Source organism: Rhineura floridana, chromosome 20, assembly GCF_030035675.1.
Source record: "Rhineura floridana isolate rRhiFlo1 chromosome 20, rRhiFlo1.hap2, whole genome shotgun sequence".
Classification (NCBI taxonomy): domain Eukaryota; kingdom Metazoa; phylum Chordata; class Lepidosauria; order Squamata; family Rhineuridae; genus Rhineura; species Rhineura floridana.
In genome coordinates, this window is record NC_084499.1 from 468061 (window position 1) to 539316 (window position 71256).

The following is a 71256-nucleotide window of genomic DNA, read 5'->3' on the forward strand; positions in this document are numbered from 1 at the left end:
AGGATTTGTTGGTTTTTTGCCCCCCTCCCCTAACCCTTGAATATAGTGTCCACAAATGAAAGCAGATGAAAAATTACTGTTGGCAGATTCAAACACCAGTTGGAATTGACTGCCGGAAACGTGGTGGTGATGGTCCCCAGTTTAGATGCCTTTCAGATGGGATTGGGCAAATTCATGGAGGAGGTGAGTTTTGTCAGGTGCCAGCTGTCAAGCTGGAACTTTCAGGGTTAGAGGCAGACAAAGAGCCAAAGAACACTGAGACAAACCAAGGGCGAGGCACTCCCTTCAAGCCCTGCGTGTGAGCTTCCTGGAGGCATCTGTTTGGCTCCAGCTGGAAGAAGATGCCTGGCCGAGTGGTGCGCCCCCTTTGGTTTGATCTGGCTGGACTGCTCTCGCATGCAGCCTTAATTCCTTTCTTCCCCCAAAAGAACAGCGCTTTGGTCACTGTTGGCCAGAACAGAAGGCAGCAGCAAGCTGAGGTCTTAGGGCCCAGCGGGCTAGAAAGCAGGTGCATAGTGGTCCTTTGTAAGTAAAAGGATGACTGACTGAGTGAGTGGAGAAAGAGCTTGGAATAATTTAAGGCTGGCCAGCAGACATACAGCATGTGAGCACATCCAGATACACGCATGCACATACCCACCCTTTGGAGGGGTCTCTGCAGTTTGATGCTGTTTCTCATTTAAACTGGAGCCAACCTAAAAGCCACCAGAAGGAAGGCTGGGGGCGGGGAGGGGACCACTTCTCAGTGCTTTTTTCCAGCCACTTAAGGCACCCGGCAGGCCACTTTTATGCCTTCCTCCTGGCTCTGGTGGCCCTCTGCCAAGACTTCATTGCTTCATTGCAATTCTTAGCAAGTCAAGGTTGTTTTCACATGGTGAAAAACAGCTTGTGCCGCAAAGGCTTTTTCAAGCAGGTTATAAGTAAATAATTATACAGCCACAAGAGCTGAACTGAAAATACCCCCATGCCATTCTGCTGCTTCCCATAAGCTCATTTCAAAACAAAATCTTCCAAAATGTCTAGTCCTGAACCCAGAAACAGTTCAAAAGATGCTTGCTTAACAACCCTCTAGGTTTTCATGGCGATACACAAAACACTCAGAATCCAGACTTCAAAGTCTGAAACAGGAGTAAAAAAGTCCAGACCCCTGCTGGGCTTTTTTCTGTCAGTGGTCTCATAATTTGTTGAAATTATTTAAACATGTTCACAGAGTGCCTGTATATAGCTCCGATTACTGACCTTGCCCCATCCTCTGGCCTTCATCCTCTGCTGTTTAAAAAATGCCTGGCTGATTTTTAATTAATTTAAGAAATTTAACATTGGAGTCCATGATAAGCACACGCATGCTCAGTAAGAACCAACTGTTATAGTTCTAAAAGCCAGACTCACAGCTGTTTGGCTTGGCTAATCGGCGCCACACCCAGGGCCAGCGCCAGGCATGACTAGGCCCTTGGGCACCAGTCTGTCCTTGGCCTGCAGCACTATAGCCTAACCCCCCTTATATAGGCACCATGGGGTTAATAAATCCATCCACGCATTCCACCTACTTCTCCCATTCCTGTGAATGATGTGCATGCTTACCATCAACCAAGATGGCACAGGGGGTGTCGGACCCTTAGGGAAGCCCCTGCCACAGTCTTGGTTAATGGCAGGCATGTGCATGCAGTGCATATGTCATTCACAGGGATGTAAGAGGTAGGTGGGGCATGCGTGCAGGCTAATTGAAGCTTGCCCATATTGGGGGGGTGCCTGGGAGTTCCCTCAGTGATTTGGATTCCTGCATTGAGCAGGGGATTGGACTTGATGGCCTTACAGGCCCCTTCCAACTCTACAATTCTATGATCTGTGACAGGGTCGGGAGCCAATGCTGCCACAGATCACGGAACAGGAGTGCTACCCTCCCATCCTAAGGAGGGCCCCTTCTGGGGCACAGGGCCCTCAGCCAGGGCCTGACCTGGCCACCCTCTGACACCGGTCCTTGCCACATCCACACCAGACACTGATTCCACTTTAAACAGTCCTGGCTTCCCCCCAAGAATCCTGGGAACTGTAGTTTGTGAAGCGTGCTGTAAGCTGTTAGGAAATTTCTAATCCCCTCACAGAGCTCCAGTGGCCAGAGTGGTTTAATAGTCAGCCCCTCTTCTGGGGATTGTAGCCCTCTGTGGGGAATAGGGCATTTCCTAGCAACTCTCAGCACCCTTCACAAACTACACTTCCCAAGATTCTTTGGGAGAAGCCATGACTGTTGAAAGTGGAAACCAAACCAACTTTGGTTTAAATTTGGGTAGGAGACTACATGTACTTGCTGCAGAATAAAAAGGTGGGGGAAACCCTGAAAAATAACAATACTGTTAACTATTTTACTTTTGGAAAGGAAAGAGGCTTCCCCTCTGCCCGCCCACCCAATTTCCTCCCCCTCCCTCCCCCAGGTCAGTTTCACCTATCCTAAACATTTATTGCACAGGAGTAAATCCAATTGAACTCAATATGCATGCAAATAAATCCATTCTCAGCAAACGTGCATATGATCCTATTTCTTACCTCTCAGATTAAAAAGCAGAGTAAAAAAAAAAACCCTTCCAGTTTAAGAACTTACTTATAGCCAGTAGATATTTCTATCAAACTTTAAAAAGCAGGGAAATGGACAGTTATAGTGAATGCACCAGGGGAGCAGAAGGTCTGACCTCCTCTCTGAGATATTGCACTGCCCTACAAATTTGTCAAAATGCAAAGACAGTTTGGGTTGGTCTTTCACAGACTAATCCACTTCATGTGCAGCTTGGAAGAATTGCCTGTAGGCAAATTCGGAAGTGCACGGCCCCCGTCATGACAGTCATGGTGCTGTATGAGGGTAACTTTATGTGGACCATGCACATTAAATGGGAACACAAACGCACTCACCTCCAGCGTGGCCAACCCCAGAGTGGGTGTGCTGGTGTACAGCAGTGTGCCTGCCTTGCACAAAGCAGCCTCACTGTGCCCAGAGCCCCAAGTGTCCCCATGCCACATCTGCCTCGCCCAAGCCAGTGGGAGTTTACTGTCTCAGAGCAAGGCTCCACTTTGATGAATGGGACTCACTTCTGAAGAAGTGGGTCACCGGATGGCCACGTTTGCCTTTTCACCTCAGGAGACTAGCAACGACATCCAGTCAGGGTTTGAGCCGGGAGTCACTTTGGACCAAATTGCAGGCCGAAAGTGGGCGAGGTTATCCTCCTCTCCACGGCCAAGCTGGCTCCACCCCAAACAGTCAATTGGTGCCCCCAGGATGTAAATGCTTCCATGTAATCAAATGTGGGCTTTTCCCCAGGCAACAGCCTGGCATAGGCCTGGTCTGTCTCACTTCCCTTCTGCTGGTTCAGAGCTGTTCTTTTTGGCACAACCCATTGGCTTAGACCACTGAACGTGGCCTTCCCAAGTGATGCTGTGAGCCTCAGCACAGGAGCTTCCTGGAGCTCCCATGCAATGCCAGCCTGAGGCTGCTCAGGCCCACCTGCAGGGCTGGCACGAACCGGCAGTCAGAGAAAAACCTCCTGGAAATCAATGGTGTTGCTTTCAATGCAGCCCAGGTGTCCAAAGGGTGAGGAGAGAGGAGAGTAGTTTGGTGGACAGACTCACCTACTCCCCCACCCACCCAAAAAATCTGAAGCGGGGTGGCCTGGCTGAGGGCACACGGAGCGTCTCTTGGTGGGCAAGAGTGGAGCAGCGCCTGGCCTGCCCCTCTCTCTGAACCGCTCCATTGACACACATGTTCCCATGAACTCATTTTTGCTGCAGCCTTATGAATGCAAGGAGGGCAATTCACTGGGGCCGTTCTCTTCGATGAAGGGGCACATTGTTCCACAGAGAGTCTCCCTCCCGCAAGCCTCTTCCAGAGACCAAAAATACACTGAAGCAGCTATTGTTGACAGAGGAGCCTTGTGAGAAGAAGCATAGCCAGATGTGGGCACTCGGGGGCAGGAGAAGGCTGCTGGTCCTGCAGAAGGGCGATGTGGGGAAAATCCTCCCCTCCCCAGCCCTCAAGACCTACACAGGGAGTAAGAGAAGGCAGACAGAAACGGGGAGGAGGAGGATTTCCTTTTGTTGTTTACTTAATATTTAGTGTTTATGTAGCTCATTTTCAATATCTGAACGTGCTCTGCCTGCTTTAGCTCAAGCCATCCTAACAACAGCCCTCTAAGGCAGGCAAATGTCATTATCCCCATATTGTGGAGCCATAAACCACTACACAGGTCACCTCCTCTAGTCAATGGCTGTTCAGAAGCACCTTTGAGGTTAAGGGGAGGTGACTGGCCTCCCTGCAGTTTCTTGCTGGGTGATGGCAAACAGCTGGAGCTCCCCATTGGGTGGCCAATGGAAGGGCTTTCAGTGGCTACTGTGGGGAGCACACAAGGGCCCAGGGTGACACGGCTGGGCTTGTATATAACTACGGGCCAAGTGGTCCGTGATCTCTGGTGGCCCATGAAGTCGTATCACTCATGATAGAGCCCCTTCCAAATTTTTGTTAGGGTCTGACCAATGCCACACTCAAGACCAGGCCTTCATTTCTAGAAAAATACATGCTGGGGCTGAAAACCTCCCTCCTCTGATCTAGATGCCTTTCTCCCTAATTCCTGACATATGCCTACTCAATTACAAATTTTATTTTTTAAAGTTTATTTAAAATATTTCTATCACACCCTTCCGCCCTAAAATAGGGCATTCAGGGCAGCTACGTACTCTGCGCCGGCTCAAGAATACTTTAACCCATTCTCATTTCCTTTGCGATCAAGTCCAGCCCAATGGCCAAGAGTCTCCACTGTGAACTAGGACGCCTCCAGTTCAAAACTCAACTCTGCCATGCATTTCTGAGAAGGCCTGGCCGATACTTCTCAGCCTACCTTACAGGTTCGGTGTAAGGATTAAAACACACGGTGTGCTTGGAGCTATATACATGCTAAGCAGTCTTCATTCACAGATTCCAGGTTATTGCATCCATCCATGGAGGGCTGGAACAAGTCCTCCCCTGTGGACAAAATATATGTAAGAGGAGCTGAGCATTGTTTCCTGCAGGATGCGGTCCTCAGTGTTGTATCCAAGAGGTTGCTGAGGGAAAGAGGGAGAGGAGATGTGGATGTATTCTGGAGGGTTGATGCCCAGATGGAAGGAAAAGGCCAGCGCGTGCCCCAACACATCCTTACAAAAACACCCTCCAGAGGACAATATGTTTGTGTGCTTGGGAGCATCAAGAAAGGCTCAGAGGCAGCATGACCCAAGTTTGGTTTCCTTTGGGGGGGGAGCTCAAGAGTCGTATTGGAGTTCCTGTAACATTTGCTTTATTACAAACAGAGAGGCAGACCGTGAGTGGGAGGCAAGAGCAGTCTCTCCACCAAGGCAGAAGAGCTGCCACTGCTGCTCCACCCATCAGATCCCCATAGAGAGACCCTCCGCTCCATCTCTGAGTAGCTTCGGCTAAATCAGGGGTGATCTGATTCTGTTCACATTGGAGGGGAGGCAGATTTTTTCTCTACTCTTTCTCATCCCGCCCCCCCCTTACATCAGCTCCAGACTCTGATGGGCGCCTCCTGTCTCCTCACCACTCACTCCCACTGAAAAACCCCAGTCTGGACAATGATGGACCAGAACTCTTCCTAACAGAGAAAACGGGCTGTGTGTGAAGGGTTTCCCCAAATAGAGGGTTATTACCAAACCTTTCTAAAAGCCTTCTGCTAACCAACAACAGGCTCCAGGCTCCAGTGATAGCCTCAAAGGCAGCCCTGTGATTTCTGCCTCCCTTCCTGTTTCCAGACACAGGCAAAATGATGTGGCTCGGCCCTCATGAAAGAGAAGCATCACGTGGTCCCAGGATAGAAAACTCTGAAGTCAAATGTACAAAAACATTGGAGGGACTCCTTTCTCCAAAGCCTGGTTCTGCATTTTTTAAAAAAAGAAAGTGCTTTTGGCTCAGTTTGCTCCCGCCCAGCCCCAAAGCAGAGACAACCGCTTTTGGGGTAGGCAAATCACAGAACAATCTCCCACACAGCAAGTGGAAAGCACAGCCAAAGATCTCAGCCTGGAGATATTTGTGTGCTCTGCTGGATGCTCCTGGGTGCCCCAATTCTGAATCATTGGAATACTGGAAAAGCACCCCGAGATGCTTGGACTGAAAGGAGAAGAGCAGGGGCCCATTGCTTGAACGCTGGACACAGGGCCAGGTGTGGCATTTATGAACTGGGCCGGTTCAATGTAAGCCGGTTTCCTCGGGCAAGGGGGAGGGAGAGACCCTTTTCCAGTATGTAGCAGTTCTGGGTTGATCCCATACGGCAGATATAAACTGTAGATGTTTTAAACGTGTGTTGTATTTGTTTGTGGAAGGTCCCAGGTCCAATCCCGCCGGTGGCATCCCCGGGCAGGGCTGGGAGTCTCCTGCCTGAAACCCTGGGGGCCGTTGCTGCCAGTCAGTGCAGCCAAGACTGAGCTAGGCAGACTAAAGGATTTGACTTGGTCTACGGTCCTAAGAATGCAAAGAGAGCGAAGTTCGGCGCATGTGCTGAAGGGTGGGCAAGGCACCTTAGCAATACATTTCATGAAGCCCCCCCTTTCCCACCATAATTTGAGCACAGATTATAAGAAAGGGATATATATTATCCAAGACGGCAGAGACCACTCTAAGAGAAATTCAGATTCGTGAGCGGGTCAGACAATTCACAATGGCAAAATGCAAGCCCTTTCCCACCCACCATCCACAGATGCACTCATGACCTCAGCTCTGTTCTGACTGCCCTAGAGCCAGCCAGGGAAGAAGAGTTGGTGCTGCTAAGAGAGGGCTGGGTGGCTAGCCAGCTGTGGCACCCCCTCCTCGGACCTCAGTTCCCTGTTGGAAGTAATTACAGAGAATGCCATTCACAGCCTTTGTGCAGATCTGCACCGGCGCTTCCTCCTCAACAGGCGCTGCAACTCTGCACTTCCCAAGCTGTGGCATCCACTGCCCCTTAACAGAGTCCCTCAAGGCGAAGATCCATTCTGACAGAGAATCTTCCAAAGAGGGAGATCCACCTGCTGCACAGTGTGCCTGATCTGCCTTTCCCAATGCAAATTGCCTGTGCTGCTCCATCGAAACTGGCCTGGTCTGCACATGCAGCAGCAGGAGGTGGTCTTGTCATGTGGTGTGGTGGGCTAGGCCACGTGAGAGGGGCCATTTTTACGTGCTCTCGCTCTCTCCTTGCCTCCCCCCCCCCAGTTAAAATTAAAAATGGTAAAAATCTCCCTGCAAACAGACAGGGACCCAGCTGAGCTCAAGTCTATATCCCTGATGTATTGTTGTTGTTTGCTTTTCTCATGTGGAGGAAATGTTCGTGTAGGGAGCATTCAAAGTTGTTCTCCTGCAGTGTGAGGTGGATCAGCGCTTGCTGACAACCCCCCTCCTCCTCCCTCCTCCAATTCCCTGTCTCCAGCCTCCCCCCCCAGTGAATTTGGCTGTCTCAGCACTCTTTCTGGCCTGATGGGGGTTGGCTAGCCTTTAACTGGGCAGAGACCATGTGCTTCTCCATCATCACACACACACACACACACACACACACACACCGCCTCCTTTTAACCTGAATTGCGAAGCTGAGCACAGGAAAGAGAGGCTGGGCTGTCTGGCTGGCCAAGCGGCAAAGGGACAATGATGGTTTGGAGCAACAGCCAATGGAGAAACAAGCAATGCAGGGCCAGCTTGCCCCAGAGCCAGGAAGTGGTCCTGAAGTGGGCACGTGCAGCCCTCCCTCCTGCTAGCAGTCAAGAGAGGGAGGGGGTCCTTGTGGGGGCTTGCTGGTTCTCTCTTCCCACAGAGGGGAGCAGCTGGCCTGGCAGCGCTTGAGAGAGGAGGGCCGAGGAGGGTGCCTCCAGGGCCCCCATGTCCCCCCCAGCATCCCCCCCCAGGCCGCCCCTGATAGGTGCCCGCCCAACAAGAAGGAATCAAAATCTTTCAGCAGGCAGGCAGGGGGGAGGCTCCTGGTGGTGGTATTCTGTTGTTTTTGGGAACAGACTGTGTGCTAATGGGTGCATATTCTACCTTCTTCTCTGCACACCATGTAGATTGGGGAAGAAACAGGATATATGAGTAGAGAAACAAGACGGGTGCCTAAAGAACGGCGTTCTGCATGTGGGGCTGGAAAACGGCAGGATGTGCGCAATGAAAAGGGCTCAGAGAAATGGGGGAAGTCCCCAAGCCTATCCCTGCTCATCCTTTAGTGTGCCCAGCAGCAGCCCTTCCATCTCCCCATTGTCTGGATGTTTTGGCACACTGATTGCACGAGGAGATGAGCGAGATGCGTCTGGCAAGGCAGTGCCTGCCTCAACTCAGGCCAGGAAGTCAGCAGAAGGAGCAGCTGGTCAAAGACGTTGTGACCGGAAGCCATTCTGGGAGGGGTTCCAGATCTCTTACCAGCTGAACATGAGGCTCAACAATGTGTGTTTGCGGGGGGGGGGGGTTCATGCTCTCCATCCACTGAGGCCACATCAGCACTATACATTTAAAGCACTGCGATATCACTTTAACAGGAGCTTGTTCAGGTGCTGGGAGTTGTTAGGAGGTCTGTTTCCCACACAAAGCTACAGTGACAGAGTTCCCTAGGGAGAGGAACTGATTGTTAAACCGCTGTGGGTCTCCTAACCACTCTCAGCACACTTTAAAAAATACAGTTCCCATGATTCTTTGGGGCTGTAAGGGTATAGCTTGGACATGGCCTTAGTAATATGACCGAATTTGACTTCATCTAGTTTACCACCTAAAATTAATCTCAAACGCTGCTAATAAAAGCTCTCCTACATTTCTCTTTTGCTCTCTGCCTTACAAGGGACGCAGATCTGCATAACAGCTAGACTTGGCAGTACTTTAAATGTTTGATTGTATTTGCTTAGCTTTTTTTTAAAGTAACCCTGCACAGCTTCAGACCCAGACTCTCTCTACTGTTTTCCCAACCAAATTCTCCCCTACCCACAGCTGTGTTGTGCATTCAGAGCAGCCTCACTGAGTGTTGGAATGTATGAGGTTCAACTCCAACTTGGTGGGTTGAGGCTGCATGGGGTTAATAAGGGTAGCTAGAGAGTTAGACCTCTTGCTGGTTGAGGCTATACCGATCCCTTTGTCTCTTCCCTTGCCTTCCTGCTAGGCTGATAAGCAAAGGAATGTTGAATCCCAGTTCCCACCTTTCTCAGTTCTTCTCTTTCTCTCCAGAGGGAAGCAGACATCTTCTCTTTGTCTCTCCTCTCAACCAGGATGAGGATGAGTACTGGGACCAGTGCTCGTTTCTCCAGCATAGACCAGTTAAGCTAGATATAGGACTCTTTCCTATCAACCATGTACGTCCAGAATAAAGTAGTTGTTTCTTATGTTAAAGTTTAAAGTCTGTGTCTGACTAATTTGCAGGGAAGGAAGAATCTTAGCAAAGATTCAAAAACACACAGTAAGCTCACTCAATACTCTGTTCAGCAGCGCATACACAACTTTGCTATGCCTCTCAATAGAGAGCAAATTCTGACAGGTTGCGGGCCCAGGCCATGCAAATGGAGATTTGAGCAATTAAAGGAGCTATTGTGTTTGAATCAAGGAAGCTAAATTAGAAACCTTCAGAGTTTTAGTCAGTGAAGAGTTGAGGCTTTTTTTTACTTAAGGATGGCCACCGTGATGGAGAGGCTAGGCATCAATAAGCTTACTGCCAGAGGATGGAAGCTCTGGGAATTTCGAATGCAAAAACACCTGAGACAACAAAAGCTGTTGGAAGTAATTACAGGATCGGAACCAGAAGGTGCTTCTCAGGAGGAACAAAGAATTTGGACTGAGAAGGACGAAGGTACAAGACATCACTAAATCTGTGAGTAATAGGCAGATTCCTCTGATTATGAATTCTAAAAATGCCAGAGAGATGTGGAAAACTCTGGAATCCCATCATAATCCCAAAAAAAGCCAGAGACATTTAATTGCAATGTTGAGAAGCCTTATTAATTTGCAAATGAAGGATGCTTATTTTGAGGAACATCTTACTAAATTCATGGTGTTAGTCCAAGGGATAGAAGAGATGGGAACGCAGCTGGACCAAAATGTACTGATTGCTTTATTCCTTGACTCTCTTCCAAAATATATGGAGACTTTTGTACTTATAATGCAACAACAAAACAAAACTCTAAACGAGATTATTTCAGAGGTGAGAGAGCAGTTCTCTCAGAAAGCAGCTATGGAAAAGGACAGTTTCTCCTCTTTCCTAAGTAAAGAAAGGGCTGCTGGCGGAAAGGCAGTCAGATGCAGATTTCAGGAACAAAAGGATTCCAGAGGTGTGACATCTAAGCGATGTTTTCTATGCAATTCAGAAAAACACCTTAGGAACCAGTGTGATAAGAAGGGGAAGCCTGAAGGAAAGCCTGAAAGAGATAGAGGATTTAAAGGGACAGAAAAGAAAAGTGCAAAGGGCTTTCAAGTAAATCATGTTGAAAAATGTTACAATGAAAATAAATTTTATGTGGATTTGGGAGCAAATGCTCATTTAATGAAAGATAAAATTTTGTTTGAAGATTTAACCCCATATCAAGGCACAGTTAGAATGGCTGACTCGAGAATCCTGCCCATAAAGGCGCGGGGAGATGCTAAGCTGTTTTGCCAGACTCCAAGCAGCACTGAGGAAATTTATCTCAGGAATGCACTCTGGACCCCAGGAATCTCAAACAATTTCAGTTAATGAAGCTACAAACAATGGGTGCTCTGTGTTATTTGAACAAGATTCTTGCATAATTTCTAGAGATGGTGAAATTTTATGCACCGCTACCAAGCGAAAAGGCATGTATGAAGTGGATCAGGAAAGTCCACAAGCTCATGTTGTGAAAGAATGCTCTAACAGGTCTTGTTTACATTTATGGCATCGGAGATTAGGGCATAGAGACATTGCAAAGATAAATACCCTTCAAAATAATAATTTAGTAAGAGGCATGAAAGTTGAACCCTGTCAAGAAAAAGGGAGATGTACTTGCTGTGTTAAAGCTAAAGGGACCCGACCCAGTTTTCCTGAGCAGAGTGAAAGGAAGACCAAGCGCCCCCTACAGTTGATTCACAGCGACATTTGTGAAATGCCAATCACTTCAACTGGTGGAAACAAATATATTGTCAGCTTTATTGATGATTATTCAAAATTCACTGTGATATATATGTTGAAGGAGAAGGGGCAAATGCTTCAGAAACTCAAAGAATATGTGGCAATGGTGACCACTAAATTTCAGAGAAAACCACAGATTCTACGTTCTGACAACGGGGGAGAGTACATGTCACATGCTACCCAGCAGTTTCTGCTTGAAAATGGGATTGAGCATCAAACCACTGTACCCCACAACCCAGAACAGAACAGAGTCTCGGAGAGAAAATTCAGAACCCTAATTGAGATGGTGAGATCCATGCTAGAAGATGCCAATCTCCCACAGAAACATTGGGGAGAGGCAGTGTATACTGCCACCTATCTACAAAATCGTTTGCCAACAAAGGTGAATGGCAAGAAGACTCCATTCGAATTATGGTATGGGCGCATACCCAGTTTGGCTCATATAAAGGTGTTTGGATCAAAAGTGTATGGTCACATTCCACAACAGAAGAGAACCAAATTGGACAACACTACAAAGGAAGGAATCTTTGTTGGATATTCTTCAAAGCAAAAGGGATACAGAATCCTATATCCCAAAACAGAAAGGGTTGAAATCCAAAGAGCTGTCTCCTTTGATGAAGGTCAAGGTGCATTCCAACCAGAAAGGGCACCATTCCAAGAACACAACAGTGAAGAAGATGAAGTAGAAATACCATACAGCACTACAGATTACAGCAACATGCCAGCACTGGAGGACAGTGAGGAATCAGAGCAAGAAGGGGAACCTGCACAGCCAGAAGGGGCAGCAGAGAGTCCTGCACCAAGATGCTCTAACCACACCAACAGAGGTGTACCTCCACTGAGACTGTCCTACCTGGCAAGAGCTGATGAAGTTCCAGAGCCTGAGACCTGGAAAGATACTGAAACTGTAGTCAAGTATACAACAATCAGGACACTCCTGAGTGTCGCTGCCAACAAGAAGATGCAAGTAGAGCAACTAGAAATAAAACAAACTGCTAGAGCATGGAATGGCAAACTGAACCAAATGCTGTTGAAACAAGGCTATAAAAGAGGTGAAGCAAACAGATGCCTTTATAGCAGATTCAAGAACAACAAATGGACTTATATTTTGATTTATGTAGATGATTTACTACTGGCTTATGAGAATCCACAAGACAAGCAAGAGTTAGTAAATAATCTAAGCAAGGAAGTTAAAGTGAAATGTCTAGGCAACATCACGTACTACCTTGGAATACAAATGGAAAGAGAGGGCGATGGATCCTTTCTTCTAAATCAAAAACAAAAGATTCAAGACCTACTTGAGTGTCTAGGACTGAAGGATGCACATCCAGCATCTACACCAATGGAAGTAGGATACTTGAAACCAGACCAGAACCACCAACCCTGGGAAGACAACGAAAGGTTCAGACAAGCTATAGGGAAACTCCTGTACATCAGCACAATAACCAGACCAGACATGGCGGTAGCAGTGGGATACTTTTGCAGAAAAACCAGCTTGCCAAACAAGAAAGACTGGGAAGCAGTCAAGAGAGTGGCAAGGTATCTGAAAGGCACTGCAAACTTGAAACTAAAGCTACCAGCTACTTGAGATCCTAAACTTCTAGGATATGCTGATGCTGACTGGGCTGGAGACACCAAAGATCACAATTCAACCAGTGGAAACTTGTTCTACTATGGGCAGTCACTTATCTGCTGGACAAGTCGAAAGCAAGAGACTGTAGCACACTCATCTACTGAGGCTGAGTACGTATCAGCTGATGAGGCATGCAAAGAAATGCTGTGGCTACTTGGGCGTATCTGAACCAGAGCCTATCAGAATACTTGAGGACAATCAAGCCTGCATAAGACTTGCAGAATCAGAAGGGCAAAGTTCTCGCATGAAGCACATTGATGTGAAGTTCCACTACCTCAAGGACATAAGGGAGAAAGGACTTCTAGAGATGACCTACTGTCTAACAGAAGAGATGACAGCTGATGCTTTGACCAAACCATTGGGCAAAGTCCGACACCAGAAACTACGAGGCAAGATCCACCTTGTAGAATGAACCAAGTTCTCCTTGAGAAGGGGTATTGGAATGTATGAGGTTCAATTCCAACTTGGTGGGTTGAGGCTGCATGGGGGTTAATAAGGGTAGCTAGAGAGCTAGACCTCTTGCTGGTTGAGGCTATACCTATCCCTTTGATCCTGCTGTCTCTTCCCTTCCTGCTAGACTGATAAGCAAAGGAATGTTGAATCCCAGTTCCTTCCCGCCTTTCTCAGTTCTTCTCTTTCTCTCAAGAGGGGAGCAGACATCTTCTCTTTGTCTCTCCTCTCAACCAGGATGAAGGCGAGTACTGGGACCAGTGCTCGTTTCTCCAGCACCTAAGCATCTAAGCTTATACCTAAGCTAGATATAGGACTCTTTCCTATCAAGCATGTACGTCCAGAATAAAGTAGTTGTTTCTTATTTTAAAGCTTAAAGTCTCTGTCTGACTAATTTGCAGGGAAGGTAGAATCTTAGCAAAGATTCTTCATACACACACACTAAGCTCGCTCAATACTCTCCGTTCCGCAGCGCATACACAACTTTGCTACGCATCTCAATAGAGAGCAAATTCCGACACTGAGCACTGGCAATATTAGTAAACATTCCATGCGCAACCAGTAGGCATGGAAGGCATCACTGCCCCAAGCACAATGCAAAAGAAACATTAACAACAGGAGGCCCCTTCTCCTGGTTTTTGCCTCTTTGTCTTCTAAGTGACGGGGCCCTGCCCGCTCTAGGAAATGCCGCAAAGCAAATTCTTCGGGTGTTGCTGGTGGGTTTAGGATTACAGTTGGGATGAGCTGGGGGTGGGGGGGATGGAGTCTCCCAAGAAGATGCTTCTGCTTCGTTTGCCTGCAAAGACATTGCGTTGCTCTGCCAATCTTGAGTGTTTTCCTCCGAATTCTCAACTGTTGTTGTTGGTTTTTCTAAAGGGTTTAGCCACAGTGGTGAGCTCTGCTTGTCTGGAGCAATGGAGTGCTGCCCCCATCCCCTACCCCGAGTCCCATGGAATGGATGGTGGTCTTCAAGGGACAGAAGCGGGCCTCCCGCCCTCTCTGGCTCCCAAAGGCTTGATCTCTCCACCCTGCTGCAGAGCTCAGCTGGAGATGTGAGGCTTTTAATGGCTAGCTGTTGTGGTCCCAGACAGCGGGGGGGGGTCCTTTGTCACTTAAGTCTTGCCTGACTCTTCCATTAAATTCTCTCTTACCCCTTGGGAAAACTTAATGGGATATCTCCAGGACATAAGGCATATGCTGGCTGTTGCTCACATGCTTTGCATGGAAAGGGTTAATCCCTGGTGTCTGCAGGTATGGCTGGACTGCTGTCCAAGGCTCTGGAGAACTACTGCCAGTCAGTGTAGGCAATACTGAGCTAGATAGATGGAGCAGCCTGGCAACCTCCTGATCGTGTAGCTACAAATTTATTTCTTGGAGGTTCTTTTACTTCAGCTAGATTGGAACACTGTAAGAGTTTTTCTTGTGGCAAGGCCTCTGGCAGTGATTGGCTAATCTCTTCTGATGGGGAGGGGAGGAACAAGCAGACAAAGGCAGCCATTGGCTGGGCTGCTCTGATCTAAGAGAGGTGCAAGGCAGATAGACCTAAGAGGAGAAGGATCAAATAATCAGAGGTCTCAGGAAGGAGGAGAAAGAGGTGGTACATTCAAGAGGCAGCAGGAAGGGAAAGCCCCCCCCCATCCAAAATAGCAAAAGGGTTGGGAGAAAGGAAAAGGTCTGCAGGGACGGGGGAGGAGATGTGGGGAAGGCGAACTGGCACAGAGAAGAGGCCCCCAAGTCCTGTCTCTGCAGTTCACAGGGTGCTGGTCTGTGATAAGCATCTCCCTGCTTGCTGGCCTCTTTCCACCTGGCCTGGAAGGGTGGGGCCTTGACTGCAAAAGGTATCACTACCTGAAGATGCCAGAGACCAGCTTGACTGTGTGGTGTTGTTTAGGAGCTTCTGTTTGGGAAAAATTTAATTTCTGATGGTCGGTTTTTTGTTTCGCTGTTATTGGGATTATGCTTCTCTATTTTATTGTGGATTTTATTAAGAAATAAGGATGTATCAATTTATTGTATGTTTTTAAAGATGTTTTTGTTAACATATTGACCATTTTAATTTATTTCTTACAGTGAATTGTATAACTATTTTTCTGTTCATGTTGCCTTGTGCATAAATTGTTATGGAAAGGTGGCATACAAATACAGTGATAATGATGATGATATAGAGGTCAACCCGCCCCCAAGACCCAGCCAAGGAGATGGGGAAGAGGCAGGGGGGTGGGTGGGGGTGGCACCCTCTTAATCATGAGGCACCCTTTGTGCCAGGGCTGCATATTGCTGGGTTACTTCAACCCTGTGAATCTGTGGCTAGATGCCATTGGCTGTCCAAGGTGATAAAGGACGTTATCTGTGAAGCCTCTGCCTGTGCTGTGGTCTCAAAGCTCCAGCACATGTGTAAAGTGCTGCTGGGGAGCCAGCCAAGGCTGGACATGTTATACTGTCTGCATGAAACCCTCAAACGACCAGAAGGTCATCCTGATGCGGTGAGCAAGTGGGTGGCTCTGTGACTGGGAGGCCACGCCCTCAGAGGGACCAGCCGGGCTCCCCAAGGGATCATCCCAGCAGCGAGAGAGTGTTTCATTTTCAGTGCTGGGGCCAACGTGACAAGCAGAAATGCAGCCTCAAGGGAAGGTGAGTCATGCACACCCTAATGAAAACCAGGTGTGTGTTCTGGGTGTGTGTGCATATACAAAAAAACTCTCCTGTGAGAATGGAAGGCTCTGAGAGGTGGCTGGCAAGGCATATTATCTTTCTGTGAAGGTTGTTATGCTTCTGGACCCAGGGACAAATCTGGGCTACTGGTGCACCCTCTTCCGTCACCTTATATATGTTTGGTGATAACAGCTCGATCTGACCCAAGGCACCTTCTCTTCCAGCATCTTGCATTCCACAGTGGCCAACCAGATGCCCTCGGGAAACCCACAAGCAGGGTATGAAAGTTCTCTCCAGAATCTGGTAATCGGAGGTAGACTACCTCGGAGCATGGGGGTTCCATCTAGTCATCGACTAATAGCCATTGAGAAACCTCTCCCTCTCCCCCTCCATCATCTCCATGAATTTTGTCTAGCATCCATTGTAAAGCTACCTAACCAAGTGGCCATCACCACAATTAAAAGCAGCAAGTTCCATTTGACCTGTTATGAAAACTCTTAAGCATGTTTGTGTGTGACGCAATTCTGTGAAGGACAGAATATAGTATTGGGATTAATCCCAGCTCTCTCCTATTTATTGGTTCCCATGTTTACAGAGTGCATGTATGTTCGTATGTTCAGAACCTCAGAAGAGCCTGGTTGCAGGATCAAACCAAAACAGTCCCATCCTGGCCACCATCTCACAGTGGCCAACCAGATGCCCCAATGGGAAGATTCCTACAAGGAGGACCTGAGCAAAGCCATTGTAGCTAGTAGCCATTGATAGCCTTCTCCTCCATGAATTCGCCTAATCCTCTTTGAAAGCCATCCAAGTTGGGGCCATTACTGCCTCTTGCGGGAGCGAATTCCCTCGTAACTCTATGCTGGGTGAAGGAGTCCTGTCTGTTGTCTGTCCTGAATCTTCCAACCTGCAGCTTCACTGGATATCCACGAGTTCTAGCATTATGAGAGAGGGAGGAAAATTTTTCTCTCTCCATCTGAATCAGGAGGCCATGCACTTCCGGGAAGGGTGACTTAGCCTGTGCCTGCTTTTGAGACGGGCTCCTGCCTCAAAAGAAGCTTATTCAGATATATCAGTCAGATTTTTTCTTTTTTTGACTGATTAAACTTCTCCCGGGTAGGGAGAAACGAAGAGATTAACCTCAAAGCCTATTTTTGTTGGGACGACCAGATCTCATTAATTTATGGGACGAGGTCCAGCCGACGAAGGTGGGACGGATTTTTAACAACAAGCTCTATCTGGAAAAGCGAACGTTCATCTTATCTTCTAAGAGAGAACGCACTAACAGGCAAGCACCCTTCTTTCTATATTTTTCTTTTACTTGACTTAAATTGTTGCTGTTTAAAAGAGATTTGCCAGATTGATCGGTTTTTGACATCTCACTGGGGAGCCATAACTTCTCTCTGCTACTCACTAATTAATAGCTTATCTCTGTTTTTGTTGCAAAAAGCTGTCCTGGATTTGCATTCTAAAGATATACACAGAAGAGGGATTTCTATTCCAGATTTTTATTTTGAAGAATATTATATTGTCTGAGACTACTCTCTTTTTGGTCTATTTTATTTTGACGAATCTGTTTTCTGACGACCGCCATTAATTGTTTCGATCCTGGGAACTGCATTTTGTTTACTTAAGCATGGAGAGATAAGGCTGTCTGCTCTGTTTATACTGTGATGTCACCAAGTTTGGAGTATTAACCCAATTGTTGCTGAAATAAGAAGTGGTTTTCCTATATTTTTCTTTTAAAATGGCAATTAAGAAAGTGGCTGAGAAGCTGGAAATAACTATGTTTCAGAAAATAATGGATGAGATTGAGATAACGAAACAAAACCTGCGACAGGGTTGTAAGGAGCTGAAAATTGAATTGAGTAAAATGAAGCAGGAGATTAAAGATATAGGGGTCCCTGTGAGAGAGGTGACCCTGGAAGGGGTCCCTGTGAGAGAGGAGACCCCGGAGATTGGAACAAACGTGGAACAGGAAAAAGATTTGGAGTCTATGGACTTTAGAAACAAAATCTATTGTTTGGAGACACAGGAGATTAAAGACATAGGGGTCCTTGTGAGAGAGGAGACCCTGGAGACTGGAACAGGGGTCCCTGTGAGAGAGGAGACCCTGGAGACTGGAACAGGGGTCCCTGTGAGAGAGGAGATCCCGGAGATTGGAACAAACGTGGAACAGGAACAAGATCTGGAGTCTATGGACTTTAGAAATAAAATCTATTGTTTGGAACTCAATGTTATCTCTGAAGAAATTAATGAAGATTCTAGAGATAAAGTTATCAATGGCATGGATAATCTTCTGGACTGGAATGATGTGATGGAGCCCAATATAGAGAAAATCTATGGAATTAACTGCAGCCATGTGACAATGGAAAAACTTTCAAGAGATGACCCAGTGTATTTTGAAAAAAAGAACAGAGATATGATTTTACAGCAGTATTTCAGCAACCTATTCAGAATGGATGGCAAGAAAATATTTGGGATAGAGGTAATTCCCATCAGACTCTTACTATATGACTATGGCTTTGACAGCAAGATTATTATGGAATACTGATAATGGAAGATTGGATACTGAAATTACTGGACTTAACAAGACTACTGAAGATGGAAGATGGAAAATGGAACTAATAGGGATAATAGAACAATGGCTACTGAAATTACTGAACCTAACAGATTCTGATGTGATGGATTAATTGAAATGTTTATTTTGACTATGGTTATGACAATAAGATTATCATAATTAGTAATGAGATGGATTAATCGATATGCTTATCTGGAAAAAAAATTGATAGATATATTTCTTAAAGAATTGAAACCTCTCTTTGACTTTTTGTGGAAAGAATAAAGTAATGTTTATGAGATTTGATGATTAAGTAAGATAACTACTGGAGGAAAGTGATTTTATAATATGACTTAAGAGACAGGATTGTTATATATTATAGACTTATAACTGATTTGATCTTTGACAAATGGGAAGTCAATATTTTACTCTTTATTTTTTTATTTTTGTTTTTTTTTTTTCTTTTTTTCTTTTTGTTTAACTATTTTTGATTTTGTTTTTTGTCTTTGAATGTTTTATGATTTTGTCTTGTATGTTTTATGAAAATCTGAATAAAAATTATTGAAAAAAAAAAATGAATCAGGAGGCCATGCAAGCCCTGGACCGGTGCCTGGACTCGGTGGTGGGCTTGAAGGGCCAATAAACTGAGTCTGAATCCTAGCAAGACAAAGGCACTGTGGATTGGTGGTTCCCGAGTTCAGATAATTGGTCAGCTGCCTGCTTTGGATGGGGTCATACTCCCTCTGAAAGAGCAGGTCCGTACTCTGGGGGTGCTCCTAGATCCATCTTCGTCGCTAGAGGCCCAGGGGACCTCAGTGGCTAAGAGTGCCTTTTACCAGCTTTGGCTGGTAAGACAGCTGCCGCCATTTCTGGACCAGGATAGCCTGACCACTGTTGCCCATGCGCTGGTGGCCTCCAGGCTGGATTAGGCCAACCCAGCCAACGGATCCAGAAGGATCTTATGATCTATCATAATGCAATATGTTCACGATGATGAGGCTCCTTTAGTATCAAGTATATGTGTTGCAAGTGTTGTTTTGGGTAGCAAATGCTATTAAGGTCCTTTTGTGCCCCATATTTCCTGATACTTAGACTACACCAGGAGTCAGCTTTGGGTCTCTTTGCAAAGCACTAAAAACTAGCCCGGGGATTTTAGTTGTTTGGACATGATGCATCCTTCCTATCTAATTGGAAGCAGGGTGCTTAATGGTTGATTCCTTGACCAGGATAACTGTGTAAAGACTCTTCACTCAGGATTGGCATTATCAGCAAATCTGAAGTGCACAAAAAAGTGTAATAGCCAGAAGTTGGATTAATCAAGAGGCACTAATGCAGCCTTCAGTGTCTGTCAATCATAGCTGCTGCTTTGAGTTTTGTTTTGAGTTCTTGGTGTAGGAGGTCGTCTTGTTTTTCCACCTCACAGTGTTTTCGGAGTAACTTAAAATAAGGCCATCATGTTCATTTTGATGTGGGACCCTTAAGAGTCCCAACAGTTCAATCTTCATGTTTTGGTGGTTCACCTGGAATAGCTTAATGGACTGCTTCTGAATTCCTTTAATTTAGCTTAGCTATCAAGAGGACATATTTCTGATAAGTAGGAATGGCATATTTGGGGGCATTAGTCAATTTACAAATATTTAAACTATACTTCTTAGGAGATTGTTTTCAAGACCCAGGGAAAAAAATCCTGGAGCCGATAGGGCATCTTCGGATAGTGTTTTGGTTTTGCACAGTAATTGTACATTTTATTCCTTGGTGATGATAGTTCTGGATCCAGAGCTTTAATAAATGGTTTGCTTCTGCAGTGGGAACAGCACATTGTCTCAGAACAATACCTTTTAAGTAAAGACCTTATCCCTGTCTGCATCTGTGCTAGAATTGCTTTTTGTTTTTAAAGCTTTTTTAAAAATATGTTTTGTTTTAAAATGTTTTAAAGTCTTTTGTTTGTAAGATATTTGAGTGTTTTTAGTGTTTTGTTTGCCCCCCTCCCTGGCTGCTGAATAGAAGCATTTGGTGGCCCTGAAGAGCTTACTGAGGGCTAGAATGTTTCTCCTGTTGCAAAGCAACAGCTGCCCTTCCAGCTGTGTGTGCTTCCCTGCACTGGGCTCCAGATTCTCCTTGCTGCCTTCCCCCTCCCCCTGTTTACACAGACATCAGACTCCCTACACACACATACACACACACACTGTCCCCAGTAGTGTAGTGGCAAATTCAGAAGTGCAGGGTCCTTCAGAATAGCCATGCACCATCATCTTTTTTTTCCCCTGCTGGGTTGGCAATGTTGTTATGTGCCTTCAAGTCGATTACGACTTATGGTGACCCTATGAATCAGCGACCTCCAAGAGCATCTGTCATGAACCACCCTGTTCAGAGCTTGTAAGTTCAGGTCTGTGGCTTCCTTTATGGAATCAATCCATCTCTTGTTTGGTCATCCTCTTTTTCTACTCCCTTTGTTTTTCCCAGCATTATTGTCTTTTCTAGTGAATCATGTCTTCTCATTATGTGTCCAAAGTATGATGACCTCAGTTTCATCATTTTAGCTTCCAGTGATAGTTCTGGTTTAATTTGTTCTAACACCCAATTATTTGTCTTTTCTGCAGTCCATGGTATCCGCAAAGCTCTCCTCCAACACCACATTTCAAATTATTTTTCTCTTATCCGCTTCTTTCACAATCCAACTTTCACATCCATACATAGAGATCAGGAATACCATGGTCTGAATGATCCGACTTCAGTGTGTTAGCTACTGAAAAGAGTCTTCTCAGTGGCTGACCCACCTCCCTTAACTCTGATTCACTCTGATTAGTAGGTAAGAACAAGGAAGTGTGTTAGAAGACTCTTCTCAGTGGCTAACACACTCCCCTTTCTGCTGATTGGCTCATAGGATGCTGGAGACATGGTTACTCTGCTGAGACCCTGCTCCCAAAAAAGTAAGGGGTCTAAGACCTCCTCAGTTGACCCTACACCATAAGCTAATAGGCTAGGCCTTCCTTCCTTTTTTAAAGCTATCTAGGCTTAATGGCCATCACCAGACCCTGTGGGAATTATTTCCATAAGGAAATGATGCATTATATTCCGAATAAAAATGTTTTGGGTAAATAAATGAGAGAAAGAGACAAAGCTCCTCCTTCCAGTTCAGACTGTTGACAGATCCACTTGCAAATCTCTACAGGCCATATTTCCCCTTTCTAGTGGTAGGCTGGCTGGCTGGCAGGCACCTCCAACTGACAGTATTCATCCCTGGTGGCCCACAGCCTGGGAGGGGCTGTACCACACGGAAGCAGCTTCCCATGTGGGAGGGAGGCTGCCGTGAAGCCAGTGGCTAAAGATAGAAACACTGCACGCTGCTGGTGCCACAGGGGCCTACAAGGCATCCTCGGATGGCTGGAACAGCAGGTCATATTCTGGTCGAGAGAGGAGGGGAGGCCGTGCAGGCCTTGGATGCTTCTGGGAGAGGCACCACCTGGGAAAGGGCCTGCTGTGGTTTGGGGGCAGCTGCCTTACCTTGCCAGACTGACCACTAATGGCAGAGTGAGGCTGAGGAAACAGCTGGGAAGCCCCTCTGGCCTCTGCCAGAGCCCTGCCCAGCAGTCAGTCTGCTGTCTTTGCTTCTCTGCTGCTGCTGCTGCCTCAGCTGAAAAATCCATCTGTGTACGTCTGGCCTTTTTTGGTCCCTGCCTGCAACCCAGCAGCCGGCAAGTGGGGAATCCAACACACGTGTCTGACTGGCCAGGCGCAAACATTTTTGCAAAACGGGAGGCAGCCAGACTCCCTCTCTGTGTGTGTCTCAGGGAGATGGGAACTGTACGTGCAAACGACAAGAGTACAGATTTTCTAGGAGTTGGCCTGGAAGGTGAGAATAGAGCGAGATGGAGAGCGGAGCCTGAGATCTTGCTGATTATATTCTGGTCTTTCATGCCCTTTCCTCCAGGCAGTGCCAGGAGGGGTGTGGAGCCTCTTTGGGAAGCTTTGCTTCTGACCAGGAGCTGTTGTTCCAGTGCAGACTTCCCAGTTGCAGTCAAGGACTTAAGAGGAAGGGGCAGCCTGGGGGGACCACCCGACAGGAGCAGGGGAGACGGGCTTCCCACCATCCTCAGTAAGCCAGCTGGTGGCCCAAGCCAACAATTCTGTAGGTGTTGCGGGTGCGGGGTACTGGGTAGTCTCTGGATAGCCTGGATCCCTTGGCCATTATGTTTGCTTGCACTATACTACATCCACAGTTTAACTGCTGTGCGCATGGATCTGTAAACCAGAGAACCGCATAAGAACACAAGAGCCTTGCAGCTGCTGGATCAAACCACCGGCTGATTGTATCCAGCACCCCATTTGCGACAGTGGTCAACCAGCAGCCTCTGGGAAGTCCATGGCTAGGCCATGAGGGCACAAGCACTCTCCGGGCTTGCCATCCCCACTTAGAGGGCACAGCGCCACCTCCTCCTCCAAGACTGGAGGTAGTTCACAGCCATTGCACCTAGTTGCCCCTGATAGTCCTGTTATACTCCATGGACCTGGGCAATCCTCTTTGAAAGCCGCCCACGTGGTTGGCCGTCACTGCCTCTTGTAGGAGGGATTCCATGGTGTCAGTGTGTGCTGCTGCGTGAAGGAAGAGCTTCTGCTGGGCTGTCCAGAGTCTCCCACCATTTACCTTCTTTGGGTGGCCCTGCAGCTGCCAGCTCTGGTGCGACGAGAGAGGGAGCGGGAAACTGCTGTGGAAAAGGAGTGAAATGACAAGAAGTGGTTCTATTAATGTGTACACGTGTGCGTGGAGCATTAGTAAAATGCCAAAATAACCTTACGGTGACCAGAGACAGAAGCCAAAAATGCAAAAAATTGTCTGCGTCACCCTACAGGCACCCTCCCCTGCACAGAAAGCAGAATGGGAAGGAAGGGGCAATGGAAATGAAGAGTTTGTGCAGATGTGAGTGAGGAGGGAGCATTTGGAAAGAAGCCGCGCTGCTGGTGACTGATACTCGCTGAGTGTGCAAAGCCTTCCCCCCCCCATGTTTATTTTTAGCTGGCAGTTTCCTTGGAGGGCAGCTTGGGCCTGCCCAGGGTTCCCTCCAGGGAGGGGGGATGGTTCCATTCCCAAACTGGCCAGCTGGAGAGAGTGACCAGCTGCCCAGACTGAAATCCTGAGCCAAACATTGGCCGGCTGTGTGGCGGCTGCAGCCCCTCCAGACAAGCCCCCTTGCCTAGAACAACAAACACACATGCAACAAGGGAAGAAGGAAAGCCTGCGTGCAGGGAGCAGGAGATGAGGCCCTTGCTGGGGGGGGGGGAAGGGGGGACCTGAAAGGCAAAATGGGTGACCTGTGAAGCAGAGGCCAAAGGCAAGCAGGTGCAGCCTAGGTGGTCTCTGGCTGCAAGCACAGGATACATTTAAAGCACCTGGCTCTGCCCCCCCCCAAGAATCCTGGGAGCTGTAGTGGGTTAAAGGTGTTGGGAACTGTAGCTCTGTGTGAGGAGTAAATTGGAGTTCCCGGGATTTTTGGGGGGGACGCCGTAATGTGTTTTCAATGTATAGTGTATATGCACCCTCTGTATCTGATTGAATTGTACTGAATTTGAATTATGTAGGTATTTTATCATTTATTTTAAGTTGTGAACTGCTTAGAAGCCATTTTGGCATATAGGTGGTGCATAAATCAATCATTTACCACAATCATCATCATCATTCATGTTGGTCCCAAGTGATGTTTCAGTCTGTGTTTTCATTGCTGCTCGTAAGTGGATGGCTGATAAAGTTGTTGGACTGAGACTGGGGACTAGGGTCCCACTGAACTGAATCTTGCGTTTATCAAAAACGTGCTGCAGTCCGATTCAAAACAGGGAGCCTGCCAGCAAGAAGTGTGGCCTGTCCAGGAGGGGACGCACCTGGCATCTTGCTTTGAACCATGTTGGCTTGGGTGCTGCTGTGCTGGCTGGCACAACATCAATGAATGAACGACAGGCCGCCTCGACCCAGGGATGTCTCCCCTTGAGCCTTCATGTCCCCTTCAAATACCCTCCTCTGAGTGTCCCACCAAATGAATTGAGGCAGGTATCCATCTGGAGGAGAGCTTTTTTAGTGGTGCCCCCCAGTTAGTACACTTTTTGGTGCAAAGGGAAATCTTTTATGTCCGCCCAGGCCCTCTCAGTTTTTAAATTTTGCAGTGAGTTGCTTTTGTTGTATTTGTGTGGCTTTGATTTTATGGTTTGATGTCTTGTTTTGTATTTAAACTGTGTTTTTGTATTTATTTATTGTAAACTGCCCTGAAAATGTTGTTTATTATTATTTCTTTATTTGAGGCATTTACGTACGGCTTTTCAGGTGGACCTCACAAAGTGGTTTACATAAGATTATTACACCAACAAGTAATGGTTTTTTAAGAGTTACAATAAAATGGAAAAGGCAGCTTGTTTAACAGAATCTGCCACTGCTTCTCCTCCTCCTCCTCTCCCCTCGGGTCATCACCCTCTGCTGATGCCCCTTGGGTGCTGCATGATGGGGTGGCACACAAATGCTATCAATAAATAAATCTTTGGCCTGAGAATGGGGGGGGCGGGGTTCTGTGCATGCCCTCCTGTCACATGTTGGAGGGGGATGAGATTTTCCTGTGCGCTGAAGGGTGCTCCTCGAATCACCGCCCCCCCCCCGCCCAGCTCTTTTCGAACTGACAAACACTCCTGCCTCCAAATGGCACAGAGAGTTCGCCACCTGGTGTTGAATGCTGGTCATTGCAGCTCTTGTAAGTGGGTGGGTCATGGAAGGACCGAAGCAGGTTTCATGCAGAATTGCAGGCGTCGATATTCCTCTGATACCTTTTAAAAAACAAGACAAAATAAAAGCATCGGGGGGGGCACATTCAGAGTAGAGGAATGGCAACTGGGAGGGGGTGCTTAACTGCTTTTCCAGCAATTTCCAGGCTCCAACGCCCCCTTTTATTGGCAATTCACATATTTCTCTGAAACCCTGAAGGCAGGTGGAAGGCTGCTGCGGTGGGGGTGGGGTAGCGTAGAGTGAGAAAGTGGTCAATGAGGGAAAGGGTTGGGCACCCCTCCTGTGCTCCTGAACCCCCTCCCCCAAAAAGAGTTGCTGTGGTTTCCTTTTAAGGGGCCAAGGGGAATAGTCACATGCCTTGTCCGTTTTGGCCCTTGATTGTGTGTTGATGACGCCTCGCTTCCCCACCCCCCGTCCCAGTTCCAGGAGTGAAGAGCAGCTCCTTGCAGTGGTCTGCAAATATGTTCGGTTCAGCGTTTCTTTCTCCTTAAGAACATGTGAAGAGCCTGGTTGCTGGTGGATCAGGCCAGCGGCCTACCTAATCCAGCATCCTGTTTTCACAGGGGCCAACCAGTTGCCCCTGGAAGCCCACAAGCAGGTCCTGAGCACAAGGGCAGTGCTGTCCCACCTGCAGTTTCCAGCAATTTGTCATTGGAAGCATCGACTGCGGAGGTAGAGCATAGCCATAGTGGCTGGTAGCCATTGATAGCCTTAGCCTCCTTGTTGGCATCAGCATGCGAGAGGTTTGCAAGATCATAAATGGTGTAGAAAGGCTGGTGGTGTATTCTCTCCTTCTCAAAAAAAATGAGCTTTCAGGGGAGGGGGTGTCACCCAGAGAAGCTGATCAGCAGTAACTGGAGCTTTGTGGTGCTTCCATGTCCAGATGCAGTCTATGTTGGTCAGTGACGCAGGTTGTGAGACTTACAGATAAGGTTTTTAGCAGAGAGAGAGAAACCTGAAGCAGAAGGGTTAAACTGTGAGAACAGAGTTCCAGACAATCAAGGTCAGTGTGGCTAGCTGAGAGTGTGATAAGCTGGGAACTGGCAGGAACTCGAGTGTGGGGGAAGAATTGTCAATGGAGGAAGATGTCTCTAATGTCTTTGCCTAGTAAAGACTCTTACATGAAACTTGCCTGGCCTGTCTTATTCCTGTTCTAAACGGCTCTTGGATCCATACCACGTCTCACATACACACGCAGTGCGCTAGAGGGGTTATGGGCCCAGATTATGAGGCGTTGCAGCGGGTTCGAGAACTGGTGAAGTGGCGTGGTTGCAGAGAGAAACAAAGCGCAAGTGAGAGGCAAGTAAGAGTGGGCAACATGGCTGTAAATCTGTCTTCCGGGATGCCGATGGAGAGACTGAATGCTGTAAATTACTCCAGCTGGAAGTGGAGAATGAGAGCTGTACTGATTAAAGAGGATTTAAATGATGTCGTGGAAAAAACCCCTCCGGCAGCTCCTTCAGCAGCGTGGCTGAAGAAAGACGAGAAAGCGAAGGCTTTTATTACTCTGGGGCTATCAGATTCACAACTGTTGCTGGTGAGTAATGAGCCGACTGCTAATCAGATGTGGGAAAAGTTAAGAGCTGCACATGTACAGCAAACTGCGGGAAGCAGGCTGTGTTTGGCACGGAAGCTTTATCAGATGCGTTTTACTGATGATGTGACTATGGAAGAGCATTTGGCTGAATTTCGTAGATTAAATGCAGAGCTGCAAGATCATGCATCATAATGACTTGCAGATGGTTTATCTCCTGTTATCTTCATTGGATCAAAAATGGGACGTGCTGGTTGCAGGTCTTGAAAGTCAACCTGACGGGACTCTATCTTTGGACTTTGTGGAACAGAAACTTCAACAAGAATGGTGCAGGAGACAAGAAAACAAGAAAATGGACTTAAAAGAGGCTGGGACTGTGTCTGTACAACGGAATCAAAGAAGCAGGGAAGAGACTAAAACATGTTATTTTTGCAGGTCACGTGGGCATATACAGAGACATTGTTTAAAGAAGAGGAATTACAGAGACTTTGAAAGTCAAAGGGCAAGCGTGAACTTTGTTTCTAAAGAGAGCAATAAACTGATTAACTCTAAGTGGCTTCTTGACAGTGGAGCGTCTAATTGCCTAATCACAGACTCTAGTTTATTTTACACTTCAAAGCCGACGCAGGAGAAGCTTTATCTGGCTGACGGATCAACTCAGGACGCGACAGCAAGAGGAACGCTGAAGATGGGTAATTTGGGAATTTTAACAGATGTATTATTGATTTCTGGTTTAAAATATAACATTCTATCAGTGAGAAAATTGGCTCAAATAGGTTGTAAAGTTACATTTGAAGGGGATAGATGTTTTGTGAGAAAAGATGGTGAAATATGCATGCAAGGGAAATTATAGAACAAAATGTTTATAATTGAATGCAAGATTGATAAAGACATGTGTGCTTGGATAGCAGTAAATAAAGAGAAACATGAGAATTGTGTCCATGAATGGCACAGAAAATTAGCACACGGACATTTCCAAAAGATACAAAACACCCCAAAATATAGTCAAGATTTGAAGTTAACACACTGTGAGCATGTGGATGAGTGTGAGGTATGTTATAAAACAAAAATGACTGTGAATCCCGTAAATAAGAGTTGTGAAAGCACGACTTCAGAACCCTATCAGCTTATACATGTGGATTTAGCTGGTCCTTTTCAGTGCTCAAAAGGTGGAGCAAGGTTTTATTTAGTGATTGTGGATGATTTTTCCAGATTTACACATGTGTTCTTATTGAAAAAGAAAAGTGATGCAGAAGAGAAATTAAAGGCATTCATACAGAAAACAGAGACACAACATGGGGCTGTTATCAAAAATATCAGATCAGATAGAGGAGGAGAATTTACCAGTAATTCATTTCAAACATATTTGGAAAAGAAGGGAATAATTCATAGTCTCACCGCTCCCTTCAGCCCATCCTCCAACGGCATGGCAGAGAGGAGGAACAGGTCATTGCAGGATTCATTGAGAGCAATGCTAGCAGATGCTGATATGAATAACACTTATTGGGGTGAATGTATACTGTACACTGTTTATATTCAGAACCGCCTAATGCACAGAACAATAGGCATGTCTCCCTATGAGAAACTGACTGGGAGAAAACCCAGGGTGAAACACATAGAACGTTTTGGGGCAAAATGCTGGGTACATGTAGTAAAACAAAGAAGACATGGCAAATTAGGCTCAAGAGCTCAAGCAGGACGCATTTTGGGATTTCAGAATTCATATTACAGAGTTTGGTTACCTGAGAAACAATAAGTAGTGTTAAGCAGAAACATAAAAGTGATAGATAAACCTTGGAGACACAGCCAAACAGTGATCTTAGAGAGTGAAAACAGACAGGAAGCTGCAGATGTTCCTTTCGGGCAGCAAATTCCATTAAAAGCTGCTTTGACAGATTTAATATATGGTGGCAAACGTACTGTTAAAAGACTGAGAGGTGAAGACATAACAACACATGATACAGAAATGCCAAGTACGAGTGCTGGTCCAACTAAAGTTGAAAGTGAGGAAGAAATGGAAATAGATAATGTCAGGAGATCAGAGAGAAAAACGAAAGGTCAACCTCCTCAGAGATTTGCGTTTAATGTTACACAACAGAATAATGAAACAGATGAAATTCCAGAGGAATGGGAAAAAGAGGGGCCTATAGATAAAGAAACAATGGATCTAATGTGGAAGTATTGTGTTGAAGAATGAAATGTAATTGTATCATCAAATAAAAGCAAACTTGAATCTGTGAAACTTGTGTAAATAAAGAATAAAGAGAAACTGAACTGAACTGAAACTGTAAATAGAAACTGTAAGAGTCAATGTACTGAAATGTATTTGTAATGAAAAGTTAATGTTGTAGAAATGTCATAATTGTAACATGATGTTTTGAAGTCTGCAAGTCTCAGGTGGGGGCTGTTGGTCAGTGACGCAGGTTGTGAGACTTACAGATAAGGTTTTTAGCAGAGAGAGAGAAACCTGAAGCAGAAGGGTTAAACTGTGAGAACAGAGTTCCAGACAATCAAGGTCAGTGTGGCTAGCTGAGAGTGTGATAAGCTGGGAACTGGCAGGAACTCGAGTGTGGGGGAAGAATTGTCAATGGAGGAAGATGTCTCTAATGTCTTTGCCTAGTAAAGACTCTTACATGAAACTTGCCTGGCCTGTCTTATTCCTGTTCTAAACGGCTCTTGGATCCATACCACGTTTCACATACACACGCAGTGCGCTACAGTCTACCTCTGAGTTCCAAGTGGGGGAGGGCTGTGGCCTCTGTGTGGGCTTCTCGGGCTTTCTTGCTGGATGATTTCCTAAGCACAGTCCTGGATCTGACTCTGGAGGGTCCATCTAGCCAAGACTTTGTTCCCAGCAGTGGCCAGGCAGATGTCCCACTGGGAAACCAACAGAGCAGGACTCAGAGGAATGAGTTGCCCCCAGTCTCCTCTAACTGATTTCTCCTATTAAGGCACATCTGTGGCCCTCTGGATGCTGCTGCTGGATTACAACTCCCACCAGCCTCTGTGGCCAGCAGTGTCAGGGATTCCGGGAACTGGGAGTCCAAACATATCCGGAGATCCTCCTTACATTAAAGCAAACTTGACCTCCATGGCTGAGTCTTCACGAAGGCACACTGAAACACGTGCTCCTCTAACAGGGAGTATGGTGAGATTCCCACCTGTGGATCTTTTAAGAGCAGCTTGGACAAACAGCTGAATCTCACTCGTGTGTGTGTGTGTGTGTGTGTGTGTGTGTGGATGTGACAGAGAGAGAGAGAGAGAGAGAGAGATGTATGTGTATGTGCCTTGTGCTGCTGATGTGCTTGAACTGGGAGGTCTGGTTCCCAGCACTTTGTCCAACTTGGGCTGCTAGTTGCCTGCAAGCTGGGTCACTGGCACGACGCCCCAGAACCCTTCTGGCCCAAGGAATCATGTGACGTCAGTGGGGCAACCCAATGCCACTGTCTGAAATGAAGAGGCTCTAGATCTCGTTGTCTTGGCACATTGTTGCTGAAGAAGGCAGGCAGGCTGTCCACCCTCCATGCCACAAGGTGGCTACAATCCTTCTTCGGCAATGGCTTGCTGACCATTGGGTCACTTCACTGACCTTCTGCACATGTTGGGGAAAGTGACCATTGCATGGCCATGTTTCTGGAAAGGGGATCTCTCGCCTTCCTGTTCTGAGTGATGTAAAATGGGCAGCTGCTCGTACTGCTGCACGGTTTGCATACAGAATCTCCCTCAGCACGGCAGCATCAGGGAAGGTGGAAGGTCTTGGGTGGACCAAAAGTGGCCGTCTGCCACGCCTTCACCTCCCCTTCCCCCCAAAGAATGAGCTCATTGTTGGCCCTGGCTGAAGACCCGCCTGGCACTCTGGTCCTGTTCCACAAAGAGAAATGAGGAGAGCGCCCCAGAGCGAGGTGTCCTGCTCCCCTCAGCAGACAGTGTGTGCCAAGGAGGGCGGCTGCCTCTCCCTTCCTGTGGCTTCCTAAGACTCGTGAGAGTCACCCCTGTTGCTTCAAGCTGAGAAGCTGAGGTCGGGAGATGCCAGACAGGTGACAAGTGGGTCAGGAAGACCCTGCCCACTTGGTCTGCGTGTGCTGGGATGTCCTTGGGAGCAATGGCCAGTTGAAGAGATGGGCTTCATCTGTCTTATGTTCTTGCCATGTCAGGGCCTGAGCTGGCGCCAGACCCACAGTTCTCAGAGGTAACCCACAGGTCAGGGACCTTGAGGAGCAGGCAGGGCCACCAGGAATCCTGTCTGTGCTGGCAAGTCCTTTGGCAAGCAACGGACATTTCTGGGACTGGGACCTTAGCCCCTGACTGAGCCCCCCCCCCTTCGAGTGTGACAGTTGTTTGGGTGCTGCAGGCTCTCGTTTCTGCCAACACTTCCCAGGTGAAAGTAGGGCACTCTTGGCCTTGAGGAAAACAGCCAGGCTGAGGAATATTGGTCCAAGGTACTGTGTTGAGTGAGCTTCCAAATTGTAGAGAATGAAACCAGAGCTCGGATTCGACAGGGCATGTGGGTATGGTATGTGCAAAATTGCACTAGCTATTTCTGGGCTATTTTGTTCCATGGACAAATCGCACTCAAATCAGCAGGTGTAGAAATAATCTTCCTAATTGCTGGCTCCCCACAGGGGTTGAGCCTGCAAGGCTTGGTCTGCCTTCTGTGCAAGAAAAGAGGGGGACAACGGAGAGAAGTTAAAATTAGAGTCTTGTTTCTATTTTCAAACTTCTCACACAGGATTATTGACACAGCTCATTAGAATCTTGCCAGGCTGTGGCTTTAATTTGATCATCAAGCCTGTCTGCTTCCTGAACCTGGTGCTGGCACTAAGTCAATGTTGGTGCTGGCTGGGCGGATGCTTCTGACTTGGGAGAATCAGTCTGGGCCCCCTTGCCAGCTGAAGAGGGCAAAGGGCATTGGTAGACTGCTGGCCCACAGAATAAGACTCTGCAACTGGGCCCTGCTATTAGGTAAAGAATATACCCAAATGGCTTCTGGCGTTCCAATTTGATTTTGGCTGCTTCTGAAAACGGCCCCTGGTCCTTGTCCCCCGTGGATTTCCTGCCTTTCCTGAAATCTTTGGGTGCGCTGGCTCAGTTTTACTCGCAGAGTGTTTATTTCTAGCGGTGAGTCGACAAGGGCATCCTCCCGTTGGCAGTTACTAACACGCCCGTGGGGGTGACCCTTTGGGAGGTTTGTTCTCTTTTGGAGGTCTGTGTGGCAGGACGGAGGCCGACTGGGTGTGAGGGCGAGACCACGACAAAGTCAACACTGACCCCATCCCTCCGACTGCAAAAACAAATGAAACGACCTTCGACTGAAGAAATCTTCTGTGGCGCCTCTGAGCTAACACCACAACGCCCTTTCCAGTTTGGGATAACAGGCATGTGTTCAAAGTGGCGCGTGGGAAGCCAAGAGCTGGCCTGGAAGCCAGGCCATTGGCCTCTCTAGCAGCCCAGTGTGGTCTGCCACTTTCTTCTCTGAGTGGCAGCAGCTGTCCAAGATGTCGGGCAGAGAGGACGGCCTGGAGATGGTGGGGATGGAACAAAGGCGGGGCAACATGCAGCATGCTTTGGCTAGTGGGAGCCTGGAAAAGTGCAGGGCGAGAGCAGCTAGAGACAAGGTGACAGCGGGAGGGAGGGAGGAAGGTAGGCATACCCTTTGATGAGGTTCTCTTAATTGGCATCTCCAGGTAACAGATGGTGGAAAAGACTGCTCTGGACCGAGACCTTGGAAAACTGCTGCTAGCTAGACAAATGGTCTGGCCTGGGCTAAGCCTCCTCCTCTCTCCCTTCCTCCCTCCCTTCCTCCAGGGGAGGCCCTTAACCCTCTCACTATGTGTAGTTTGCTTGCCCCCCGCCCCCACTGAGCCCCTAGGCTAATGCCTCTGTTTGGCTTGACCTGTAGCCTGTGGCTGGGCTTGCTCACTTGAGTTGTCTGCTCTACAAGAAGGTTGTTTTCTGCTTTCTGGTTGGGTGTCCTTTGAAAGTCCCTTGAATTCTGCTTAAACCACAGCTGGGTGTGTTTCCTTGTTTCAGAACCTCCGCCTTTTATGTTGAAATACTAGAACCAAGCAAAATATAGGAAAATATAGTTCATTAAACTAATAAGTTACAGAAAACTAGCAAGTTAAGACATCCTCTTTGTTAAATCGGAGACAGAATCATAGAAATGGAAGGTACCTCAGTGGTCATCTAGTCCACTCCATGCAGGATGGGCAGTGCAGGACTTTGCAATTGCAGCATCCCTGACAGATGGCTGCCCATCGTCTGTTTCTGATGAAGAGAGAGTTGCCTCTCTTCACCAGGGCAGCCTGTTCTGATTGATGTTCAACTACTCAGTATTAGGGGCTTTCTCCAAAGGTTGAGCTGAAATCGGTGCCCCTGCCATTGCCACCCATATTGGCTCCTTGCTCTGCCCTAGGGAGCGATGGCGCCCACATCTGTTCTGTGCTCCGCATGAGACGGCCCATTCGACATTGGGAGACGGCTCTCGGGTGCTCTTCTCGTTTCCAGGCCAAATTTTCCCAGCCGTTTCAACTGTTTCCAGAGCCCTCGCTCTCTTGGTCACCTTCCTCTGGGCATGTTCCAGTTTTCAGTGCCCTCAGAATGTTGGCCCCTGGGAAAGAGGGTCTTCCGCCTCGTGAGCTGTGCTGGACACTCAGCTCTTCTTAGCAGAGCCAGGGGTCTTTTAAGACTCTGCTTTTGAGGGGCCTTTCTCCCCACAGCTTAGCGAGAAGAGTCCACCGCCTTCTGAGGGAGTCTGTCCCACCCTCTTAAATCTCAAACTCCCAGGAAGTTCTTCCTAATGTTTAGGTCAAGCCCCCCCCCCGTAAGATCAGCCCATTGGTTTGGGGTCTGCCCTCTGGAGCAGCAGCAGCAGAATCTGTGTGATGGCCCTTCAGGTGCTTCGAGATGGATCTCCTCTCAGCCCCCAATGGTCTTTTCTCCAGATTCAGCATCCCCAACTCCATCAGCCTTTCCTTGGTGACTGGCACTCTCTCCACAGAGTTCCAGAGGGGAGTTTTTCCCAGCCCTGCCTGGAAATCCCAGGTCCTAAGGCTGCAACCCTATACCCTCTTCTCTGGGAATGAGCCCCATCAAACTTGCAAACACACAGGTAGAGCATCCGCTATCCGACTGAGCTGCAGCCTGGACAGGGAAGGTTGGGGCACAGATGCCACCTAAGGTCTGAAGCGGTGCAATTCTGGAAGAGGCCTCAAAGGGTCAGACTAAATGGGTAGGATCTTGGGGTGCCCTGTGACTGGACAGTTCAGCAATCTTCTGATGTGGGTGTTGCATACAGCAGACAAGCCAATTCTTGCAGCAGCAGCAGCCTCTGCAGAGGGTTATTTTTAGCTGCTTGCAAAATAACCACTCTGGCCTAGTTCCGGCAAAAATGACTCCAGGATCTCTGAACTTCCACCGGGTTATCTAATGGAAAGACTAAGGCTGCAACTCTGTTCTGGATTTGTGAACCTTTCTCTCACTGCTCAGTGACAAAAGCTCACAAGGAGGTGCTGAAAGATGTCATTTAAAGATTTGGTCCCCATTCTTTATCCTAAGGAGAAAAGGTGTTCCAGGGAGTGAAGAATGTTCTCCCTCTTTTTACTCTCACAACAACCCTGTGAGGCAGGTTAGGCTGAGAGAGAATGACTAGCCCCAGATCACCCAGGGAGCCTCGTAGCTGACTGAGGATTTGAACCCAAGTCTCCACGGTCCTAATCTGATGCACTAACCACTACACCACACTGATGGTTCAAAATTTTGCTTTGAAAACAGGAGCAATTCCTGGGACAGGGATTTTCCCTTCATAAGACTGAAAGCACGATAGACCGACCGTAAATTAAATTTGGTTATTAATTCAAATTGCAAGATCTCTTTAATCCTGCATCTTTGGGTGAGCAGCAAACTGAAAGGGATGCTTATGTGACTCTGTGGTTGCTATCTTTAACAGAAACACTTGGTGTGAGATTTCTAATTGTGTGAAAACTTTACAGGGAGGTGAACAGTTTACAGTGAGGCAGACACAGGAAATTCGAAAAGACACACTTTCCTGTGAAACCAGCCATTGTTAAAAGGCTGGGCCACAAATTCAGCAAAGTAATGTGCTAGAGTCCTACTTGGATTCTGCCACTTCCGGTTATGGTTGGAAGAACAACAATTTGAGGGATACTCTCTTACACATATAAACTTCCCCACATATTATGGGCAGCTGTTAGAAAACTAGCTGTTGCATTACTTCTATACATTTTTTTTAATTACATGGGGAAACTCTCCTCCCTTCATACTAAACTACGTGTAGTCTAAAAAGTCCCAGGAATCCTTGCATGGGATCTTGTTTAGATGTATAGCTGAGATCTTAACTGGCAGCTTGACACCTTTCCTGCCCCTTGCAGTGGCAAGATGGAGTGCCTACCCGTGAGTAGATCTGTGTGGATGGGTGCGCCCACAGGCCTTAGACTTCACTTAAGAGCCAGGCTGCTGGGTCAAAGCCCTGCCCGGTCCTGTATCATTTCCCACAAGCAGGATACTTGGCTCAGCAATTAGACATGTGAGAAGGATCTTGGAATTGTCGTTGATCACAAACTGAATATGAGCCAACAGTGTGATGTGGCTGCAAAAAAGGCAAATGCTATATTAGGCTGCATTAGTTTCCAAATTGCGTGAAGTATTAGTTCCCCTCTATTCAGCACTGGTTAGGCCTCGTCTTTAGTACTGCACCCAGTTCTGGTCTCCGCACTTCAAGAAGGATGCAGACAAACTGGAGCAGGTTCAGAGGAGGGCAACGAGGATGATCAGGGGACTGGAAACAAAGCCCTATGAGGAGAGACAAAGAACTGGGCATGTTTAGCCTGGAGAAGAGAAGACTGAGGGGAGATATGAGAGCACTCTTCAAGTACATGAAAGGTTGTCACACACAGGAGAGCCAGGATCTCTTCTCGATCGTCCCAGAGTGCAGGACATGGAACATGTTGGAATGTATGAGGTTCAGCTCCAACTTGGTGGGTTGAGGCTGCATGGGGGTTGATAAGAGTAGCTAGAGAGCTAGACCTCTTGCTGGTTGAGGCTATACCTATCCCTTTGATCCTGCCATCTCTTCCCTTCCTGCTAGGCTGATAAGCAAAGGAATGTTGAATCCCAGTTCCTTCCCGCCTTCCCAAGTCAGTGTTCTCTTTCTCTCAGGAGGGAAGCAGAGCTTGGAAGATTACTTTTAAAAAGTAATAAATTACAGTTACAATTACTTGGCCCAAAAAAAGTAGTAATTACCGTTACAATTACAATTGCTCTGAAAGTAACTGATTACTTTACTTTTTCTCAAAAGTAATCACTACAATTACATTTCAGTTACTTTTTTAAAAAAACTCCTACAAGGTGCTGGCCTTGGCTGCTGCACATCTAAGAAGCCTAAAACAATATTAAAAATAAACACACACACACAGGGGGTAGTAGAATAAAAAAAATTATCCATAAGTTTAACATAATGGCATAACAGAATCTCACATCCCCCCAAGCAATGAAGATACCCCAACTCTTGAAATCAAATTTTACACTTGAAATGCTTTTATAATATGTTTCTGTTATGTCTCAAAAGAACAAGCTGCTCAAAGAGCATGTCAGACAAGGAATGTCTTTTTACAGTCATTACGTTGCCACCAGTACTGAACAGGCGTTCTACTGCGGCGCTTGAAGGCATGCCTGTGTTGTGCTGCAAAAAACACCGCAGCACACGTGGAAAGCCATGGAGTGATGACACTTCCCTGCTGGGAGACCTCAGGTACCTCACCAGTTCCTCCTCAGCAGTGTCCACTGCTGACTTCTTGCCCTGGGGCAGAAAATTGAAGAAGTCATCTGCTAAGTCATCTCCTTCCTGGTCTTTATCTGAAGACTGATCACTGTCCTCATTAAGTACACCCATCTTTATTTCGGCTTTCAGCAAGGCTTCCATTGTGTATCTAACAAAGAGAGAGGATATGTTAACACATATATGTTAGGAAACCATCATCTGCTCTTCATTTCCTGATGCTTGTCATGTCCCCTGGTTCAGGGTCCAGCCTGAGCCTGTGGATGATGACATGGAAGGTAGGAAGGTGACCAAGTCACCACACTCATGGGGCAGCACAGCAGACCCTTAAGGATTACCTGCAGCAACCCAAGGTTGTGATGAGGAGCCCCAGGAAGAAAAGGACCAGCCCCTGCCTACCACCTTAAGCCCTCTGATGCCTCCCTTGAGACAACATTTCCCTTGGAGTAATCCACCCAGAGGGCTTCCCTAATGTTCTTACTTGTTGGTATGGGTGGTGGCCTGACACGATTCCAGCCGATCTAGTTTGAAGCGAGGGTGTACGCAGGCTGCCAGCAGAAGCAGATCCCTGCCAGATCCCCACCTCTCAAGGGTTGTCTGCTGCTGCTTCAGCATTTTGGGAGGAGGGGTGTCATGCATTGGTTCAGGAAGGCCACGTCTCCTTGCCTTTATTGCTTCTTCAATTGCTCTCAGCTTCTCAGAGTGTGCCCTCTGAGGAAGAAGAACAAAGCATGAATCCAAGAAAAAATGGAAGAGGAACTTCACAATTTAAACATAAATAGACAATGGACACTCTTTGAGGACCAGCATGACAAAGGCTTACCTCAAAATGTTTCTTCACATTGGATGAGGAGGAAACAGCTGATCTCAGATTTTTGATCCTTGGAAGGCAGTAATTGCATCGTACAACAACATTTTTCCCACTCTGGCTCACAAATGTACAAGCTTTCTCAAAGCCAAACCATGGTACTTGCTGTTCTGCAGATGTGGCTGTGGGCAACTGGCACTGCTTCATGCCCTCCTCCTCCTCGTGCACAGGGCCTCCTTTCTGAACCTCACTTTCTAGTTTTGCCTCCTCAGGATCAACAAGCTGTGACGCAAGTGGCCGCACTAACTGACTGCTGCTCTCAGCAGCAAAACCTGCAACAGGTGTCTCTGTAATAAACAAGAGATAATGCTCCTATGTGGGTGAACTTCAGCTGTGATGTGCCCCCATCTCTTCCCCATGCTGCAAGATGCCCCAGTCAGAGTGGAAGTAAGCAGGTTGATAGCACAATTAAAAGAGATCCTATTTGCATCATTTTTGCTCACTAAATAACCCTGCCTGGACCAGTCTAACCTACTATCTCACAGGGTTGTTGTGAGAACAAAATGAGACTAGGGTTCAAATCCCCACATAGCCATGAAGCTCACTGAGTGACCTTGGGCCAGTCACTGCCTCTCAGCCTCATGAAAACCCTATTCATAGGGTCACCATAAGTTGGAATCAACTTGAAGGCGGTACATATATTTTTTATTTTGAATATGATGATTATGATAATAAATATGCAGCATTTCAAATTAATTCTGTATGAGAAGCATTCCATGCCAAGCTTGGAAAACCAAGGAGGTATAAAATGTAGACAAAAATACTTTTGACAAAATGCCGTTTATATTTTATATATATGAGCCTGGGTAGGGAACATTTAATCTAGCCTACTTGCTTTCAGCAAGAAGGGTTAAGTGCCTTCAGGCTAGGGCAGTCACCAGAAGGCCACAGCAGAGACAAAGGAGCCTAGTGTTGTGGAGATGTTAGATGGGAGCTTTGGGGAGTAAAGATGGAGGCTCCTGAAGGCTGCAATTCTAAACACACTTACTAAGGGATTAAGCCCCATAGAACTCAACAGGACTGACTTCTAAGTAGATATAGTCTGGACTGTGCTGTTGGTAAACCTTGACTAGGGTTCTTCTGCAAAGACATCCATATCCAAGCAGGGTTGGCAACCCCCTGCCTGGAATACCCTGCCCTTATCTTTTAATATGGCTGCTTTTAATGTGCTGTTTTTACAGATTTGACCCTTTACTTCAGAAAGAGGTCTGAAAAATGAGTAAGAGTAAGAAGTATCTTTTAAAATTGTTCTTTTCAATTCACTCTTGAATGAACATCATACCTAGGGCAGATCCACACCATTCCTTTAAAGCACATTCAACACCCATTTGAAGCACATGAATCCCACCACAGAATCATGGGAACTGCAGTTTGTTAAGAGTGGTGAGAACTATAACTGTGAGGGGGAAATGACACTTCCCAGAATTCTTTAGGGGAAGTCATGCGCTTTAAATGCGAGTTGGATGTGCTTTACACATATTGTGTGAATCCGCTTAATAAATTTTCCCTGCATGTAAATTGTTTTAATTAATTTTTCAAAATGAAAATAAGCTATAAAGTGTAGTGGGTGACCGTGGGCTACTCACCATTTCTCAGCCTATCTGCCCCTCAGGATGAAAACAATGTAGAACCATGACTACCCCAAGGCATACTTAAAATGTAAAGGAAGTATTGTACAACCATAGTATGCAATTGGATACTTATAGGGACACAGCATGACAAAACTGGGTGGAAGTAAAAGTTCTACACTTAGGAAAAAGAAACTAAATGCACAGTTATAAGATGGGGGATACTTGGCTCAGCAGTACGACATGCAAGAAGGATCTTGGAATTGTTGTCGATCACAAGCTGAATATGAGCCAACAGTGTGATGTGGCTGCAAAAAAGGCAAATGCTATATCAGGCTGCATTAACAGAAGTATAGTTTCCAAATCATGTGAAGTATTAGTTCCCCTCTATTCAGCACTGGTTAGGCCTCATCTTGAGTGCTGTGTCCAGTTCTGGTCTCTGCACTTCAAGAAGGATGCAGACAAACTGGAACAGGTTCAAAAGAGGGCAACAAGGATGATCAGGGGACTGGAAACAACACCCTATGAGGAGAGACTGAAGGAACTGGGCATATTTAACCTGGAGAAGAGAAGAGAAGACTGAGGGGAGATATGATAGCACTCTTCAAGTATTTGAAAGGTTGCCACACAGAGGAGGGCCGGGATCTCTTCTCAATGATCCCAGAGTGCAGGACACAGAATAATGGGCTCAAGTTGCAAGAAGCCAGATTTCGACTGGACATCAGGAAAAGCTTCCTAACTGTTAGAGCCATACAACAATGGAACTAATTACTAGAGAGGTAGTGGGATCTACTAGAGAGGTAGAGGGGTACTGGAGACATTCAAGAGGCAGCTGGGCAGCCATCTGTCGGGAATGCTTTGATTTGGATTCCTGCATTGAGCAAGGGGTTGGACTTGATGGCCTTATAGGCCCCTCCAACTCTACTATTCTATGATTCTATGAAAATATTTATATAAGCATGACTATCAAATATGTTTATTTATATAACCGGTAAAGATATTTATAGTGCAATCCTATGTTTGTTTACTCAGAAGCAAGTCCCAATGTATTCAATGGGGCTTACTCAACCAGGGAAAACTGCAGCCTCAAGTGATAAGGAACTTGTTCTTTTAACAAGTCCTTTAAGTTGAGAGCTTATCCCAGTCTGCATCTGTGTTGAAATTGCTTTTTAATATGTTTTTAAACTTTTTCTTAAAAAAAATGTTTTTAAAGCTTTTAAAAATGTTTTTAAAGATGTTTTGTTTTAATATATTTTAAAGTCTGTTTTTATGATTTTTAAAGTGTGTTTAGTGCTTTTGTTTGCTGCCCTGGGCTCCTACTGGGAGGAAGGGTGGGATATAAATAAAATAATAAAAATAAATAAACTTCATTCCTTTTTTAAAAAAATGAGTATTAGTTTCCTACATAATAAAAACTGTGATAAACCCTGCCTAATTTCTTTAAAAATAGGGTTGCAGGAAGAGAGATTTACAACACAAACACAAGTCTGCACTTTACTCACAATCATGAAAGGGCCGGGTTGCAGCCAGAGCTTTGAAAAGTTACTTTAAACTACAACTCCCATCAGCCCCAGCCAGCATGGCCACTGGATTGGGCTGATGGGAGTTGTAACTAGAGCATGGTCTGTTTAAAAAAAAGTTTTGCAGGGGGGGGTTACGTTTTGGTGTGTATCTCAGGAATTAGACCACCTAGAAACTTAATTTTTTTTTAAAATTGAAGCGGAGAGTCCAGAGAGTAAGGGGTGGTAGCCAGAGAGCCGGAGCCCCCCCCCCAAAACCAGAGACTCCAGCCGAAAACACACGCACCGGGGCACACACACACACACACACACACACACAAATAATCGTCACTCACCTCCACAGCTCTTCGCCATTCTGCTGCAGCCTTCTCCTCCGTTGTTGTCCTTGCCCTGGCTTTTTCCTCCGGCGTCCATTTTTTCCTCTCAGAGTCAGACGCTAGCAGGCTCCCTCTGCCTATTCAACCTCTTCCCTCGTGCCTCCTAACACAGATCACGAGGGAAGAGACAGTCTGCGCAGAGGTCCAATCAGTGTGAGGCACATGTCTTGTGTTAACCAATCACAGCCAGGAGCTGACTTCCCCTTGTTCCCGCCCCCAAGTAACGTCCAACCTAACGTGGAAACGTTAAAGTTGAAGCTGAAAAGTAGGGAAATTACTATTCCTTACGTTACTTGCCAAATGTAATGGAATTACCCACTCGTTATTTAAAATTGTAACGAATTAAAAGTAACTCGTTAAAAATAACGAGTTACTTCCAAGCTCTGGAGGGAAGCAACCAGGATGAGGACGAGTACTGGGACCAATGCTCTCTTCTCCAGCATAGCTAGAAGCTAGTTATAGAACTCTTTCCTATCAAGCATGTACTTCCAGAATAAAGTAGTTGTTTCTTATTTTAAAGCTTAAAGTCTCTGTCTGAGTAATTTGCAGGGAAGGTAGAATCTTAGCAAAGATTCAAACACACACACTAAGCTTGCTCAATACTCTCCGTTCTGCAGCGCTACGCAACTTTGCTACGCATCTCAATAGAGATAAATTCCGACAGAATAATGGGCTTAAGTTTCAGGAAGCCAGATCTCGACTGGACATCAGGAAAAACTTCCTAACTGTTACAGCCATACGACAATAGAACCAATGACCTAGCGAAGTAGTGGGCTCTCTGACACTGGAGGCATTCAAGAGGCAGCTAGGCAGCCATCTGTTGGGAATGCTTTGATTTGGATTCCTGCATTGTGCAGGGGGTTGGACTTGATGGTCTTATAGGCCCCTTCCTACTTTACTATTCTATGATTCTATGACATGAGTGCAAGGGCACAGATTTAATTGTGGAATTTGCTGCCCCAAGAGGTGGTGATGGTTTGGAAAAGGGGATTCGATCGGTGGTTCCCAAATGAGTCTGCAGGCCACTGGCTTCATTCAGGGGGTCCTTGGCGTGTTTGTTGAGCACAGCAGCTTTCCCCCCTCCTCAGAACCTGACAGTCTGCCAGGAAGGGGAGTGGGATGGCCTGGAAGGGGGGGGAGGGGAGGCCCAGGAGAGCAGTGAAGTTAACAGGAGGCTGGAACCAGCACGGGCATTCCAGTATGCAGTGGAATTCAAACTGTAACACAGGGAAATGCAACATAAGAAAAATAATAGAATCAATAAAAATACAATGAAATCATACAGCGTCTAGTGCAGCATCTTACAATGGGTATGACAGGCAGAAATGCACCGAGACCCTCAGCAATTTTCAATTAGTTGGGAGGGGGAAGTTTGGGTACCACCGGATTAGATGTATTTGTGGAGGAGATGAAGTCAATTAGCCACTGGCTGTCTAGAGTCTCCATGTTCAAGGGCAGTGTACCTCCAACTACCGATTGCTAGGCATCAAAACAGCAAGATGGCTGCTGCCTTTGAAGCTGCAGACTGGATGGAGCTTTGCTCTGTGCCAGCTGAAGGGCTTCCCTAACATTCTTGTCCGAGGAAGGCCTGCAGCGAGGCTGGAGGGGAAGTCTTTTTGGAGGAGGCAGATCTGGCCTCTCCAGGAATCCAGGTCTGGCCTCCCTCCCTCTTCGCCCAGAGCCAATAGTGATGCCCGAGCACCAAGCACCATCTTCTGGTTAGGAAGATCACTGCACCAGAGGGAAATGCCTACGGGGGTTGATTGCTATTTAGACGAAAGTATGCAGCAACATTTTTTATTTCCAGGCTTCCAGTCTCCTGGGCAGGAGGCTGGTCCCCCTCTGACCCAATCTGTGGGCTTTTTGTGGTGTGGGGCCTGAGAGACAGAATGGGGATCCTGTTGGCATACCGCCCGCTTTCCTTGCCCACGTTGCCCAAGGTGCTCTGAGAGCTGGAAGATCTCTTCCTCAGCTGTGGTGTAGCAGTTCATCACCCATGCTGAGGCTGCCACCACGGTGCCACCTCTAGATTTCATGCCCTTCACGACAAGATGGACCTGTCTCAGTGAGGCCCAACTCACATAGCAGGGCATACCCTTGACTTGGACTCTCCAACAGGGCAAAAAGACTCTGTGCAGTGGCGGGGGGGGCTGTGGTGAACCTCTGTCATGGATAGACCATTGCCTCTGGCAGTGGTTGCCTCCCCCACTGCTGGGGGGGTGACCCTTTAAGATGGCCTGCCCCAGAGATTTATGGAATCTGGTGGATTTCTGGATGCTCTGAGACTTCAGCCAAAGCCCTGGTCCACAGTGAGACGCACTGGAAAGGGATGCTCTGGTTTGTGGAGCTGGGTATTGTGGGGAGCTTCAGGCATCTTGCAGGAGCCGTCCAGCAGAGCAGTCTGTGTGGTGAAGGCGCTGAGAGGATCTGTCCAAATGGAGGAGTTGGTTGTCTCACCAGAGGGCTGCTGTGACAACTTTGCTAAGCACTTTGAGGGTAAAATGGCTCCAATTTGTTTGGACTGAGTTGCCCCAGTTAGGATACGTCTTGCGGAGGTATCCATAGCACACGATGGTGGAGCTTTGAACAGATTGGTTTCAGGTGCAGTTGTGCAACCTGAAGATGTGGACGAGCTCCTTGAAAGCGTGCAGCTGATCACGTTCCTTCTTGGCCTTTGGCCTTCTTGGCTGGCAAGAGGAAGTCAAAGTGGATTGACCCAAATGGTCCAGGGAGCCCTACTGTGGGGGGCAGGACGGTGCCACTGTCCTAAAAGTGGGATGCCCTCTCCTCAAGAGGACCTGTATTGGGTACTGGGTGGCAATTGCCTGGTTGCTGATATCCCCTTTGGGGGCAAAGTGCTCAAGAAGGTGGGGGGGCACTTTCAGGCATGCTTGGATGAAACCAATTATCTAGCCCCATTTAAATTTGGTTTCAGGCCAGGTGTTGGCACTGAAAGAGCCTTGGTTGCCCCAATCGATGAGAGGGACAGGAGGAGTGTGACCCTGTTGGTTCTCCTTGACATCTGTGAGTTTTGAAATGATTGACCATGGTATCCTCCTGGGCCATCTGAGGGAGCTGAGAGTTGGAGGAGGCACTCCTTTGTGCCAGAGAAGAGCCTTGAGTAACTCCTACCTGGCTGCTTTCAGAGTTTTTCTGCAGAGTTCCACAGGGTTCAGTCTTGTCACCCATGTTTATTAAGGTAACTGGGAGCAGCCTTTGGGGATCTGGAGCATACTGATGGCACACAATACACTCTCTCTCTCTGCTCTATGGGACTCTGACAAGGCAGTGCAAGTCCTGAACCAGTGTCTGGAGGTGGTAATAGGCTGGACATGGGCCAAGAAACAGGAGCAGAATCCAGACAAGATGGAAGTGTTCTGGGTGGGTGGTTCCTGTGTCCAGGATTTGGCAGAATTCCTTCTTCTTGCGCTGCCCTTGAAGGAGCAGGTGCGTGGTTTGGGGTTAATCCTGGAATCATCGTTGTCACTTGAGGCCCAGCTGGCCTCAGTGGCTAAGAATGCCTACATTTTTGCTTTGGCCTAGTGCAAACTATGATCATTTATTTAAAGTATTTCAATGCCCCTGAAGTTTCTGCGTAGTGGTAGCCTGGGCAAGATTACTTATGTTCTGGTAACCTCCCAGATGGACTACTGTAATGTGCTGTCTGTGGGACTGTCCTTGAAGACAGTCTGGAAATTGCAACTTGTGCAAAATGCTGTGGGAAGAATGCTGGTAGGGGCAGCATGCTGTGAGCTTATTGCCCCTCTTAAAAGAGCTACCCTGGTTGCCATTTTGTTTTCCTGGCCCACTTCAAAGTCCTTCCTCTGACATTTAAAACCTTCAATGGCTTGGGACCCAAACATCTACAAGAATACATTCTTCCATATCAACTCTTTAAGATCAGAGGATGAGGCCCACATGGTGGTCCCTCACTGTGCAGGGTTGGCCAGGGAAGGGTCTTCTCAGTGGCTGCTCCTCCTGCGTGGACCTTCCTTCCTACTGAGGGTGTGTCTGATCCCCTCTTCATAATTTTAGGTGACTTTAAGGCACAGCTTTCTCAGTGAGTGTTTGGAAGAGGAGAGACTTGATTAGATACAGGGAGTAGCTGCTGCTGCTGTTAGTAAACTGTTTTATTTCATTTTTGGTATGTGAAGTAGTACATAACACATTTTATTTATTTATTTATTTGATTTATATCCTGCCCTTCCTCCCAGCAGGAGCCCAGGAAAAAAGGGGGAAAGAGCATTGGTCATCCCTGAGTTGTTGTGTTGGGTATTTTCAGGATTGTGTGATTTTATGTTTCTTTTTATCATACTGTATTTGACATTGTTAAAATGTAAAAGGCCTTTTGCTGGATTCCTCCTAGGTGAACGTGGGTGCCGTAATCTGCAGGTTGTGGTGCAAACTGAGTGGATGGCAAAGCAAGCACAACAGGCTTCAGGGTGGCAGGTAGACCCTGAGTGAGAGGCCAGGAAGTGGAGATCTCCCAGAGCCAGAGGCTGGGAAAGGAAAGGACTGCTCCAGGTGAGAACTGAGAGGATTTGTCATTTTGCAACAGGGTGGAGGGTTAAGAGCTGGTTAAGACCTAGAGAGAACTATATGGACTGTTGTACATTGTTTCTTCACTTTGCATATGCTGCTGTTGATTTTTAAATTATTTTTATACTGCTGTTCAATATGTATTATGTTTTCTAGTTGCACCTGAGATGACTCTTGCATATCTTTTGTATTGCTCGGTTCACATTGTGAGTAATTTGACACTGCTGCTTATAATGTATTGATTTCAAGGCAACCATGCACAATCCCACTTTCAACATTGCTGCTGCAAAAGTTTGGGGGTGAACATACTGCTTTGTTTCCAACTGGTGCATGTTCAGTATCTTCTTGCTGAAATCCTATAAGTCTTCATACTTCAAATTTTCTGGTTTTTGTTTTGCCATACTTCTGTTGCACTGTAGATCAGGGGACTGTTGATCAGGGGACTTGAAACAAAGCCCTATGAGGAGAGACTGAAAGAACTGGGCATGTTTAGCATGGGCATGTTTGCTGGTTGAGGCTATACCTATCCCTTTGATCCTGCCATCTCTTCCCTTCCTGCTAGACTGATAAGCAATGGGCTCAAGTTGCAGGAAGCCAGATTTCAACTGAACATTAGGAAAAACTTCGTAACTTTTAGAGTGGTACAACAATGGAGCCAATGACCTAGGGAGGTGGTGGGCTCTCCAACACTGGAGGCATTCAAGAGGCAGCTGGACAGACACCTGTCGGGGATGCTTTAATTTGGATTCCTGCAGAGCAAGGGGTTGGACTAGATGGCCTTATTGGACCCTTCCAACTCTAAGATTCTATTCTATGGTTCTGTAGTGCAAGAGTTGCCCCTCTAGATAGCAATAATGCAGTAACACTGGAGAAGCATCGCATAATGGCTAGTAAAGCAGAGCGGTGTGTGGACCATTCAGTATAAACCTACCAGTGGTGCACTAAAGTTGTCTCAATGACATGCTGCAGAATACACCTGCAAAAAGAGCAGCAGCCTGTAGGGATCTGGCTTGAACTTTTCTTCAGAGCATTTGCACTGAGATCCCCCTCTAGTTCCCACTAGAGGCTGTTGTTACCATCTTTAAAAACTGTGCATAGGAGTTTGACTGCAACGACTTAAAAGTGTTTTCCAATAACATGCAAACATCAAACAGAGCATTTGCATCTGTGTTACTCGGCTGATAAATGGCAAATAGAAATATAAAGAAAGAGCTGTCAACGAACAACAAACATGTACGGAACAATCCTATGGGATGTTCTTCCAGATCAAAGGGGGGAGGCTGCCTGGAAGCTTGGACACTTCCCTTAAAAATGCAACCAAAGAGAGAGGAAGGGACTGCCATCAAACAGAGCATCTTTCTCCCAAAGGTGCACTGCTAGATCAGGCCAAGAACTATCTAGGATCTCACTCCTGTCAGCAACCTTGCTGCAGCGTTCTTCACTAACTGCGGTTTCCAGGTCAAGTGCAAGGGATGCCCCACATAGAGTGCATTGCAGTAATCCAGTCCTGAAGTCACCAGTGCCTGAATTACTGTGGCTCTCCTAGTCCAGGAACAGTTGTAGTTGTCTGACCAGGTGCCACTGATAAAAGGCACTTGTGTGGCTGTGGGAGAGATGGGAGGAGGTCCTGAGAGCCAGTCGGGAACCCAGGCAGCTGGTGTGTGGACCTCCAGTCCTGGGCAGAGTTGTCCAGATCCATCACTGGCATGTGGAGACCTGCTGGAGATCTTGCTTCCCTTGCTGCTCCTCTGAGGAGACCTCAGCTTCAGGGTCTGTCCAGGGCTGAACCTGGACACTCGGTTAACCCAAGTAGGCAACCCGGTCTGAGCTCACGTCCACGTCTCACCTGCCTAAACATTTGAGGAGCACAGTGCTAGATGAAAGGTGTTGACAAATAGGAAGGATCTGCATTATCTGGCTAGGTATAGCCCTTGCAGTCAAAAGCTGAAGGCAATGGCTGTTTACTCACAAGTAAGGCCATAAAAATAAAGATGAGCCTTCCTCCATCCCCTTGATCGTTTTGGTTGCCCTTTTCTGAACCTTTCCCAACTGTGCACTATATTTTTTGAGGTGAGGAGACCAGAACTGTACACAGTATTCAAATTCGGCTGCACCACAGATTTGTATAATGGCGTTATGATATCAGCGGCTTTATTTTCAACTCCTTTCCTAATGATCCCTCACATGGAATTCCCAGCTGCCCTCTTTCTTCTATGGAAGTTATTTCCTCATAAGTGTGTACCAAATATCCCCACAATCCAATGCACATGTACTCAGAAATAAGCCCCAATGGAGCTCACACATACATTCTTAAGTTGCGTTTTTATCCCATCCCTTTGTCCAGGATGCTCAGAGCACTTTTCTGTGCTCCCCATTTTAGCCTTACAATAACCTTAAGACAAGAGAGTCATGACCTGAGTGGGGATTTGCACTCAGTACTCCCTCAGTACTCCCCATTCCTGGTCAAGCACTCTAACCAGTTTGTTTCCAGTCACAATTCAAAGTGCTGGTTTTGACCTATAAAGCTCTATACGGCCTAGGTCCAGGCTATTTGTCAGACCGTATCTCCCCATATGAGCCTGCCCGAGCCCTGAGATGTTTAGGAGAGGCCCTTCTCTCAGTCCCAACACCTTCGCAAGTGCGATTGGTGGGGACACGAGATAGGGCCTTCTCGGTTGCTGTCCCCAGGTTCTGGAACTCTCTTCCTAGGGAAGCACGAATGGCCCCTTCCTTGCTATCCTTCCGTCAGCAGGCAAAGACTTTTTTATTCTGACAGGCTTTTGGACTAGAAGATGTTTAAGATAGGGCCTCATAAGGTCTGTTGTATTGTTCTATGGTCCTATTCTTAATGTTTTAAATTGTTTTAGTATCTTAAGTGTATGTTTCATGATTTTAATGTTATGAATAGTTTAATTCTATTTTAATTGTATTTTTGTATGTTTTTTACCTATGTGTAGTTTTTATTTGTAAGCCGCCCTGAGTTCCAGTTTTGGAAAAAGGGCGGGGTAAAAATAAAGATTCATTCATTCATTCATTCATTGCACCCCACTGGCTCTCAGATTGTCCTCCATGTTGCACTGCATCATGGCTTCTATAGTATTGAAGTTGCAGGTGTGATTTGCTCTAAGCCACACTGACAAAGAAGACAAAGTAACTCAATTGATACAAGTGATCAACAAGGAAAACGTGATAGTCTGAGATGAAGAAGTGGCAGAATTGCCAGGAAAATAGTAATAAATTCATTGTGTGCATATTTTCGGTAGCAAGGAGTTAAAAATGTTGAAAGCATGCTTTTCTTGAAGGGATGAGTACATGTGAGGATTATTAATGATTCTATAGGTCCTACACTCCATAGAAGCTGTTTTTGATTCCTAGCATAGGTAGAACTTTTTTTGCAAGAAAATGCTGAGACAAATTACATTTGAAGGTGTCCAAATGAGACTAATTTAATGTGGCTTAAATCAAGACAGTGGTTCAAGAATGGACTTGTATTAACAATTGCCTCTCTACTGACTTCAGCCCACTGAATGTGTGTTACAGGTATTTGCGGTGTGGTAACTAGGTCAGTTATTTTTGTCACTCATTATTACCTGTGAAAAATGTGTGTATGTGTGTGTGTGTGGCAAATGTAGTCTTAACATACGTTGATGTCTTCAGTTTTTACACATTTTTGAGGAGGATGTGTCTAAATGACTCAATTTCCTGAATGGGTAATCATTCAAAAGTCCAACAACATGTTGTTTCTGAGCCTAATTCCCAGAGTGTGAGAGTCTCTTTGTGAAAATTCTCAGTCATTTTTCTGTACAGCTGAGCTCTGGGAGGCAGTGCAGGTGTGATCTGCTGGGAGGGCTTCTAATCTGATGCTGTGAACCATACCAAGCCCCATGGAGGCAGCATCAGAAAGGGGATGCCCCACCAGTGGTATTGTGATGCTGGGAGTTGTAATTGTGGGTCAGGTCCAGGGGAAGGCTATGGGGCAAGACCCTTCACCCAGGGGCATGTCTAGGTTCTTGAAAATACTTGGGGCACAGGCCTGTGCCTCGTTTGCATAAACTATGTAACATAATATGCCTTGACGCCAATTTCTTTTCATTGTATAGATCTAGCATGATAGGGCAAAGGCTTTCAGGAGCGAGAGGGAGGATTTTATGAGCAGAAGTCTTGTACCGAATGCATAAAGCCTTGAGCTCTTCTCCCAAGAGACAACTGATCCAAATCCACACACTATCACAAGCGTAGCACATGAATTGGGGGCATGTTTTGTTGCAGTGCCCAGAATCCAGACCCCCATTCCCTAGGGAGGCCCACCTGACCTCATTGTGGCTTGTTCCCTTGTTCCCAGGGGCTCTTAGGAATGTTGCTTTCTAAAAAAGGAAAACAGGATCTTGCTGTTGCTTTTTTCTTCTGCTGCAGTCTTAAACTCTATATGAGGGATTGCTGTGCTTTTTTTAAAATAGTTTTTATTTGTAGTTTCTTATCTGTATTTTTATGAGGTGACTGTTAGTTGCTTTTAGTATGTTGATAGTATGTTGATAGAAAGATGGGGTACAAATGTTTGTAACAGATAAATAAAAGATCTTGGATGAGCTGGAATAGCCTTCCTGGTCCCAAATGATGCAGGAAGATCCTTCCTTGGAGGTAGGGTTGCCATATTGCCCAGTTAGCTGGGTTTTACCCGCATTCTATGCATGCCACCCGGCGCACAGCGAGCCCCTTAGGTGGCCCGGATTCTCAGCTTTAATTTTTTTTAAAATTAAGTTTCTAGGTGGTCCAGTTCTCGAGATATGCATAAAAACATCAGCCCCCCCTCCCCGACTGTTAAATTTTTCTTTAAACAGTACTGTATATAGCACTTCGTAGCTTTAACCCCGCCCGTTCAGGATTGCAGCCAATCAGTGAAGTGTTTGGCTGACCTGTGGCAGTGTCTGGTAAACCTCGTTGCAAGGCCAGAAAATGGTGGTTTGCCCCCCTGTTTATCTGAAAATCTCATAAATTGGGTAAGTATATACATTTCAGTTTTTTCCCCTCTTGTGTGTAGGAGTCAGATCCTGGGCAGTGTTTTGAAAACCTTCCCGATACTTGCTTTTGTGGGGGTAAAAGCATTGCTAATCCCATATGTCCAGAGTAAATCCCATTGAATTCAATAGGATTTACTTTTGAGTAGACATGGTTATGAATGTGCTGAAAATCAATGGGACTTTGGAGTGAATGTAAAAAAGAATTGTGTTTGTGTTCTCTTTCTGCCCTCTCCCCTCCAGTCCTATTTTAAAGCAAGTAGGCAGGGCTTACTTAGGTATTACAGTTTTTATTCTTTAGGAAACTAATACTGATTTTTCTGCAATGACCAACTGGTTTGACAATATGGGCTGTATGTATTTATACATCTACAGTGTGTGTGTGTGTGTGTGTGTGTGTGTGTGTGTGTGTAGTCTTTCCAACAACCCTGTGAGGTAGGGTTGGAAACCAAGGCAGCTCACAACAAGAAATAAAGCCATTTAAAATCCAATAACCATAAAAACAAGTATAAACAGTTGCATAACAGCATAAAGTGGCATGATTCAGAATTTTGGGTTGTGTGAATGAAGTTGCTTATCACTTGAGGTTGCAGTTCTGTCCCTGTTTGAGTAAGTTCCACTGAATATACTGGAACTTGCTTCTGAATAAATAAACCTAGGATTGCACTATAAATATCTTTACAGTTTGTGTAAATAATAAATATATTTGATAGTAATGCTTATATAAATATTTCTTCATTTATCCTATTTTTGGGGTTTGGTTAGGAATCCTGACTGGTTGTGAGATGCTTAGTTTTCTGCCTTACTCATAGGAATCTTGTTGTGGTTGGTATGGTATTACATTTAGGAAAGTGTTACTGCCTTTTGTGTTTTTTTTTCCTATTTGCATTTCACTTATCTTTAACCTCACTCCGTTACAGCCATGGAAGCAACAGCAGCATATGCAAGATAATTAACTCCCGTTAGTGATAAGAACAAGAATTTATAATTATTATTTCAATTAAAACAAGAGGCTTATCAATACTTTGAAGAGGACCAGATATTTATTTTGTTTCTGAGCCCAGGACTGGGTCTTTCATGATGCCCCGGGGGGGGGAGCAGGAGAGTAGTTGATGACAGACATCCTGGCATTGATAATCTAATTAGCAAGGTATGTGTGGGGTTGTTGCACACTTCCAGGCCCAGTTTCATTTTGAGTATGGAGGTGGAACCTGTGTAGATGTGGTTGATCAAAGGGAGAAGAAATTTTGAGTTAAGCAAAGCTCTGCTTTTATAAAACCTAAGAAACATACAGATACTTTGAATGTCTGAGTGCCTGCACCAGTGGAATACTGGAGGAACTTGTAAAACTTGCTGCAACAGTATTTAGAACTGAGCATGTGGTGTGAAAGACTCCTTTTCCTAACATTTTGGCTTCTTGTTTTTCTCCACCCACCACATCTTTGAAATATATCGTATATGGTTAACCGTACTGCTGCCCTGACTTACTTTATGTTTGTTGCTATTTTGTGTTTTTATTATGTTTTTATATTGATTGTGTATTTTTATTGTTTTTATTATATTTGTAAGCTGTGCTGAGCTCTGTTTTTAACAGCAGAAGGGCAGGATATAAATTCTCTTAATCAATCAATAAATACTCCATAGTGTTGGAAACTAGAGTCTAGGCATTTAAGGCTGAAAATGCTGCTTTTTAAAAAAAGATTTCTCACATCTTTCCCCAGTTTTTGGTGGTAATTCCTAGGCACAAAAACAAAACAACTGGACAATCCAAATATCAACATGCAAATATTTGCATAATATGCAAATAATTTGCATAATATGCAAATACTTTACATAATATGCAAATTAACCTGCCCGGATTTGTGTAACTGGAATATGGCAACCCTACTTGGAGGGCCCACCCACCCCACGCACCCACTCTTTGGAGCTGGGGGGGCTGCCGGGCCTAGGCCTTCTGGGTAGTGGCACCTTCTTTGGGGATCTCCTTCCTCACAGCCATTCATGTGGTGCTTATGTAACCCCTATGGGTTATTGGTTTGGTCCAGTGGGTGGAGAAACCTTAAGGAAGGATCGTACTTGGGAGTTTGAGACTAGCAAATGTGAGGGCTGAAGAGAAAAGGAGCTGTTATTGCCAGGGAGTAAGGATTAGGCCCTTGTCACCTTGAATTAGGTAATGGGGTTTTAAATTATGTGTGTAAAAGGGAATGGAAGAATAAATTCTTTCCTTTTTTGTGGCTTTATGTATTTGAATTCATTTTATATTTTATTTAGGGCTTTAAGATTGTGTATGGGAAACTTCTGAACTTTCTCTCCTGGACCTTCTACAAGCAACTTCTTCATTGATACCTTGCTGGATGCATAGGACTTTGGGGATTATGTTATGAAGATTCCTTTATGATATATTCTGTTGGCATATATTGTGTTATGTTCTTTTCAATTATTACTTAATATAAAAAAAACAAATTTGTAATTGTGTTTGCAGTATTCATTTCAAAGAGCCCCATAGGACCCAAGAAAGTGGTACACTTACTCTGCCAGCCTGTTAGACATCAGAGTTAACCCCCACACACCACACAAGAGAGCAAACATCATGTAAAGTTAGGGCTTTTTTTGGTGGCAGTAGTTACTGGTACTGGCGCCTCTTTTTTCTTGTTGCCGCCTGTGCCATCCATTTTGTGCTGGCGCCTACAGTACTTCTGTTGCAATATGAATAACAGCGCCTCATTTTTTTTTACCAAAAAAAGTACTGTATAAAGTGGTATGGATAGTACAATAGGCCATATATTTAAAACAGGGGTGAGGAACCTCAGGCCTAATGAATGCAGCCCCCCCCCCAGCCTCTCTTTGGCTCTCAGGACATAACCGTTCCCCTCCCACGCCTTGCCACAGGCCACCTCTTTCCTGAGGGTTTTTGCTTCGCTAGAATGAATCCTCTTCTGTCTGTGATAGTTCATCTTGCTTGGTTGTTTGAAATTAGGATGGAGAGGGGTGTGCACTGCATGCACACATGCTTGTGTAAAAACCTCCAACTTTTGTGTGGTTGAAAGGCAACATTGCCCTGCCTGCTTTTGTCTTTCAGCCTTGTCCACCACTGTTATGCGCCCCCAGCCCTGGAAGGTTGCTCAGGAGGGAGTGCAGCCTCAGCCTGAAAACGAATCCCCACCCCTGCTTTAAAACTACAATTAAAACATACAGTATTTTGAAAGAAAGCAGTGAATACCCTCACTGCAGACACAAGGATGACCCCGAAGGCCTGGACACAGGCCCCCCGAAGGCCTGGTGTGTGTTAACATTGCGCCTGAACATGGCCAGAGTGGAGGGCAGACAAATTTCACCTGGGAGTAGTTGAGTTCCATAAGTTGGGTCCCCCCACCAAGAGTGCCACGTCCCGTGTGACCTTCTGCCTTGCCACTTCCACTGACAGGATTATGTGCACACAAGACATAGTCACAAAGTCAGGCCAGCAGGCACTAGGGAAGACTCTTGCTCAGGCACTTGCACCCCAAGTCGTTGAGAGCTTTGAACACCAGGACTAGCCCCTTGAATTGGACCTGGTAGCCCACTTGACGCCAGGACGGTGTTTTGATGATCCTGGGCGATGTGATCCCCTCTCGCTCCTCTGCACAACAGCCGGGCAGCAGCATGTTCTGCAGTAGCTGCAGCTTTCGTACCATTTTCAATGGTAACCCCATGTAGACGGCATTGCAGAAATGTATAAAGGAGGTTATTAGCACATGAATTCCTGAGGCCAGGATATCCCGATTCAGGAATGGCCGGAGCTGGCAAAACAGCCAGAATTGGCTCAAGGGTCACCCCTTGCCGCTGAGGCCATGTGGGCCCCGGGTGAATTATTAATCATTCCCTAGTAATTTAAATATAAGTAAGCCACTTTGATGAATTACAATTGATTGAGATCCATTTCAGGTTCAGATACTGAAATTAAGTCAGGAGGGGCACTAAACCAACAAACAAGCCCCAGATCTTAAACACCCTATGGATCATATATTCCCCTTTTCTTTTCTTCTAAGGGTGAGAAGTTTTGGTATTAGCTTGTCAAATGCAATCCAGTTTCCCTCAAGTGCTCTCCTACCCAAATTTCAACAGCATCTATACTTAGTCCAAGCGGAAAGGCAGTGTGTGTGGGGGGGGGAGTCCTTCTCCCTACCTCCAGAATGAATTCTGCTCCAAAATGCATCCTGCCCTCATTCACATCCCTCTTATCAAATTGCTTTAATTTATTCTCTTTGACACATGGCTTCCTTGGTCATTTTAAGACCAGTATTACAGGGAAAGGGTGAGTAGCCCCACCTTGGAGATGAGGAAAACTTGGCTTTCTCTCTGTCCATTCTCACAAACCAAGACAAATTGTCTTGCTCATGTAGGATTTGGGGCTTGACCACCAAGGTCAGTTGGGTTGGCTGGAAAAGAGGCCAATTAAACAACTGCTAGTGACGATGGCTGAATGGAAGGAACCTTCATGTTCAGGTGCTGTTGGGGGGGGAGGCAAAGATACAAGGGTGCTGCTCTCGGTGGTCAACAGGAGACTGAGGGACACTCTGCCTCCAGTATAAACAGCTTCAGTGTGGTTTGTTTGCAAGTCAAGCGGGGAAGTTAGAAGCATCATGAAAAACATGTCAGAAGAGTTAAAGAGAAGGTTATGTCATAAGTCATGATCCCCTTAGCTGAGGCATTGCAATCCAATCCAGGCAACATTACACTAGGGCAGGGGTGGCGAACCTTTGGTACTCCAGATATTGCTGAATTGCAGTTCCCAGCATCCCCAGCAAGGGATGATGGGAGTTCTGGTTCAGCAGCATCTGGAGTGTCAAAGGTTCGCCACCCCTGCCCTAGGGTGTCCCCCTCCCATGAGAGACGTCAAGAGTCTAAAATTAATGTTGCTGCCCCAAAGAATTGCAGAGGATCCTGCTCTTCCGGATCCCGCTTGCGGAAGGGGAGATCCCTGCTGCAGCTGCTCAGAAGCCCTTTCAGGGCTCCCTCTCCCTACTGGTTGGTGCCTCCAGTTTCCTCTGGATCTCCCCGGGGTGGGGCTGGGGGGCTTGATGAAGCGGAGATCCAGCGGCTTTAACAAGTCCTTCTCAGGACTCCTCCTCAGTTTTCCTTCTCTAAGCCTGGACATCAGGGTTGGAAGAAGGCATCTTTCCCTCCCCGCCCTGCCTTCTGAAGGCCCTGTGCCCCCCCCGCTGTACCCTCTGCATTGGCCCCTTCTTCCTTTCTCTGAGCGCGACTGTGTTTTAGGCAAGTGTTTTGGTCCTTCTCTGACCTAACCCACTAAGTCCGTGCCGGCTGCTTGTGACTGAGGTCGAGTCCACAACGTGAGTCCAAAAAGAAAGAGGAAACCCTCTTCAGGTGATGCTGAGCGCACCGTTTCCCCAGGACCCCACACTGCCTTACACCTACCCCCCCAGTTAATCTCCCCCCTTCTCACTTCTCTTCAGTGCTTCTTGCATGCCTGTGTAACTTTAGTTGTGCTTAGATTTAGCTAATTCTCCCAAGCCAAAGAAGTGTGTGTGTGTATTAGGGATGTGCTAGAATTCCACACAATTTGGATTTAGTACTGAATTTTCCATTGTTGCAGATCGGATTTTTATGTAGCAACTTTCTGGGGATATTTTCAATTTTAAAAAAAACCCCACCTCTAAAATATTCATATTAAGAATGATAATTTTATCTATTTATTTTCACATCAATATTTCCTTTCAAAATATTTATATTTCCTTTTAAAATATAAATATTAATATCAATATTGTTTGCAAGGAGAAAAATCGATTGGTACAAGAAGCAGACAACAAAGAATGAACTCAAAATGTGCATATTTTGTTTCTGTGTGTATTCAGTAAATATTATTCCCATTTTAAGAGCTGTGTGAGTGTATAAATCTGCCAAGAAGACATGCTGCTTGTATTCTCAGATAAGGGGTCTCAGTTTGTGTCTGAAGAATTTAGGGCCTTTGAGGTGCAGTGGCAATTTGATCCCCAGACATCATCACTTGCTTCTCCCCAGACCAGTGGGAAAGCAGAATCAGCTGTCAAGACTGCAAAGCATATTTTAGTCAAAGTCAAGAAGTCTGGAACAGATCAATACCTTGATCACAGGAAGACCACTTCACAAGGTTTGGATACGAGTCCAGCACAGAACAAAGACTTTACCCCCAATGCGAGGGAATTTGCTGCAGCCATAAAGCCACACTGACAAGAGGAATATATAGCAGAACAAAAATCAAGACAAGCTCATGATTACAGTAAGTGAGCCAATGATCTACCTGCAAGCAAGTCTACAGGGCAGCAGAACAAGGAGTGGCATAAAGCAAAGTCCAAAGTCGATGCATGATCATTTGAGGTGGTGACCCCAGAGGGTCAAGTCTTCAGAAGAAATAGAAGGCGCTTGTGGAGAAGTAGCCAGCCCGAGTTACATGCAGACCCATGGGACCAAGACCAAGAGCAGCAAAGCCAGCAGGAAGAAGCAGCCACTTCACAGTCTGGCCTCCAAGTGAGAGACAATTTGGTGGGAAATGTAGGGGACCTTCCATGGACACCCCTGATACCACTGTGCTGCTGTCACCCAGAAGGAACATCATCTACCCTAACAAAATAAGTCAGAACTTGGGCATAAGAACATAAGAACATAAGAAGAGCCTGCTGGATCAGGCCAGTGGCCCATCTAGTCCAGCATCCTGTTCTCACAGTGGCCAACCAGGTGCCTGGGGGAAGCCCGCAAGCAGGACCCGAGTGCAAGAACACTCTCCCCTCCTGAGGCTTCTGGCAACTGGTTTTCAGAAGCATGCTGCCTCTGACTAGGGTGGCACAGCACAGCCATCACAGCTAGTAGCCATTGATAGCCCTGTCCTCCATGAATTTGTCTAATCTTCTTTTAAAGCCATCCAAGCTGGTGGCCATTACTGCATCTTGTGGGAGCAAATTCCATAGTTTAACTATGCGCTGAGTAAAGAAGTACTTCCTTTTGTCTGTCCTGAATCTTCCAACATTCAGCTTCTTTGAATGTCCACGAGTTCTAGTATTATGAGAGAGGGAGAAGAACTTTTCTCTATCCACTTTCTCAATGCCATGCATAATTTTATACACTTCTATCATGTCTCCTCTGACCCGCCTTTTCTCTAAACTAAAAAGCCCCAAATGCTGCAACCTTTCCTCGTAAGGGAGTCGCTCCATCGCATTGATCATTCTGGTTGCCCTCTTCTGAACCTTTTCCAACTCTATAATATCCTTTTTGAGATGAGGCGACCAGAACTGTACACAGTATTCCAAATGCGGCCGCACCATAGATTTATACAACGGCATTATGATATCGGCTGTTTTATTTTCAATACCGTTCCTAATTATCGCTAGCATGGAATTTGCCTTTTTTACAGCTGCCGCACACTGGGTCGACATTTTCATCGTGCTGTCCACTACAACCCCGAGGTCTCTCTCGTGGTCGGTCACCGCCAGTTCAGACCCCATGAGCGTGTATGTGAAATTAAGATTTTTTGCTCCAATATGCATAATTTTACACTTGTTTATATTGAATTGCATTTGCCATTTTTCCACCCGTTCACTCAGTTTGGAGAGGTCTTTTTGGAGCTCTTCGCAATCCCTTTTTGTTTTAACAACGCTGAACAATTTAGTGTCGTCAGCAAACTTGGCCACTTCACTGCTCACTCCTAATTCTAGGTCATTAATGAACAAGTTGAAAAGTACAGGTCCCAATACCGATCCTTGAGGGACTCCACTTTCTACAGCCCTCCATTGGGAGAACTGTCCGTTTATTCCTACTCTCTGCTTTCTGCTTCTTAACCAATTCCTTATCCACAAGAGGACCTCTCCTCTTATTCCATGACTGCTAAGCTTCCTCAGAAGCCTTTGGTGAGGTACCTTGTCAAACGCTTTTTGAAAGTCTAAGTACACTATGTCCACTGGATCACCTCTATCTATATGCTTGTTGACACTCTCAAAGAATTCTAATAGGTTACTGAGACAGGACTTTCCCTTGCAGAAGCCATGCTGGCTCTGCTTCAGCAAGGCTTGTTCTTCTATGTGCTTAGTTAATCTAGCTGTAATAATACTTTCTACCAGTTTTCCAGGGACAGAAGTTAAGCTAACTGGCCTGTAATTTCCGGGATCCCCTCTGGATCCCTTTTTGAAGATTGGCGTTATATTTGCCACTTTCCAGTCCTCAGGCACGGAGGAGGACCCAAGGGACAAGTTACATATTTTAGTTAGCAGATCAGCAATTTCACATTTGAGTTCTTTGAGAACTCTCGGGTGGATGCCATCCGGGCCCGGTGATTTGTCAGTTTTTATATTGTCCATTAAGCTTAGAACTTCCTCTCTCTTTACTTTGTCTCAGTTCCTCAGAATCCCTTCCTGCAAATGTTAGTTCAGGTTCAGGGATCTGCCCTATATCTTCCACTGTGAAGACAGATGCAAAGAATTCATTTAGCTTCTCTGCAATCTCCTTATCGTTCTTTAGTACACCTTTGACTCCCTTATCATCCAAGGGTCCAATCGTCTCCCTAGATGGTCTCCTGCTTTGAATGTATTCATAGAATTTTTTGTTGTTGGTTTTTATGTTCTTAGCAATGTGCTCCTCAAATTCTTTTTTAGCATCCCTTATTGTCTTCTTGCATTTCTTTTGCCAGAGTTTGTGTTCTTTTTTATTTTCTTCATTCGGACAAGACTTCCATTTTCTGAAGGAAGACTTTTTGCCTCTAAGATCTTCCTTGACTTTGCTCGTTAACCATGCTGGCATCATCTTGGCCCTGGCGGTACCTTTTCTGATCTGCGGTATGCACTCCAGTTGAGCTTCTAATAGTTTTTAAACAACTTCCAAGCATTTTCGAGTGATGTGACCCTCTGGACTTTGTTTTTCAGCTTTCTTTTTACTAATCCCCTCATTTTTGTGAAGTTTCCTCTTTTGAAGTCAAATGTGACCGTGTTGGATTTTCTTGGCAATTGGCCATTTACATGTATGTTTAATTTAATAGCACTATGGTCAGGTTGCCTGGTGCAGAGGCCACACCTCCTAAAAGATTGTGTTTAAACCTTGGGGGGGGGTTAAATGGAAGCTGCATATTGGAGTTATATATATGTAAAAGAGAAAGATGTGAACTATGTGAGAGAATCAGGGAATCAGACAGGAGAAAGCCAGGCACTGAGGGAACACAGCACATCCTCAACCAACACGTCCAAGCAAGGAGGCAGGGCAAGAGTAGGGGTGGGTGAGAATTTCGTTTCAGTTCACATTTCCAGCAGAATTTATCAAATTTGCAATTTCCGAAACACTATGAGAACCAAAACACAGCCATCCTTCGAAATTCGCATTTATTTGAATTTTGGGATGCAGTTTGCCAACTAGACAACATTTACAAAAATGCATATATTAGGGGAAAGTGTGCATAAAAATGAATACATGAGTGAAAATAACATGCAAAAAGGCATGAAATGATGAGAAATTGCTTGCAAAAATATGTACCATTGTCAAAACTGCCTACAAAAATGTGTTTATTTGGAGAAATTCACACTGAAATAGTGGAGAATTTTCATGAGGATTTTTTAAAAAAAATCGCAGACTGCTGCAGAAATCTGGAGAACTGAATTTAACATTGGAAAAATGAGAAACTGAGAGAACCGAAACTGACAGATCTTCCCCTCCTAGGCAGGAGGCAATAGGTCTATTTTGCATAAGCAAAGACCTCAGCTTTATATACCTCCAGACTCTTCATGAACAGCCAGTGCTTTGGAGACACGATTACCGCTGTCTGAAGCGCCTAATTCACTCTTTAGGACTCTTGGACTTGTGCATGTGGAACAACGCGTGTGGGCTTCAGGAAGCTGGCTGAACGTTAGCTTCCCTGGCTGGGCTCACTGTCATTGCGCTCTCTTACCCGCTCACAGCTCTCAGTGGTCTTTGAGTTTTCACCGTTTGGCAAACTAAAACACACCACCTTTGCAATCTTTTTTTAATCAGTGGCAAATGCTCTCAAGGGCTCAGTTTGACCAGTAGGTGGAGAGTAAGGGGCTTGGGATTTATGGCAGCCCCTGAGACTCACCCCACTGTCAGTTGTCCAAAAGGAGGTTCTGGCCTTTCTCAACATGGCCCTACTGGCAGTCCTGTTTTTGTTTCTCGCAGAACCTCTGAAAATTGTGCCCGCCCTGACAGAGGCAGAACCACCACCATCCACCACCTTTGGTTCCTCTAGCTCAGTATTGTCCACACTCGCTGGGGTTTCAGACAGGAGATGCCATCCCCAGGGTGTGACCAAGCCAGAAACTGGCTTCTAGGACGAATGACTTTGGTATCCCTAAGCCTGCCTGGGATCCCAGTCATGGAGAGTAAGGCTGTTGAGGCTATTAGCTCATGCCTCCACAGGTCAGTCGCTGGGACATCCCAGTGGGAGAGCAGCTATTGCACTCATGTCTTACTTTGGGGAAACTGGCCACTGGACTAAAGCAGGGGGAAGGGTTTTTTTGGCCTGATCCAGTTGTTGCTGCAGGGACTCCTCTTAGGGTGTAATCCAGGCTTTGCCATAGGAAGATATACATTTGCAGAGACAACTCTGGCATGCCACAGTGATATATAATGGATGCAGACTTACATATCTAAACACTTAAATGCTTGCAAGGCACCATCGCAAATCAGCACAATATGCAAATACAACTTTCTGATTAAATTCATGATCCTGTCGGAAGTAGAAACAGGTGTCTGAAGGTATCAAGATGACGCTTTAATAAATATTTTATTGGTGACAATTTTGGAAATGTCATTTTTGAAAACACAGGAATTGCTACTGGGGGAGAACCAGAGCATTTAGCCTCTCCAAGAGTCCTCTAAAAGGGATCCAATCAAAGCTACCCCTTTGGGAAGGTGGGGTGTTTTTTTTGGGGGGGGTAGCTTTCCAGTAGGCTTGATTTTTGTGGTAGTCAAGTGGAGCCTTCAGTATATCAGAAACCATTTCGTTTCTGGGCCCAGTTCAAGGTGCTCCTGCTAGTGTTTAAAGCCCTAAACAACTTAGGCCCCAAATAGTGGAAAGACCGCCCCCTTCCCTACAGACCCTCTCAGGTGTTAAGATCAGCAGAGGGGGCCCTTCTGGTACTTCTGCCACCCTTGGAAGCTTGGGGGTGGTGGCCTGGGACAGGGCATTCTCTGTGGCGGCCCCTAAGCGGTGGAATTCTCTCCCCAGAGTTGCATCTGGCAACTTCACTATACAGTTTTTAAGCGAAAGTGGAAGGCTCACCTCTTTACCTTGACACTTGAGATATATTTTTAGGACCCGTCCTGTTATCTTATCTGCAATTTCTTTCAACTGTTTTTATTATTTTATTTTTATTTATTTATTATTTCAATTTATACACCGCCCTTAGCAGAATAGCTCTCAGGGCGGTGAACAAACAAGATAAAATACAATATATCATAGTAAAAAATCACTGGTTTTTAAATGGTTGTAACCCACCCTGGGACCTCATAGTGAAGGGTGAGTAAAAAATGATGTATTAGGTGGAGTAACACTGAAGGAGATTCCTGCCTGAAAGCCATTGCTGCCTGTCTGGGCAGACAAGACTGAGGGAGCGGGACCAAAAATCTGGGCTGTTGGTCAGCCGGGTTGAACGTGGTCCAGAGAAGATTCCTGCTAATGTTGCCTGTGAGGCTTATTTGGCTTTTCCTTCCCCAGACGGTGCAAAGGGGGAGGGGCTCCTCTTAACAGCTGTGAAGGGGAAAGCATTTTGGCGATGCAGCCCCCACCCGAACAAGCTGCCCAGCCAAAATTCCCTCTTCCATACAACTCTCCAGGTAGAGAAAAACACACGTGAATTCATTTTTGGTCCACCTTTAGTCTGCAATTTCATACTGTAAGTTGCTAAGAAATTAGCACAAAGCCAATTGTGGCAGAGAATGTTTGAATCTCTGAGCCATGTTTCCTAACTGTATAGTGGGACATTATGCTTAAGAAGAATGTTTTAAAGTGCAAGGAAGGAACAGCAAGTTGTGTCAGCCTTTTTAGATATTGTCCCATTTCACAGCTGCGGAACATCAAGGCTTGAAGCTATACAGCTTGCCCACACACCAAGCAAAATAAGTGTGCACAGGGCTGCAGTCTTTTGTTGTTGTACCTGGTTAAACAGACATTTTTGCTGATCTAGCAGTAGGGCCCAATCCACCTTCTAACCACCAGCATCCTAGGATGTGCTCTGCTGGCCATGGCCACTGCCACAGGTTAGGAACTAGTTGTACACTTTTAAAATGCATCCCAGAATCAGGATAGCCTGAAAAACCACTGGAATATGGGGGGTGGTGATGAGTGGGGAAAGGGTGCCCCCTAGTGGTCAGTGGAGGGGCTGATGGGCACCTCTGTGCAATCTCTTCTGCCCCTTCCCCTGGTTTCTTCTTCCACACAGGTGATGGAGATGAGATGGACTTGCCTTCAAGTCAATCCCGACTTATGGTGACCCTATGAATGGGGTTTTCATGGCAAGCAGTATTCAGAGGGGGTTTACCATTGCCTCCCTCTGAGGCTAGTTCTCCTCAGCTGGCTAGGGCCTGCTCAGCTTGCCACAGCTGCACAAGCCAGCCCCGTCCTTGTCCACACCTGCCAGCTGGGGGGCAACTGGGCTCCTTGGGACTATGCAGCTTTCCCACGGCTGCACAGGTGGCAGGGCACGTGACCCCTGAGCCACTCCCTGTGGGGATGATCTTTAGCTGGCCCTTGACCCAGGAGACACGAGTGGGGATTTGAACTCACGGACTCTGTACTCCCAGCCAGGCTCTCCTCCCACTGTGCTATACCAGCTGTTAGGTGATGGAGGGATCTGTGCAAATGAGAGTGGTGTGCAAAGGGCGCTTTCATCTCCTTGTTGTAGGAGGTACTTGTAGGCATTTTTGATAGGGAGGGAAGGGGGGAATCATGCATCAGCATTGTCAGCAGTGAGTCAAGTAAAAGGGATGTCAAAAGAAACTTTGTGTTGGCAAAATATGAACACTGGCAGAGACAGACAAGCCTTAGGTAACGTTCCATAGAGGAGGACAGAGTTGGGCTTCCGGGCGGGCAAGATTACACGGAGGGCTGTAACTCAGGGCAGAACACATGCAAAGGGCCTCTGGTCCAGTCCCGGATGCCTCCAGGTGCGGCTGGCACAGATTTCTGCTGGGGCCTCTGGGGAGCTACTGCGCGGCAGCGCAGGAGACCAGGAGTGGGGACCCTCAGCCGGATGCCCTCCAGGTGTTGTAGGGCTCCAACTCCCAACCTCCTCCTCGACCATTAGCTGTGCTGGCTGGGCTGATGGGAGTTGCAGTCCAGCCATATCTGCAGGGCTGCCACCTACCTTGGGGAAGAGCCAAAACAGCTCAGTGGCAGCATCTCCAGGCAGGGCAGGGAGAGATTCCTGCCTGAAAGCCATTGCTGCCTGTCTGGGCAGACAAGACTGAGGGAGCGGGACCAAAAATCTGGGCTGTTGGTCAGCCGGGTTGAACGTGGTCCAGAGAAGATTCCTGCTAATGTTGCCTGTGAGGCTTATTTGGCTTTTCCTTCCCCAGACGGTGCAAAGGGGGAGGGGCTCCTCTTAACAGCTGTGAAGGGGAAAGCATTTTGGCGATGCAGCCCCCACCCGAACAAGCTGCCCAGCCAAAATTCCCTCTTCCATACAACTCTCCAGGTAGAGAAAAACACACGTGAATTCATTTTTGGTCCACCTTTAGTCTGCAATTTCATACTGTAAGTTGCTTCTTGGAAAGCCTTGGCAGGAAATACAAGAGGATGCATTCTGGGCTGTCATATGATTAAAAAAATGCTAGCCGTTCCACTGTATGACTTTTCGTTGATTTCCCTGTTAATTGATGGGCAGAGTGCTCCTGTGTTTCAGGTACAGAGAGTGCAAAAACTTCAGCCCCAGGACCATGGAAACATCAGCTACACCCACCACCCAAGGGCTGTGCTGGCAGCAGCCATGATTTCATGCCACCCCTGTTGAGAGGCATCAGCGTGGGCTCTGGGCAAGGTGGACACGGAGCCTGGCAGCCGCATCGCACTTGCAGCACAGGAGGCAACACTGTCAGCTCCAGCCGTAGCAGCGCATGACTCCCACGGGCAGGGCTTCGAATCTCCTTCAGCCCTCAGGAGACTGTGTATGAACACAACACCCCCCAGGGGGGTGGGGGAAAGGGAGGAGAAGGCACACCCCCCACCCCACGTACCCCCCACCCCCATGGCAGCCTTGGCAGGATCCCTGCAGCCTGCCACCTGTAGTGCCTTTCATGTACATGCATTAAGCACAGGTTTACATTTAGTTGCCCAATTAATTGGGGGCACCTACTGAGTCGATCAACATGAGGTTTAATCGATTTGACTGACTGGCCAGTTGTGAGCATTTGTAAGCACATCTGCAAACATAAAATCACCAAAATGTTCTGTGCACGCGCCCAAGGTGTCTCTTCACGGAGCTGCAAGTGCATGCGCCGCATCCCTGGGAACTGCTGAGACTCACAAGTGGGGAGGGGGTCCTGGTGTTGCCCTCGGGCCCTGCCTGTGGGCTCCCCATTGGGGCATCTGGTGTGGCCACCATGAAAAGAGGATGCTGGACTAGATCCAGCAGGGCTTTCCTTCCGTTCTTAGTATTGCAAGGAAAATGTTTCGTCCTGAGAACAACTTGGCAAAACAGCCGTGGCCTCTGTTTGTTGGGTTCCCATTACCCCCCCCTCTCCCCCCTTTCCCCTGAATTTTCTGCTTAATGAATCTTGCCTTGTCGCTTAGGAGATCTTCAGGCAAGATGGCATGGCAAGGAGTGAATTGAATTATTAGGTAATAAGTCATGCCTGGGAGCGCTGTCCAAGATGGGCCTAAAAGCATCCGTCCTCCCAGTGAACAGGAGGTGAGTTATTACAACATCATCCCAGGTCTGGCCCAGGAAAATAAAGAGGGGTGGGGGAAGGAGAAAATCTCCCTGCTTTGCTTTTCAGCGACTGTATCAAAGATGTTTCACTGTTTGGATTAGTAATGGGTGCTTTCTATTCAGAGAAGCTGCTGCTGTTGAATTCTTAAACTATTGCTGTTCTGCTTTTAAGATATATGTGACAGACAGAAGTTCAGCAGGTGAAGCCTTTTCCAGCTGCTGCAGTAATTTTCTTCTGCAAATGTTTAAGCATCAACGCTTTAACATGCAGCAGTCCATGCCTTACTTGATCAAGTTGGACTGCATAGGAAGTAGCTTCATGGCTGCTACCTTTCAAGGCCTGTCCCAGCTGACAATGACTGCAGTTTTGATATGCAAATATGTGGTGTGCTCACAGGCCAGTGCTGGCTGCCACACCTGAAAAAGGAGCTGCTGCTGTCATGCCACTTTGAGGCCCTTGATGGAAGGCAGGTGAGCTGTAAACGTCAGGAAATAAGTGAATATTGTGGCACTGGGGAAAAGGATCAGCCAAAATGGGCCATCGTCGCTCAGGGGCCTAGTCTGCAGAAGGGCCCAGGTCAGTGCAGGCAGGGCTGGGAGAGACTCCTGGTGGAGAGCCGCTACCCTCAGTACTGAAGTGTAATGAGGTCTGGCTCAGTCTGAGGCACCTTCCTAGGGGAGCAGAAAATCCTGGTGGTGAACCGGAATATTCATTGGAAGTGCTTTTGGAGGGAGGTCTGGTTTCGGAACAGAGACAGCTTTGCTCGCCTTGGTGGATGACCTTCGCAGAGAGCTGGACAGGGGGATTGTGTCCCTGTTAGTTCTATTGGACCTCTCAGTGGCTTTCGATACCATTGACCATGATATCCTTTTGGACCGCCTTACCGGGATGGAACTTGGGGGCACCGTGTTATGATGGCTCCATGCCTTTCTGGAGGGACGAACTCAGAAGGAGCTGGGGGACTCCTGTTCGACTCCTTGGCCGTTGACCTATGGGGTCCCTCAGGGTTCAGTTTTGTCCCCCATGTTATTTAACATCTATATGAAACCGCTGGGAGAGGTTGTCTGGGGGTTTGGGGTTCGGTGCCATCAGTATGCGGACGACACCCAACTCTATTTCTGCTTTCCGCCTAAAGCCAAGGAAGCTGTCCTGGTCCTGGACTGGATGAGGGCGAGCAAATTGAAACTAAATCCAGACAAGACAGAGGTGCTCCTGGTCAGTCGAAGGGCAGATCAGGGAATAGGGATTCAGCCTGTGCTGGATGGGGTTACACTCCCCCTGAAGACACAGGTTCGCAGTTTGGGTGTGCTCCTGGACTCAGCTCTGAACTTGGAGGCCCAGGTCTCAGCCGTGGCCAGGAGTGCCTTTGCCCAGTTAAGACTAGTGCGCCAGCTGCACCCGTTCCTGGAAATGCCTGATTTGACTATGGTGATGCATGCCTTAGTTACATCCCGTTTAGACTACTGTAACGTGCTCTACGTGGGGCTCCCTTTGAAGACTGTTCGGAAACTTAAACTGGTACAAAGAGCTGCAGCCAGAGTATTAACAGGGGCTGGTTGCAGGGACCATACATCTCCCTTGTTACAACAGCTCCACTGGCTGCCAATTTGTTTCCGGTCACAATTGAAAGTGCTGGTTTTGACCTTTAAAGCCCTATACAGCCCAGGTCCAGGCTATTTGTCAGACCGTATCTCCCCATATGAGCCTGCCTGGGCCCTGAGATCTTCAGGAGAGGCCTTTCTCTCATTCCCAACACCCTCGCAAGTGCGATTGGTGGGGATGCGAGATAGGGCCTTCTCGGTGGCTGCTCCTAGGTTCTGGAACTCCCTTCCTAGGGAGGCATGAATGGCCCCCTCCTTGGCAAGTAAAGACTTTTTTATTCCGACAGGCTTTTGGCATAGAAGTGTTTAGGATTGGGCTTTACAAGGCTTGTTTTATTGTTTTATATTATTATTTGTATTATTTTAAATTGTTTTTAGATTTTTAAGTGCCTTTTATGGTTTTAAGGTTGTGCATAGTTTAATTGTATTATAATTGTATGGTTTTCTATGTTTTTAACTACATGTAGTTCTATTTGTAAGTCGCCCTGAGTTCCAGTTTGGAAAAGGGGGGGGTAAAAATAAAGTTTCAATTCAATTCAATTATGATAGTCTCAGCCCTGCCCCCCTCCCCTTTATTTTTTGCTGGTGGGTTGAAAACGAGATCCTTGTTAATGCCTTCTCCCACAATAGCAGACTCCCCTAGGAGCCAATCAGCGTGAAAGGGACAAGTGTTAGCTACTGAGAAGGGTCTTCTCAGTGGTCGACTCTCCTCCTTTCAATCTGATTGGTTCTAAGCAGGAAAGGACAAGGAAGCATGTTAGAAGGCTCTTCTCAGTGGCTAACACACTCCCCTTTCATGCTGATTGGCTGGTAGGATGCTGGAGACATAGGGACCCTGCTCCCAAAACAGTAAGAGACCCCAGGTGACTACACCCCTGCTCCCTACCTGAACTGGAGAGCTGCTGCCAGTCAGTGTAGACAATACTGAGCTAGATGGACCGGGGCCAGACTCACGCCTGGTGTGGAGAAAGTGGATAGAAAGGGTTTTCTCTTGCATAATACTGGGATTCAGGGTCATTCAATGAAATTGGTGGGCAGGAGACTTAGGACAGACCAAAATTCAGTTATGGAACTCGCAGCCACATGATGTGGTAGTGGCTCCAGGCTTAGATGTCTTGGAAAGAGGGTGACCTAGAAGAAGACTGGCAGTGCCTTCAAGGCTGCTTGTGAGCTTCTCCCACAATTCCGCCCCACACTGCCTGGAAACGGTAGAGCTGCCAATGGCGACCTTTCTGGTCCCCTGGTCCTGTGGAGGGAGTAGAGCTAAATGGGCGTGGCAGGGCTGCCATCAGCACCTGGCAATCTGGGGCAGTTGCCAGTGCCCATCGGCAAAGGAAAGGCCCACAGAAGAGGCTTTCCCCAAGGGCCTCAGCCTGGGAGTCAGCCCTAGCCATGATTAAAAGGGGGGGCTGCAAGAGACCTCCTTTCTGTTTCACACACACCCCAAACACACACACACCCCTTTAATTCCAAAGTTCATCATCATCATCTTATTTGTATGCTGCCTTTCCATACACATGCAACACACGCACACACAAAGCCATGCTCAAAGCGGCTTACAGCAAAGAGAACAGCAAAACCTCTCAACCTCAACAGTCGCAAGGACAATTTTGTAATAACAGGAATAATAAAACAGCAACATGACAGGAAGTATAACAGCATTCAAAAGGCAACATTTCAGTACCATAAATGTAACTGTATATCACACCTCCAGGCAATAGCAAAAATTAGGAGGGGTTTGTCCGTTTCCCCTTGGCCCTAGAAGTGACAGGTGGGGAGAGCTTTGCACACGGGCCTTGCCTGGGCATCCGGCCGGCCACCGCGAGAACAGAAGGATGGAATTTTGGCCTGACCCAACAGTCTTAGCATCCCCCCCCACCCGAGACAGGCACCAAAACTTTAGTAAAAGGTGAAAGATTTAGATGATCTGAAGAACCTTCCAGGTGAATCAAGCCCAGCCCTTCTATCTCTCCCTACCTGGGCTTTAGCACCTCCACCCCCACATGAAAGCCACCAAGTTGCCCTCTGGGAAGGAGCAAAGTTCACTGGCGGAACATGTGCTTTTTCTGCAAAAGGCTCAGGCTCCAGTCCCTGGCTGCCTCAGAACCCTGGAGGGGCCATTGCTGCCAGTCAGTGCAGGTATTATTGAGCTAGATGGACCAATGGTCTGACGTGGAATAAGGCAAGCCTCTTTGATCCCCTTCGAAGGTGTTCTGAATAACAAGAATCTGGTGTGACCACAAGGGGCCAGCACTTCTGCTTCACAGCTGAGCAAAATATGGAAATACAAGACACATCCCCCCCACACACACACATCTACACACATACATAATTTCACATGTACAGGCTGACTGTCAGCGAGGCAAGCAGTCAACAGGCTGGCACACTGAGGCATGCTGGGATACCTCTCCTTAGGTGTCTATTGCCCAAGTACCTACTTGGAGCTTTAAAACTACGTAAGATGCTTTGGGGAAAAGATGGTTTTGTCTGAGCTTTGGGGGGGGTGACTCTCTCCTGCTTTTATCTCTAAAGGCAGCTGGTTCTTTGCCTGTTCCCCCTCCTCCTCTCCAGGCCTCATTCCTCAGACATGCACAATCCTCACCTATTGGGGTGTTTGCCAGGTTGTGTGAACAAGCCCCTGCAGCAAGAACTTCCTCACACTGCCGCAAACACAGCACTTTTCAAGGGTTGAGCTGTGAGTCGACTGCCTGTTTGCCTCTTTGCAGGACTGCAGGGGCACCATTCAGTAGCCGTCTGCTCCTTTGAATGGGCCGTCCTTGCCATGATCCCATGGATGGACGCGGTTTTCATTCCTCCCCCAAATGCAACCCTTTCCAAGTGAAGCTGGCTTAGGCCTGCAGCTGCGGCCATCCAAAGCAACAGTCGCTGTAGGTCCACAGAGGAGCCCATCTTTCGGTGAGGCCGTCTGGTTGTTTGCTACAGACAGCGTGGGCGCAAGGAGAGGGTCTTCTCTGCTGTGGGCCTTCCTCCCACCAGAGACTCTCCAAAGGCCAAACCTGGGCACCTTCTTGAACTGAAATGAACCTCATTTTGTGCTGCTTTGTACCCAGACTTTAGTCAGGGAAGGGGGACATTTTAGCTCTGTGTTTTTTCCTGTCAGCTCCCCTGAGCCTTCAATATGCAGGCTGAACAAATCCTGCCAGCTGGTTCCGACACCTGGCAGAAGAGCCCTATTGGGTCAGAGAAAAGGCCCCTCGTCCTGATTTCTGCAAGAGCCAAACCAGATGTCACCAGGAACCCGAACATGAGGACATGAGGGTGACAGGCCTTTCCCATGCTCTTCAGCAGCTGGTGTTCAGAGGTAGACTGTCCCTGATTGTGGGGGTTCCATACGGCTCATCCTCCATTCACTGTCCAGCCATCTAACTCTGCCAGTGGCCATCATTTTAACTGGTCACCAGTCCTTGCAGCAAAAGTGCCAGCCTGTGTGGGCTGCTGGTAAAAAATCTATTTAGTGTGAGACCGAACGGTGCCTTTCAGTTTTATTCCCACAGCCTAGCATTTCACATACATATAGCAGGTTGGGCGGCAGCAGGCAAACTGAGGTTAGCCATGTGATGTAAAATACAGGTTGAAGGATTCCAGGCTCTCAATGCCAAAACACCTTTGCTTTGCAAAGGAGAGAGAGAAAGAGAGAGAGAAGTAGCATTTATTATTCTACTCTAATTGCATTGGGATTAATTTTCACTCCCTAATACAATACACTAATAATTGATATTATTACCTGTAATGATATTATTCTCCTGAAATGTTTCTACTTGCGCTGCTCATTTAAAAGAAACTATACAAAGGTTAGCGTGGAGCACAGCAAAGCTTCCTTCCCGGGTAAATGAGGCTTATTGTGTGTGTGTGTCAAAGGAATTTGGTTTTTAAATTACAGTATTAAAAGAGTGGATATTAAGTATGTCAGACTGATCATTGAATAGAATCCCACAAACTGTTTTGAATTTGCTCCAATCTCCTTAAGCATATAGTTCAAGTGATTTTTTTCTTCCACTCTTTAACTTGTTAGGTGTTGCTATTTTAGATAATAAATGAAGCTGTGAAGATCATACTGTAAGGGTTATTTTTTTAAAACAGCCCTTTGCGAAGTTAGCACACCATTTTTGAATTGACAGGATGGCGAATCAAAGTTATAATTTTCATTAGAATCCACAGTTTAAAAAAAGACCTAAGAAAAGTAATGCAATTTAATTCAGCGCTTTGAAATGAGGGCAGAGGTAATGATGCTGTCGCTGTTCTAGTGAAAGCACCAAATGTATTTTATTTATGCCTATTTTTTTATGTTGTGTTCACAAAGCTAATAAAAAGTTTTGGCAGCTCAACTCCCCACCTTCCAAGAAAAGTGATGCACTTTGAGAG

The 71256-nt window shown here is 46.6% G+C and overlaps 1 protein-coding gene across 2 annotated transcripts; it reads right to left on the reverse strand.

Moving 5' to 3' along the window:
* Positions 1-25121: 25121 nt before the first annotated feature.
* Positions 25122-40900, reverse strand: LOC133373882 (uncharacterized). 2 transcript variants are annotated; one of them, XM_061604241.1, is made up of 6 exons: positions 40779-40900; positions 37311-37642; positions 36969-37198; positions 36470-36638; positions 32612-32746; positions 25122-25198 (listed from the first exon to the last, which is right to left on the reverse strand). In XM_061604241.1, exons 1-6 carry the CDS (start codon positions 40855-40857, stop codon positions 25139-25141), a joined length of 1005 nt encoding a protein of 334 aa, XP_061460225.1. In that variant the 5' UTR covers positions 40858-40900; the 3' UTR covers positions 25122-25138. The 2 variants fall into 2 exon arrangements, with proteins under 2 accessions (XP_061460225.1, XP_061460224.1); XM_061604240.1 differs by lacking the exons at positions 25122-25198; positions 32612-32746 and having other exon boundaries at positions 36179-36638.
* Between the last annotated feature and the right edge of the window lie 30356 nt (positions 40901-71256).

What these genes read in the sequence shown, in the direction of transcription:
- LOC133373882 (XM_061604240.1), bottom strand. Translation starts at nt 40,857, where the DNA reads ATGGACGCCGGAGGAAAAAGCCAGGGCAAGGACAACAACGGAGGAGAA. An exon ending in AATGGCGAAGAGCTGTGGAG is followed by an intron (nt 37,643 to 40,778) that starts GTGAGTGACGAT and finishes TGTTTATTACAG; the next exon opens with AGACACCTGTTGCAGGTTTT. An exon ending in GCCACCACCCATACCAACAA is followed by an intron (nt 36,639 to 36,968) that starts GTAAGAACATTA and finishes TCTCTTTGTTAG; the next exon opens with ATACACAATGGAAGCCTTGC.